The following is a 69959-nucleotide window of genomic DNA, read 5'->3' on the forward strand; positions in this document are numbered from 1 at the left end:
TTCTGGTGGTCCATGTACATGCCAGGTCATCAGTGTAAGTAAGCTCCCTACACCACAGCTGAATATTGGTGTCCTCTGGCTAGATCCCCACGTTTTCTGTCTAGTTCTGTTGACTTATCATTTCAAGTTGGTGGGTGTAGCTGTTTCCCAAAATATGTGAGGACTCTCCACTTCTCTGGCTATAGTAACTAAAAATCCTATGCCCAAAGTCGGTTTCCCTGCCTCAATCATCCTACTTCTCTTGATTTTGCCTTTTCTGAGTTGAATTGAAGATCCACTCTGAAGGCATGCTGGGGGCTGGCTTTCAAAAGCCCTGAAGTGGTACCCCATTTTCCAAGGAGGGCCAATACTGCTAAATTTGGAAAGACTGGAGAGTCATCTGTGGTTTGAGGCAAGAGAAGAATACTCCCTCATCCCCCACCCCCACAAGCTAGGTTCTATCTGGAAGGCTCTGCCTCTGTCTAGGTAGGGCCTTTACACCTCTCCTTCTTGCCCACATTTAGTGTTATATCCTATTTCTTGAAATGTACTTGGGATCCTCTATTCCAATAGGGAGTGACCTGGGTTTCTGCCTCTCCCATGTTTCTCAAAGTCTGCTTGTCACACCCTGGGATATTGGGCAGACTTATCACTCAAACCAGCCTTATCATTTAAATGTACTTTCAAGAGTCTTATCTATCACTACTTATATGCCTACCTTGGGTTCTGATGCCCAAAACTGTTTGATTAAGACCAAGTGTTATTTCAGTGGGTCTAATTGGTTAACTGTCTCCTACCCTCAAGATGTGGCTCCATGGATGGACTAAAATTCCATTTCCCAAAGACTGGACCCTATCCAGAGGAAGGTGCTAATCTTTGAGCATGTTGTTAGTGATAAAACAAGAATGCTTCTTGAGTTTGTGAAGCAGTGACTGAAGCTCAGAGAGCAGGAAGCAGCCAAAGAACAATGTTTAGAATCTGTAATAAAGAATGTGGTTTCCAGAGGGTCCCGCTTCTAGGTATTGGGTCTTAACAACAAAGCTCAGACTCTACATGAGACTTATTTTCTTCCTCACCCTTTCTTTTCTTCTCTTCCATGTGTCCTCTCCCAGAGGCAACTTGAAGTTCAACAGTCTACAAATTATCCTTTGATTCCTCCTCTCTATTCAGACATAACTAGCCAGAGTGTGTGGTCATTTAAGACTCTGGCTGGATATGTCTGTGAGAAGAACCAGCATCTGGCCTAATGTCCACCCCATGCATGTTCACTCTGACACCAACTTTTCTCTGGCTTATCCCCATATTATTTGGAGTTTCTGAGATTTAACTACGAAACTGATTTCTTGGAAAATGTGAGGAAATGAGATTTTCAGAGCTGTTACCCTTTTGTGTTTTGGGGAGGATGATCTATGAGGGCTTTCCTATAGCAATAGTGATCCAAGCCTACAGAGCTATAGACTTAATATTTGATCTCTACTTTGAGCCCTGGGAAGAGTTCTGAGTGATTTGAATCTCTCCCAAACACATTCTTCTTTATCCCTGAATGATGCTTCTAGGAAATCAGAGCCAGGATATGGAGTGGGAAGATCATGAGCTTTGGGTTCAGGCAGACCTGGATTCAAATCCTGACTTGACTTTATAAAATTATCTTATAGCAGGCCCCAAACCTCATCTCAGACACAGGGTTCTGTCCCTTTCAGTTATTCATGACTGTTTATGTTATCCAGCTTTCTATTTTTGTAATAAAATGCCTGAGATAATCAACTTATAAAGAGCACGTTTTATTTTTGGCTCATAGTTTTAAAGATTTTATGAATTTGTTGGCTTAGGATCTGATTTCCTGAACAAGACTCCTAAAGTACCAGAAGTAAAATCAAGAATTAATGAATGGGATGGATTCAAACCAAAAAACTTCTTCTCAGCAAAGGAATCAATCACTAATGTGAGGAGAGAGCCTGCAGAATGAGAAAAAGTCTTTACCACACACACTAGACAGAGCACTAATCTCCAGGATATAAAATGAACTAAAAAAACTTAACATACACACAAAAAAACACCAAATAACCCAATCAATAAATTGGCTAAGGAACTGAACAGACACTTCACAGAAGAAGAAATACAACCGATCAAAAAACATAAAGAAATGTTCATCATCTCTAGCAATTAGAGAAATGCAAATCAAAACTACTCTAAGATTTCATTTCACTGCAGTCAGAATGGCAATTATCCAGAATTAAGCAATAGTAAGTGTTGGCAAGGATGTGGGGGGAAAGGTACACTCATACTTTGCTGGTGGAACAGCAAATTGGTGCATCCACTATGGAAAGCAGTATGGAGATTCCTTAGAAAACTTGGTATGGAACCACCAGTTGACCCAGCTATCCCACCCCTTGGTTTATACCCAAAGGACTTAAAATCAGCATACTACAGTAATGCAGCCACATCGATATTTATAGCAGCTCAATTTACAGTAGCTAAACAATGGAACCAACCTAGATGCCCTTCAACAGATGAATGGATAAAGAAAATGTGTAACACATACACAATGGATGGAATATTACTCAGCCTTAAAGAAGAATTAAATTATGGCATTTGCAGGTAAATGGATGGAACTGGAGAATATTATGCTAATTGAAAGTCAATCCCCCAAAACCAAAAGCTGAATGTTTTCTCTGATAAGCAGATGCTGATGCATAGTTGGTTGGGGGATAGGAAAGAACGAAGGAACTTTGGTTTGTGTAGAGGGGAGTGAGGGGAGGGATGGGATTGTGGGGATGGGAAGGATAGTAGAATGAGACAGACATTATTACCCTGTAAACATGTAGGATTACACTATTAGAGTAACTCTGCAACATATACAGCCAGAGGAATGAGAAGTTGTGCTCCATTTGTATACAATATGTCAAAATGCATTCTACTGTAAAATAAATAAATTGATTAATTAAAAAAATTTTCATGAATTTTAGAGGTTTATGATTAAATGACTCCCTTGCTTTTGGCTTGTGGAAAGGCAGCACATCACGGTGAAGAGGTGTGGCATGGCAAAGCTCCTCAGTTCATGATGCCTGGGAAGTGAAAAGAGAGAAAAGCAGAGGCCAGTTATCCCAATGTCCCCTCAATGACATGCCTTTGAATGCCCTGAAGATCCAAGGGCCCAAAGTCCTCCTTCTAATCCCCATCACTTACAGTTTCCGTCTCCTCTCTCTTTCACCAAGTTGGGAACTTAGACTTCAACAACTGGGCCTTTTGGGGGGAATTCAAGACCAAACTATAGTTCTAACTATTTGCTGAGGGCTTTGTTTTCTTGTATTGTTTCTTCTTCTGGGTCTTGAAGCAACCTCAAGTCAACTTTTCTTTTGCTATGTGCCTAGTGCAGTGATAAACACCTGGTGAACATTGTTAGAATTTCCAAAATGGCAGTGTGAAGTTAATGTCACTATTCCTATCTTATAGCTCCAATTAAAAGTCACTGAGATAACTAATGCACTAATTCATACAACTTTTAAAAGGTAAGTAGGGACTGGAATCTAGGTCTTCCAGGATTGAAAGAAAGCAACACAATATAATGGAAAAAGTTTTTGGATTCAGATACCCAAGCTCAGTTCTTGGCTCTATTCTGGCTACAGGACCTCATATAACTCCCTTAAGCGTTTTCAGCTTCACTTTTTTCACCTCTCAAAAGAGCAGTAATGTTCTGGAGGTGTGTTCTAAGAGTGAAATGAATTAGTGTCTATAAAGTGCCTGTCACATAGTACCATAGCATTAGATTTCACCACCTCCCCCTCCATCACCTGGGTCAATCATCTCTCCACTACATTATCCTGTTCTCAGCCTAATAGGAGAAATCAGACAGAGACATGAATAACTACAATAGAAGAGGGAAAACAGCAAGTACTGTGAAAACATATATGCTTTTCTAGAGTGACTGGGCAGGAGTTCATGGGGACAGTGGTATGAAATCTAGACCTGATATACTTTATCAGGCTTCAAGAAATGGAAAATTAGATGGGGGAGAAGCCAAAGATTCCACATCTGGTGACTGAACATGGCATGGAGCCGGCTGATGGAGATGTTATTCACAGACCAAAGGGCTGACTTTGTCAGACTATGCCCGTGTGCTGGGTTCTCGGTCAGGCCTGAACCACATTCCACTTTAAACAGGCTGGACCCAGCCCTTCCCCACACAGCTCCCGCTGCCTCTGGTGGTCACCAAAAGTCCAAGTTAACAAAGTCCAGAGGAAGGGGCTAACGTCGGGGTAGCTGTCAATATCCCTTTATAAGGAAGAGTCAGGTATGCTGGGGAAACTAGAGGCAAGCCTATTGCTGCTGCAGAGAAAAGTTGGCATGAGAGACTACGGCTCAGTATCTCCCTTCAGCTCCTCAGACCAGCTGGGATTCTATTTTTAACCAGCACTGTCTTAGGTTGACAGCTTGCAACGCCTTCTCCCTCCTTTTTTTCCCTTCCTCCTGCCTCTTGCAGCCCAGAGCCCTGTGGAAGGATGGATGGGAGCAATCCCAGCCCTGGTAAACAGAAGACCCACTCTCCTTTTTCACTGTCCTCTCCATCCAGCTCCTCTCCAGAGTAGTTACTGGGTGGACTTCGGAGGTATATTGGCTACGAAGGTTTAGGTTTCAGGCTCCTCACTTAACACAGGCCCCTACTGAGGCCCTGGGCAGGGTCTTAGCAATTTGGTATCTGTTATTTTTCTTTTTCCTTTTTTTAGAAAAGGCACCGAAATTGTGTATACTTTACCTCCTACAAAGCATGGATGTGTCCCTCATGGGTGTGGCTCTTTCCCCATCTCCAGCTCAGTGTCACTATCGTCATTGCTATCTTGCTCTAATTTATTGTCTTGAGCTGCTTGCTTTCCTCTAGGTCTGTTTCCTCTGTTTTAGTCAGGTTTTTTTTTTTTTTAAATTTCTATGATTAAAAGATCTGACAAGAACAATGTAGTGGAAGAAAAGTTTATTTTCAGCTTGTTGTCTCAGTCCACAGACGGATGACTCAATAGCTCTGGGACTGAGATGAGGCAGAATATCATGGCAGAAGAGCGTGGTGGAGGAAAGCAGCTCAGCACATGTCAACAAGGAAGCAGTGAAAGTGATCTCAGCACACCAGGGACAAAATATAAGTCCCAAAGGCACACTCCCCGTGACCTACCTCTTCCAGTCAGATCCTACCTCCCTATAGTTACCACCCAGTTAATCCATCAGTGGATTAATTCACTGATTAGGTTGCAACTCTCATAATCCAATCATTCACCTCTGAAATGTTTTTGCATTGTCTCACACATGAGCTTTTAGGGGATACCACATACCCGAAACCACAACACCCTTTTACGACTGACATGTCAAGGAACTCCTCTCATAACACTATCCCTTGATTATCCAGGTATGTTCCTTGGTGAAGTCTTCTGTTCCTGTGTGTGTATAGAGGTGATGTCGCTGGTCTCTGCCTCTCTCTGGGGCTCGATCAGTTTTACAGTCAAATCAGAGTCTGGGTTCTCAGACTCCTATTCGGGTACAGTCCCCTCAGCCCCCAACCCAGCCAAGCCTCTGCCCTTAGGCCTCTTTGCTATAGCCAGTCAGGGTGCTTTCATTAGGTGGATTTTGGCCAGGCTCTGATGCTGGAGGATAGAAAATGTACCATAAAAAAAGGTCCTACTCTTAACTTCTATACACCTGTCATGGTCTGATCCCTGGTGTTTCAGACACTCCTTGAATATGCTGAGTCTTATTATGCAATGCTTCCTCTTTTATCTTTTCATCAGAATTTTAATAAGCATCCATGCTTATAGTACCTTAACAATGGAATCAGGACATGTCATGGATATCCTGCCTCCTACATCTACTCCCAGCTACTGTGACACTCAAAGAGAGTAAACCCTATCCCGTCTAGCCTCAAATCAAGGACTTTTGGGCACAGGGGGGTGCAAAGGATTGGGAAGCTATGGAAGGGATTTGACAGGGAGGACTTCACAAAATCCCACACCTCCTCACCTGCCTCTGAAAAAGTCCAGAAAGGAAGTCTAGGAGGAAACCAAGTTTATTATTATTTTTTAAAAAGAAGTCTAGTGAAGGAGGAGAAGGCAGGTCCACAGTCCTTAACTGGAAAGAGATGAAGTAGTTTTCAGTGCTAAACAGCCTATTGATCAGGGAGATGTGAGATTAGGCCTGTTGGTATTTTCAGTGCTAGTTGAGGAAAGGTTTGTGAGGTCAAACTTGGGACAGCCTAGAACATACAGAGTCACTCCTATGCCAGGCTCCATAGCCCCTAAAGAATCAGCGCTGTTAATGTATGTGTGTGCAAAGGGCAGGTCAGGTCTTGTCAAAGTTCCCACTGACTAGGGATATTTCCCTGCTAGGGATGCTGTCCATGGTCAGTGCCAGATCTCTGGGGATAGGCTCCATCTATAATAGAAGTATGCCTCATTTTCTGTATAAGCTTGTTTCCTGCTTCCTTTACCTTTTCCTGTATAGGGGCTAGTCCATGCTGTTGGGTGTCAGTTTTGGTTTGTATTTATTGTGCATGTGGATGGGATCTTGTGCTTAAGGGCTTGTTTGTTCTGCCTCAGCCCACACTACTGCCACCCCTCAGCCAGGCCCCAGGGTGCTGATGGTGGTGTAGCTCAGCCTGGACAGGGAAGCTATGGAAGGGGTAGGAGGGTCTTCGTCTGGAAGAGGCTTGGGGCGAGCTCGAGGAGGCCTCGGGCAACAGCGGGCACATGTGTCCAAGCAGGCCTGGCGAAAGCGACGGTGCATGAAGCAGTAGACTAGGGGGTTGACACAGGCCGAAGCATAGCTTAGTAAGTGGATGAAAGAGATGGGGGCCCCGGAGAGTGCCCGGTGTGCACCTGGGCCATCAAAGGCACGCCATGTGTTGGCGCTGTACACTGGCAACCAACACAGAAAAAAAAGCACAACGATCACCAGCAACATTCGCACCACGCGCTTCTTGGCCAGCAGCTTGGCCTGGGTGGGCCGGGGGCCAGGTCCTGACCCAGCAGTAGGCGCGGTCAGTGTGGTCAGCTCTAGTGCAGGACGGGAACGTGGAAGTTGCACGTAGCAGCCATCGCTGTCTTCACCAGTCAAGCCAGACTCATTTCGGCAACGCCCATTCTGGTGAACAGGACCTGGGCACAGAGGGTAAACTGTCAGAGTGTAATGCAGAGTCATACTAACCTCCAACCCAATCTCCACTTGCCCAGGCCCTCCATTTAACCTGGCACCTTATAGCCCCACCTACTATAGGCTCCACCCTTTCCAAAGTCCCACCTCTCTAGGATCTTGCTCACCAGGTCCAGCCCCACCGGGCAGCCCTCCTTGGCTTCGGACACGGTTTTGGCTCTCATTTTCACTGTCTCCATCAAAGCGAAGTCCTAAGTAAAGCTCGCGGGAGATAAGCCCATAGGCCACTGCCATAACCACACCTGGGACGAAGAACAAGAGCAGGAGCAGCAGCACCGACCTAGAAACAGAACACAGTCCAAATACATGGGTTTCTATCAGTTGTTATCACAGAAGAGCCAAGGTTGGTATCTCTAGGGCTGTGGCCAGGTAGCTGATGAAGGAGTAGGGTTTGGGGATGCTGCTGAGAAGGGCAAGATAACTGGGGAGGGGCCCAAAATTAGAATTCCAGGGTGGTAGGTGCAGAATGGGAATTGGCACGATTCTTGAAGCAACTGGAGGACTGTTATGGAGAATGGTCATAAGCATCTGATGAAGGTATTCTAAGAAAGCGTTTGGGCACCCTCACCAGGTCTGGCGCACCCGGGCACTGGGCCAGCGATGCACACACTGTAGCACTCGAGGTCCAACTGGCTGCACAGCAGTGTACACAGGGTAGGGTACCATGAGCAGGCCGGAAAGCAGCCACGTGGCTAAGATCACACGAACTGCATGGGAGCGTGTTTGCCACACACGTGCCTGGAGTGGTCGGCAGATGGCGCTGTACCGTTCCAGGGCGATGGCCACAAGGCTTAGCGTGGACACACTCACAGACACTCCTAGGCAAGGGAAAAAGAAGGAATGGCCTCGGAAATTTGCACCACACACTCACCAGTGTTATTTCCTCACCCTCTCCCCCAATTAGAGAAGACCCCTACCTTTGTCAAGGAGAGGATCAAGGGTTAGGGTAGTTGTCTCACTCACCCATGAGGTATGAAACCGCTTTGCAGATGACTGTGCCAAAAATGAATGTGCCCATAAGATTGGGCAGGAGTGTGAAGGGCATGCAAGCCACAGCTAGCAGGAGGTCACTGACTGCTAGTGAGAGCAAGAAGGCATTGGTGACAGTTCTCAGGCGGCGGCTCAATCCCAGGACCACAATGATGAGCACATTTCCTCCAACACTCATCAGAAAGATCACTGCATAAAGGGTGATTCTAATGGCCAGCTCCAGTTCTGGGCAGAAAAGGGAGAGATAGATAGCATCAGGGGTTCTGGCTCCACTCAGCTAGAGCCCCCAACCCAACTTATCCCCAACCTCACCACCCAGTCAGATCCCTACATCCCAAGAACATACTCTCCCCACCCCCTTAGTAAGAGGTGAACTTAAATCCTTTACCTTTCTAACCCCTTAAGGCTTAGTTAAGTTGGCATAACTCTACTCTTCCTTAAGAAAGTCTGTATCTTCTCAAGGGTTGTTTCCAAATGCTTCCCTTCTTTTGCAGGCAAACTGCTTGAAAGGATTTTATTGTGTCTTCCCAGCCACCCAATCCATTGCTATACAAGGCTCTGTCTCCCATCACTTCTTCTCAAGATCTCTAATATTTTAACTACCAAATCTAAAGGTTCCTTCTTAATCTATACTATTTGACCTATCTGTATTATTTGACATTGTTGACCACCCATTATCTTTTGAGCCAGATCAGATCAAGTCCTTATTCTCTAAAACAAACAGCCCTTCCAAAACAAAAGATCCTTCACTACTCTGTACTGTCTGCCACCCTTTAGCATGTCATCAGGATGCTCCAAACTGAACCTCCCACTTCCCACCTCCTCCTTGCACTGTACCCACTGAAGCTAAACTGGATGACTCAGTTTCTTGAATGCATCTTATGCACTCGTGACTCCTTCCCTGCTCAAGTTGGCTTCTCAGTCTTTCACCAACCCCCTACTGCTGCCCCTATCACAAACTTATTTTCTGTATCTGGTTAATGCCTACTCACCCCATGTCAAGTCTCAGATTGACTGCCACTTCCTCTATAAGGCCCTTCTGGACAGGTACTAATCTCCCCTTCTTCTGACCCAGGCATGCTCTTTATGCATCTAGTGGAGCCCTTTCTACTTTCTGCCTTATATTTAAGTCATCTCCATACATTCATTCTCACTCAATAAGCATTTGCAGAGGATTTCCTTTGTGCCAAGTACTGGGGACAAAGGGAAGAATATGGCAAACTCCCTGCCCTCTGAAATTTCATAGTGGAAACAGAAACTCAAATACTTAAACAGATAATTGCCATGTAGTATGATGAAGAGTGAGGCTGAAGGACGAACAAAGTGCTATGGGAGCTCACAGGAGAGATCCCTCACATTGCTGGATGACTCAGAGGAGACAGGAGAATGGCACTATGCATTTGTGTCATTGCCTTTTGGGAGGTGGATTCATCTTTGGATCTCCATATCACAGCCATGCAGACCTACACAAAACTGAATTTGAACTGAAGTAGATGGAATCACCTATCCCTATGGCCTCAGCATGAGAGACTGGAGCTTGAAGGGAGAGATGTCAGGGGACAGACCTTCCCAGGTACAGAGGGGGTAGCCGTCTCTTCTCCAGCCACATACATTGACTGTCTCTTTTCTGAGCTCCCAATGGAATCATTTTCTTATAAATATCATCAACCAATTCAGAAGTTGTTGTAGGCATCATGTAAGTGTTATTTTTAAGAAATCTCCAAACTGAACTCAGCAGTCACATTACTTGTTCAGGAACACATAGTTGTAAGGAGCTGAATCAGAATAGAGGCTACGTCTCTGGATCCCTAAAATGCTTGTCTTCCTCTGGCTCCTTCACTGCTTTGTCATTCATAATACTGCCTCCTTCTTCTCCCAAATATCAATTCCAATGCTTCTTTCTCCCTTTCTCTATATTCTATCATGACATTTCTTACTCTATTACTTCTCCCAAATATCAATTCCAATGCTTCTTTCTCCCTTTCTCTATATTCTATCATGACATTTACTATTACTATATTTACTTTTCTGTCTTCCTCACTTGACTATGGACTTCTTGAGGGCAGGGAAAATGTTCATCTCTTTTTCTAGGATATCACTTGTAGTCAGCAAAATGCTTGGCATGTAGAAGGTAGTCAATACATGCTTGTTAATGAACCTGTCTCTCAGGACAAAAAAGCACCTGTCTTCCTCCTCTTTATCCATCCTTCACTTCTGTTAGGTGCTCCAGTATGCCCTCCCTTCTCTACCTTTGTCATGAAGACACATGATGGAGGGTGTTTGGGGTCAATGACAGGCTGTGATTTTGGATGCATTACTTTTCCTCTAAGGAAGGATTATGGACAAATAGTGTGTGAGTGTGTGTGCGCATGCACGTGCATGCTTATATAGGAAGAAACAATGAACCATTGGAAAGGGGATTTTGTCAAAGAAGTTCTTGGAACCAGAAAACATAAAAGAGCTAGTGATCTCTCTTGTACTCTCTGTGTCTCTTCCAAGTCCACTGACTCTCCATCTCTACCCTGCCTACCTCCTTTATCTGTCTAGTTCCATCACCTCTTCACATCCTCCTCTAGAACTCTCTTCAACTAATTCTCGATGCAATTATTACATCTCAAGTTGGTAGAGCATTCTGAAATGTTAAAAGCATATTTCTCATTCTTTAATCCAGCTGATGTGCCCCATGTCTATGTCCTTGAGCTTGGCTAATTATAGTAGACCAGAAAGCTTCACCTTATGAACCTAATCTGTCTGAGGATTCCTGAAAGCTAAAAGCCAAAGTCCCAGTAAAAATGGCCAGAAATTGTACAACACATTGCTATTTTACTGAGCATTTCTAGCTGTTATCTTATTCCAAGCCATTGCTGTATTTCTAGATCTTTGCTGTTGAGCAAATAGTGGACATGAAAAATTCTAATTAAAAGTAATCTTAGAGACAGGGTTTGGAAAGTGAGGGATGACTAGGTGAAACACAAGAGATTTTGTAGGCAGAGAAAGTATTCTGTATGATATTATAACAGTAGATATGCATCATTATACATTTCTTAAAACACATAGAACTGTATAACACAAAAATGAAGTCTAATGTGAAATACAGTGCTTAGTTGTATGTGTCGGTATTGGCTGATCAGTTGTGATGAATGTGCCACTCTAACGTAAGATGTTAATAATATAAACTCGATGACTGTTGTATGTGGGAGTAGCAGGAAGAGTATATAGGAAGTTTCTATTTTCTGCTCAATTTTCTGTGAACTCAAAACTAAAAATAGTCTATTAATTTTAAGAGTCACACACAAAACTAAAAAATTAAGGGGTGTGTGTGTGTGTGTGTATGCGCACACGTCATAGTAGATGAGTGGCCACAGTGAACCCAGAGCTAACTCGGGGTGAAAGGAAGGGTGGTAGCAGCTTCTGGGGAACAGATATGAATGCCTTCATAGTTTATTCTTAGGCATAAACTTCTTGGTAATGAGAGGAAAGTAGAAACCAGACCAGTGCACTCAGAAGACTGGGGCAGTTCAGTTCTTCTGGGGTCTGGAAGATTTGCATTTGTTCTGTCCAGACGTTGGCAGAGAAGTCTGAGCACAAAATTCCAGATAATGTAACATAAAATAAAAACCAGGATTTTCTAAGAAAGTACTCCACAGAACACTAAAGCTACTGATGCCTCTGTCCTGGAAGGACTGGTCATCCATGCACATGGACATCAATGTAATATCAGTGTCTCTGTGGTAAGCATGAAAAGCATCTGAATGACGATGGATATTAGTTGGGTTAATGGGAGACATCTAAGTGTCAGTGAATATGAACCATGGAGCAGAATATACTTGCAAGGATATGTAGGTAACAGAGTAAGCACTGAGTAAGACTTTAGTCTTTGAGATAACATGTGGGAGGGTGAAAGTAAACCTTATTTCCCTGGGTGATATTTGAGGAAAGGTAACATTTGCATATCTGTAAGACAATATCATATTGAGCATGGGTTAATTTAAATTCAGGGAATAACTAATTAAGTGTTGTGATATTTGAACAAACAAGGGTAATAAACAAGTCTCTGTAAACAACATTGTATTTTGTAGATAACACCTTCAAGAAGCATAGGTTACATTCATAGATAAGTATGTTAATGGAGGAATAGCCAAGTGATGATGATGAGAGATTAAAAAGTAATATCCAAACATGTGGGAAATGTTAACACGTTAACATGAGAAATTAAACTCAATTAAGTATTTGTGTGTGTGTGTGTGTGTGTGTGTGTGTGTGTGTGAGAGAGAGAGAGAGAGAGAGAGAGAGAGAGAGAGAGAGAGAGAGAGAGAGACTGGGGATAGGTCCTAGATCTTGCATATGCTAGGCAAGCTCTACCCTGAGTTACATACCAAACCTCTTTTAAAAATTGTATTTTGAGACAGGGTCCCCTAAGTTGTCCAGGGGACCTCAAACTGAGGACTTAGTCTCCTGACTTGCTGGAATTACAGGCAAGTGACACCATGCCCAGCTATTAATCTTATTTGAGTGAAATTATTGAGCTCATGAGTAAATACAGGTAATATTTAGTTTATTTTTCTGATAATATCTGGGCATATAAGAGTAATAACTGTAACTTTATGGGTAATATCTGGAGAAGGGTTACTTAAACAAGCATGGGCAATATGTAATTGTGTGTGGATAACAATAAAATGAAAGTGAGTAGAGTTTGGTGGATGGGTAACGTCTAAGTGACTGTGGGAAACAGTGAATGTGGGTAACATCCTTCTGTGGGTAGCACCTGAGTGGACATAAGTGATACGCAAGTCTGCAAGTTTATATAAGAATAAAGTGGGTGCCAGGTATGGTGGTGTATCTCTATAATCCCAGTGGCTCAGGAGGCTGAAGCAGGAGGATCACAAGTTCAAATCCAACCTCAGCAACTCAGTTAGTGAGGCCATGGGCAACTTAGGGAGACCATGTCTCTAAATAAAACATGAAAAAGGGCCAGAGATGTTACTCAGTGGTCAAGCGCCCTGAGTTCAATCCCTGATACCAAAAAAAAAAAAGAGAGAAAAAAACAGAACAAAATTTGCAAATTTCTATTGGTAACATAGGAGTGAGCCTGGATAACATCTGAATCTGTGTGGGTAATATCTGAATGAGTCTATGTGTGTAATATCTAACTACCTGGGTAACATTTCAATGTGTGTGAGCAACAATATCTGTTTAAGTGAGGTCTATTATTGCCTCTGTGCTCTGAATCACTTTATATCTTGATTTTTCAGGGATCCTTGCTCTATAGACTATCTTCTTTCTTATCAGAACTTTCAATCTTCTTTCTTGGCCCTCTTCCATCAAAAAATCTTACATATCCTATAAGTGACATACACCTGTAGTCCTAGCAATGTGAGAGGCTAGTTAGGTGGGCAGATCATTTGAGACCAGCCTGGGCAACAGAGAAAAATCCTGCCTCAAATATAAATTATTTTAAATGCCCTTATTTCTACCACTACTAATACTACTACTATACATACACACAGGCATATACCAAAACAAACCAAACAACCAACAAATAATTCTTCCTTAACCCAGTCCTATTTCTGGTACTACCCTATTATTTCTCTTTCTCCCCCTCCCGTGAAGTTCTTGGAAGCTTTTGTTCATTTTTCCCAACCCCATTCCCACTGGCCCAATCTTAAACTTAACGTAGTCAGACCTTAATACCTACAAATCTTCCTAAGGATTTCTTGTTACTGAATCCAAAGGATGCTCTTCTGTTTTGTTCCCATATGACTAGTATTAGCTGCACTGGGCCTCACTTATCACACCCTGCTTAAAACTGTCTTTTTTTTTTTTTTGCTTCTAGAAGGACATAGCTCCTCTCTCTGACAGTTCTGTCTGAATCTCCTTCATGGACTTTCATTTTTCTGATATTTATTTATTTATTACTAAGGATTGAACCCAGGGGTGCCTGACTACTGAGCTACATCTCCAGCCCATTTTTACTTTGAGGTGGGGTTTTGCTAGTTGCTGGGGTTGGCTTCAAACACATCATCCTCCTGCTTCAGCCTCCTGAGTAGCTGGGATTATAGGATTATACTTGTGCAAGACCAGTCCAGCTGTCTGGCTTTAAAATATTGATCTTCTGCTGGTAAGTTCCAGAGCCCTGGATTCAACAGTTGATTTGGTAAGCCCACTTGGATGTACCACCAGCATTTCAATTTAGAGGGTTTCAAATTGAGTTTATAATTACCTATTCCAAACCTGCTCCTTTGATATATATCTTTCTCATTACATAGTACCAACATTGACTCAACAATCCAAGCCAGAAAACTGGATGTCATCCCTTGACTCCTTCTACCTTCTCCACTTCTACTCAGTTGATTCCATTCCAGAAGGAGGTCTCAAATCCATCTACTACTCTCTATGACCACCGTCAAGACCTCAGTCTAATCTAGCATCATCTTTCACACAGACATGTGTAATATAATATCTTTCGAGAGTATTCCTTTGCTTTTTACCTCATCCTCCAGTCCATTCTTTACACTACGCAACTAATCCTGGCACTGCTGATGAATCTTTAAGTAGCTCCCAATGTCCTCAGGATAAAAATCCACACTTTTTAGCCAGGCCCCTAAGGCTGTCTGTAATTTCTCTAGGCTGGTCCCCAGCCTGAGTGTTTATTATTTATCTTTAATGATACACGATCCAGCCACTCAGAAACTATATGACATTGAACAGAAGTGCCACGGTTTTAAACTTTGGGCTTTTTACACATCCTACCCCGCTACTTGAGATGCTTTTTGCATCTTCTGCCTCTTCTTAGCTGGCTTGCTCTCATCTTTTTCATTTTCATTTTTACATAGCACCTCCTCAGGAAGCCAACCTCAATCCCATGGTTAGGCTAGGCCAGAGTGGCTCCTCTTGTGTGTCCCCATTGTATTCCTTGTCTCTTCCACTTGAGGTTGCCATTCTCTATTTACTTATCTCTCTTCACCACAAAATTCTGAGCTCCATGAAGTAGGAATTATGCCAGTTTTGTTCAACTCATATCCCTGCTGCCTAGCACAATCTCTGGTTCAATAAATATTTGCTGAATGAAAGAATCTAAGTGACAGTGTGTAACCAGTGGGAAAAAAAGGCATGAATTATTTTGTGTGATAAATAATACTTGGGTTACAATTTATTTCCCTTCTTGATTTTAGAAAAACTTTATTCTGCTTTATCATTGCTCCCTTTTTTTTTTTTTTAAGAATTCCATTCATTTTCTTTTTCCTGAACTCTAATTTCAAGACGCCAGCTCCCAGGGATCATCCTCTGTGAAGTTCTCAAACCTATCTCCTTTGGGTCCCCCAGTCCAACCCTTTTGTTCCTTACTGACTGTGATTTTTCCATTGGTCTTTCTCTGCACTTGACTATGGACTGATGAATGTGTACACTGGGTCTAGTTCATCCCTGTGTCCACAGCACCTAACCTAGGGACTAGGATAGAAGGTGTTCAGAGAACAGTCAGGACAGGAAGGGTTCAGAAAGGGAAGGAAATGTATTTTAAGATGTTCATCAAGACAATGAGATGCTAGCTGACAGGAGGAGTAAAAGTCACTCTGAGGACTGGATGTTTGGAAGCAGTTTAAAGATGGGTGAATGGCAAGAGGTGATAGTAACACAAAGGGAGGGGGTGATGAAAGGGGCAGCCTGTCTAGCAGGGTGAGACTTAAAGAAGGACAGAGTGGAGAGAGGATTTGGAAGTGGCTGGGAGACATTATGAGAGGAGAGAGGAAGGGAGAGGGCAAGCAAGCACAGAGCTGGGAAGCACAAAGCCTTTGAGAACTCCAACTTGGGAGGCAGAGGGGTTTGAGGATGAGCAAAATAATGCAGTCAGGCAGCTCTAAGGCGCATCCCCCAGTGTCCAGTCTAATTCAGATTTGAAAATCTTATTTGGGAAGGCTGGTGTTGGGGTGGGATACACAGCAGATTACAACTAACTTCCCATTCAGACCTCCCACCGTGCTCCCTCCCTCAACCAGCTCCTTCTTTTTACCTTCCTTTCTTCCTTCCCTTTCCTATTGTGGTTCTGTGAGCTGGATGTAAAAGGGGGACAGAAAAAGATCTAGAAGGGCTGGCAAGGGGAGGTTCTTGTCTCTTAACTATGTGTGCTGTGTGGTGCTGTTGTTTGGGGGTTACCAAGAGCTCTGGTGTGACCAGGGGCGGGAATGTGAAGGGTTCTGACCAGGTGATGTGAAGCTGTGATGTGGTTTTAAGAGCTGTAGGGACCAAATGTGTGAGGGGGAGCTCTTTGGGGGCTGAGCTAGTTCTATGAGGGGGCCGCTGCGGGGGGTTGTCGCTGCAGTGTAGAAGTCGCGGGGGAGGCTCTATTAGTATTACGGGGTGCAGTGAAAAGGAGCATGTGGTGGGGGCTTAGGGAGGCACCCACCTCTTGTCCCGGCTCCGCGGATGCGAGGGGGCTCGCAGCTGAGGTTGCCCGAACTGCTGCTGTTGAGGAGGGGGCCACCTGGGCGGCACAGTGAAGCCCCCGGCCCGGGTCCGGGTCCCTGCACGCTCCGGTTTAGCTTAAGCAGCTCCATGGCCCCAGCTGAGCCCGCTACCTCACTCTGCTCCGCCAGGCGGGTTCCCGCCAAGGCTCCACCTGCTCATGCCGAGATTCTGGCCCAGACTCCCGCCTACCCCACCCCCTGCCCCGCCTGGTCTCCGCCCTCAGCCCTGGCCCCTGGCCCAGGAGTTCCTGGGCTCGCCCCGCCTAGGCTCTGGTGCCTCCCAGGCTCTGGTCTGCCTCTCCCACCAGGTGACTCTCCGCCTTCCTCCCTCGCTGGCTCGGGAGTTACGCGTCCTCCAGCGTGACTGTCCTCCAGGCTCGCCCCCTCCCTAGATCTCTGGTCTTCTCTTAGAGATGTCTTTCCTGCCCACCTCCCTTTACCAACGCCCCCATGAATTCTGGGGAATTCGTGTGTGATGCGTGTGTGTGTGTGTGTGTGTGTGTGTGTGTGTGTGTGTGTGTGTGTTGGCGCGCGCTAGTATTGGCGGGGCGGAGGGAGACTGCGGGAGAGGGAGGGCGAGAGGGGGCAGTGTGCAGTTTTTGCCGAGCTAGCATCTTTCTCTGGTGGGTCAGGGGACATGGAGGTGGAGATGGAAAGGTGGGTTTGCCTTCAGGGGTCACCCACTGCAGCGCAGGTGCCTTAGCTTGCTTGGCACGGCGGTTATGGTACTGTGCCGCAGTGGCTGCAGTGACCGTCACACTACACTACGGTAGTTTCTTAGTTCCTTGCAGCTCCCAACTGTGAGTTGGGGCTGGGGTAGCTTCTGCAAGTGCTTTATGGAACCACCCCATCTCTATCTGATATCAAACACCAGGCTTTTTTACTCAAGGGTTCCAAGGAACCCTCAGAAACTGGGAGGGATGGGGGAGGGCGTTGTTTCTCCACCGGGAAGTCCTGGCAGGGGAAAGGGCTGCCCAAAGAAAGAGTCTTACTAGGGTGTGGAGGTCGGCGGTAGATGGAGGTAAAAAAATGCCTAGGATATATAGGATTGGGTAGTGTTTTAACCACCCACCCTGGACCCAGGCAAAAGAGAGGAGGCCTGGCTGTCTCTTTGGTCTCCAGGCAGCGTCCACCCCCAACCGACACGCTGACGCTCCCTGTTTGCTCTCAGCGCAGGTGGAGCCGCCTGTGTAGAGTGTCAGGTTCCCACGAGCGGGGGGCCACTGGATGTAGAGCAGGAAGCTGAAGGGTGCCCCTGTAAGACTGAAGTGGGTTCAGCTTCATTGGGCACGATTTGCCTCCTCTACTGTGTGAGTCCCGTTCCCTATCCATTGTTTTTCATTTCATTCCAAAAAATTTCAGTATGACTGGAAATTCTATTTTCTGCCTCCTAGAATTGGTTGCAAAAGATGGGGGCTTCATTAGACGAGCAGGTTAGAGTGGGGATGGGGTCTGGGTTTATGGTAAATTTAGAGTATTTATCTAATTAATCTTTTGGAGAGGACTTGGTCCTGTCCTTGTTTATAGGGACTGAGGAATTGGAGGAGGGCTTAAAACTGGGGTGTGTGTGTGGGGGGGGGGTCATCACCTACCCCCACTTCCCTTTCTCCTGGCACTGCCTGCCTTGCTCTTCTGAGAGCTCTGGACCAGAAGAGCTTGATTTGCTATTTGTTCAACTCCAGCACAGGTGGAGCCACAGATAACCTGCTGAACTTTTCCCACATTGGATGAGGACAAAGGAAATGTAGGGAGAGAGGAATGGAAACAGAATTAGATTGCTTTCACTTATTCAACAAACCTTGTGCCAGATATAGGACCACTGTGCATTGTCTTGCATATATTCTGTCTCTGAGTAGCTCCCACTCTAATGGAGATTTTTCCAAGTAAACCAGTGATTGCAATACATGTCATAAATGCATCCATCAAGACACATAAATCAGAAATTTAGGAATTATTCTAAATGCCTTCTTCCTTTATGCTCCTTCACCCTTATAATGAAGGCTGTGTGCAAAACCTAGACTCCTTTCCAAAAATGATGGATTTATTCTCCAGCTGCTGAGAGTGCTTCTGGAAGATGGCCCTCAACTGTCAACCTCCTATCAGGAGTTGTCTGAACAGAAGAAAGCCAGCTCATCCAAGGTCATGTACCCTTTCTGAGGCTTCCTGTTTTCATTGACTGCTCAGTGCAGGGATAGAAGGGTTCAGTCCTCCTACTCCAATAAAGGACAACTCTGAAATGTGTTCACAGCCCCAGAGCTCCTCATGGGGTTGACTGAGGCCTTTATTGGGACTAAATTATTGCTCAGCTTCTCCCTTTGCCCAATCCTATTTTAATTCTCTCTCTTGCACTCCAAGAGCACTCCTTAGTAAACTTCCTTTACAGGAATCTCTGTTTTAGAGTTTGCTTCCTGGGGAACATAACTACATCACTCCTGTATTAAATCAATTGTGAAGTGCTGCTGATTTTAGCTACTGAGTGTTCTTTGATTCTGCCTGCTTATACATCCATAGACATTACCTTGCACCACTCTCCTAGTTTCCTAAGTGGGCCACTGCATTTTTCTGGTGCCTTCTTGCATCCACCTTCTACCTTATAGCTATAGTGCTGTGTTCAGAATGCCAATTAATTATGCCGCTCTCTGACCTTTCCTTTTGGGACAGATAAAACCCTTTAACAGGATCTGTGAAACCCTCATGGCCTGACTCCTGCTTACTTCTCTATCTTACTTCTTTCAAGGCACTGTATTTTTTTTTCTTTCCTCTGTAGACACACTGGTGTTCATTTAGACACACCCCCCCCCAACACACACACTTTTATTGTTATCCATCCCCCAGTTACATGCCTTTTGCAATGCTCTCTGGAAACTTCTTTCTTCCTTCTTTCCTCATCCATGGGATCTCAGTTTTCAAGCAGCAATTCCTCAGGAAAATGTTTTCCATGGCTTCCTCTCCTGGGACAAATAGAATCACGGGATGACCTGCAAAATGATTACCCTTGTAGAATCTTCTCTTGAACATGTGTGGACCTTTGAATATAATGAGGTACTACTTCCACGATTATGCTATGTGCCAAAGGGATTTTTCAGATGTAATTCATTTTACTAATCAGTTCACCTCAAGTTAGGAAAATTGTCCAACTAGTCCAAACCACATCACACTAAGTCCTCTTGAAGGACTTTCTCTCTGGCTGCTCACAGCAGCAAAAATCAGAGAGATTTGTAGAACAAGGATTCATCACACTATCAATGGCTTGAAGATAGAAGAGCTCACTTGGAGGAATGCAGGAGGAAGTTGCTAACTGGAGGATGGGAAGGATGTGGGGTAAGTGCCTGAGAGTGGCTTCTCATTGACAGTAGCCCCAAGCCGACAGCCAGCAAAGGAACAGACACTTCAGTCCTCCTCCAAATCTCTAGAAGAAAATTTAGTCTAGATAATACCTTGTGATATGCTGAACAGAGAACCCAGCTACACTGTAGACTTCTGGCCAACAAGTATGTGAACTAATGAGTAGGTATTGTTTAAACCATGAAATTCATGGTAACTTGCTACAGCAGCAATAGAAAAAGGATATACCTTCCATCTCAGGAAGCAGCAAGTGTAGACCCTTATAAACCAAGCAAGAAAGAAATGAAACATTGGGAATTTGTTGAGATTTAGAAAGAAAGATTTGGAAAGATTGCAGTGGCAGTTAGTGTGGAAGGCAACCTAAGGAGTGAGACTAATAGGATTCTATGATAGTAATTCTGGTGAGAAATGATGGTGGTTTGAACTAAAGTCATTGAGGCTATACAGAAATCTGAAGATGACTTTTTAAATTTATTTTTGGTACTGGGGATTACTGAATCCAGGGGCACTTTGCCACTTTACCCAGTCCATTTTGAGACAGGGTCTCAGTACATTGCTGAGGCTGGCCTCATACTTGTAATCCTCCTGCTTCAGTCTCCCAAGTAGCTGGGATAGCAGGCACGTGCTACTACATTCAGCCTTGAAGAAGACCATTTAACAAAGCTTGGATAAAGACCAGCCTGCTGGATAGGGAAAGACTATCCAGACCAGGCTGGGTAGAGAGCGACCATGACAGAGAAGGTAGGAAGAAAACAAAAGAACGAAGCATCATAAAGCTAAAGAAGAAGTGATCTAGGAAGAAAGTGCTGATCTTGTTCAAATACTTCTCTTGGATTAAAACAAACAAACAAGGATTGAGAAGTGTACTATGAATTTAGTGACTTGGAGATCCTTGGCAACCTTGAAAAGAGCCATTTTGGTGAGGTCACTGAGGCAGAAGATAGGAGGGTATACTAAAAACCTGAATGAAAGGAGGAGGTGGGATGAGTAACATTAGGCAAGTATGATTATTTTTTTTAATTTTTTTAACTTGTAGATGAACACACAGTATCTTTATTTATTTTTAGGTGATGCTGAGGATCAAACCCAGTGCCTCACACATGTGAGGCAAGTACTTTACCATTGAGCTACAGCTCCAGCCCCGCAAGTATGATTATTAAGAAATTGAAAGGGGGCAGAACTAGATATGGATATGAAAGGAAAGATTTTTAAGGTGAGAGAACTATAACTTGTTCTCAGATAGAATTACTCCAATATATACAAAAGTCTGAAGATTGATAGATACGTAGAGAATGGCAACACAGAGAATGGCTAATTTTTAAAAATATTTAATTGATTTTATTTTTAAATACATGACAGCAGAATGCATTACAATTCTTATTATACATACACAGCACATTTTTTCATATCTCTGATTGTATATAAAGTATGTTCACACCAAGTCAGGTCTTCATACATGTACTTTGGATAATGATGTCTATCACTTCCACCATCATTGCTAACCCCGCTCCCTCCCTTCCCCTCCCACCCCTCTTCCCTATCTAGAGTTTGTCTATTCTGCCCATACTCCCCCTCCTTACCCCAATATGGCTCAGTCACCTTATATCAGAGAAAATATTCGGCATTTGTTTTTTGGGGATTGGCTAACCCCACTTAGCATTATTTTCTCCAACACCATCCATTGACCTGCAAATGCCATGATTTTATTCTCCTTTATTGCTGAAATATTCCATTGTGTATATATGCCACATTTTTTAAATCCATTCATCTACTGAGGGTCATATAGGTTGGTTCCACAGTTTAGCTATTGTGAATTGTGCTGCTATAAACATTGATGTGGCTGTGTCCCTGTAGTATGCTGTTTTTAAGTCCTTTGGGTATAGACTGAGGAGAGGGATAGCTGGGTCAAATGGTGGTTCCATTCCCAGTTTTCCAAGGAATCTTCCAAAGAATGGCTAATTAATAATGCCAGGTTGCTGAGAGGGAAAGGATGTATAGAATCGAGAGTAGAAGTGGAGATGATGGGAGAATCAATCTCAATTGTAAGAGGAAATTAGTAGAAGAGGATAGTTATAGATGAAACTAAGTCACAGCCAACCACATAACTACTCTATTTCCGTTTTTGTTTTTGCAGCTTTATGACTAGGACAGTGGTTGTAGGTGGAAGTGAAAAGTGAAACATCCAGGTCAGGGTCTTAAAGGAGAGCCACAGACCCTCTTTTCCTTACTGCTCTTGATTGCAGGCTGATTGGGGATATGAAGGCAGGAAGGGTAACTCACTAGGGATGGCAGAATGACAGGAAGGAAGGACCCAGGGTCTTTTGTATTCTCAAATCATTTTATCATTCTTGGTTTTTATGCATGAAAAAGAAAAAAAGCCCTACAATCTTACGTCTCTGTAATTTTTTTCTCTATTGTCATAGCAACCTAACCAGCATTTTAACTAACACAGTAGATTTATAAATTTGGTAGGGAGCTGCTGTCTTATAGTTCTGTTATCTCTTTGAAGTTGAAGATTAGGCTATCCATGACTGATGTGTGTTTAAAATTTTAGGAGCCAAGAAAACAATATAATGGGAGAAGGAAAATGGAGACAAGAGGAAAGTAGTAAGACAATAGGAAAATATTGGGGCGCACTGGAGGGTTGATGACCATAAATTTCCAGTGTATCAATTTCTCTAGCAGAGATCAGCTAGTTGGATGCAAACATAAAGAATATTGATGGTTTGCTTTATTCAAAATTGGGATTTTTGAATATCTTTAAAATTTTTTTAGTTATATATGGACCCAATATCTTTATTTTATTTACTTATTTTTTATGTGGTGTTGAGGATTGAACCCAGTGCCTCATATGTGCGAGGCAAGTGCGCTGCCACTGAGCCACAACCCTAGCACTCACAATTAGAATTTTAACACAGTTGTATGATGTAAAAATAAAGGAACAAGAATGAAGTCATGGGCCATGAAATCTCTGCTGGACATGGAGAAGAGAGAGACTATGCAGGAGGTGACAAGGCTTAAAGTGAGAAATAGGTGAGTTCCAGAAGATTGGCAGTTGTCAGCAATGAGGAAGAAAAGTTACGAGTTTCAAGGTCTATTGAGAATGAGGAAGCAACACGGTGCATGTAGGACCCCAAATCTGATAGATAATGTTGAGAGATGAGAAGTCATCCCTTTCTGCAGGGGATGGTATATCCCCTAAGATATACCATTCTTAGGGGACTGTTCGTTTTAGTACAGGTGTAGGGAGTGCTCAAAGAAGTTGAGAATATAAGAGTTTTAGGCTTTTGGAAAAGAAGTTATAGGGAACAAAATTATCTGACAAGCTTTTCTTAGTCCCACAAGTCTGGATTAGGTGCCTTCTCTGTGTGTGTATGTAACACCCTGTATCTTTTAATATGGTAATTCCTACAATAACATGTCTTGTAATTGTTTTTTTGCTTATTATTTCAGGGCTCTGTTTCCTGCCTTTGTGACTGTATTTGGAGATAGAGCCTTGAATGAGGTAATCAAGATTAAATGAGGTCATAAGAGTGGGTTCCTAATCCAATAGAACTGGTGTCCTTATAAAAAGGAGACCAGAGATCAATCTCTCTCCCTCTTTGTCTCCCTCTCCACTATACACAGAGGAAAGATCACGTGAGGACACAGTGAGAAGGCAATTGTCTGCAAAACAGGAAGAAAGCTCTCATCAGAAACTGAATCTTCAAGTACCTAGGACTTCTAGCTCTTCTAGTGAGAAAATGTAATTCTGGTGTATAAGCTACCCAGTTTGTGGTATTTTGTTATGGCAGCCTGAGCAGACTAATACGTGCCCCTTTCTTTAATAGTTTATCAAAAGTCCTCCCCACACCTCTCATTACTTGTTTTCTGTCTTTTTATCTCACACTCAGATTCTAGCTCCAGCTGAATGTTCATGCTTGACTTCAGGAAACTTGAACTTCAGTTTTCTTGTTTGTTCAATATTATTCATCATCTTTGGACCTTGCTCATATTCTATAAATGCTAGTGGGTAATAGGATGTGAGAGTCAGGAGATGGTGAGTTAGATTGATTTCATGAAGATGATTTACAAGGATGGCGAAGAAGAAGAAGGAGGAGGAGGAGGAGGAAGAGGAGGAGGAGAAGGAGAAGGAGAAATAGCTATAGTGGATAAAGGGGAAATACCATGAGCAGAAGAGGGAAGAGAGGGGATAAAAATGTAGTGTTAAGAGGGTAGATACTCATATCTCAAAATCAGGAAATTTCATCTATGCCAAGAGTAATCCAGCATATGGAGAGAATGAGATTGCTCAGCTCCAGGAAACAGAGAGGGTTTAGATCTGAGCAAGGAGGGAAATGCAAAGTCAATATGGATAGTCACAGGAAACAACTGCAAGACGTTCTGAAGTAGGCTCAGGGTCAGTCCTGAGTGAAGCTGTCTTTAACTCAAGCCTTGACCTGCCTAGGTTATCTGCTATTTTTTGTTTTGTTTTGCTTTGCTCTTTGGAGGGGGATTTTGGACCACCTATCTTCAATTTTATATCTAGAACAATTTCTCTTTCCTTTGGGGAAATTTCAGCCATCTGTGCTCCAATATGGGCACATGATCTTTCTTCCAGTATTCTGTAGTACAACTAAGATAAGAGGGGAACACTTAATGCTTCAGTAAGTGTTCAGGAGAAACAGCCAAAGAAAGGAGAATATAGTTCCTAACACACAGAGAGATAACTTGCTTTATTAGGTACTGCTATTTCTAACTAACTTGTAGGTCCAGGAAACCCAGTGTTCATGACCCAGAGTCATGTAATGTGCTCTTCCTCCAGCACCCTGGTTCTAATACCCAGGACGCTTGGATCCAGTGCTAGGAGTCATAGTTCAGTCCTTGGGGTGCCTGCTTGCTCCTTCCCCCTTTGCTTAGCTCCTCTCTCTGTGTCTGATTAGGTGCCTCTTCCACACCTTTCAAGGCCTTCTCTTCACTGCATTTCTATGATGTGCAGACGTGCTTCTGTGCTGACTCTCTGCCTACGCAACCCCTGCCCACACAGGAGGCTCTTCTCTTGGAATAAACAAGACAGAGGGAGCAGGCTGAGAAAGCAGGTGGCTGGAACCAGAGCAGGAAGGGATGTTGGGTAAAAGAAAGAAACCAGGGGCAGGACTGGACTTCTACATTCCCAGGGCTTGTGCTGGGAGAGAGCAGAGGCACATCCCCAGAGGCTGACTCTAGCTAGATGGTTATACTTTGCTTTACACACAGGCCTTCATAGGTAGGCTAAGAGAGGTCTGGATCTGCCAAGTCAGGGCTTCACTTGAGGGATAGAAGAGCCAAAGGAAGGTCATTCAGAGAGGGTTTCCATAAATGCCCCCAAGTTATTAATCTCCAGGGCCCTATAGGACCTGTTGATGAAGGGAAAGACTGACGTCAGCAGGCTAAGGTACTGAAAATGGAAAAGCAATGACAGGAAAGGATCTGTGTAATTTAGGGGTGAAAAGTACAGGGAATTCTCATTCATTTCAGTCCTGAATGTTCCCAGCCATTAGTGGTACTACCTTCAACAGAGCTGCTTTAGACTCTGATTTGGGCACAATCTCCTCAGTAATGTCTCTTATCATCACCACTGATATGCTTTAGTCCTTGTGTAAAATGTAGGAAGAAGGGTTTTCACAGACCAATTGAGATCACAATTCCCTAACATCATTCCTTGTCCCAAAGATTTCATTTCTCCCTGGGTAATTCTCTCAGCTTTTCAAAAGCAATGCAATCCTGAGGCCTGGGAGGGAGTTGTAAGGAGGGATGGGAAGGAGTTCCTTGCTCCCTCTGCTGGCCAGACCTGGCATTGTCAGCACAGCCCAGACAACAGCTGGACAACCATGCCCCAGAACCCTCAAAGTAAAACCACTACCAGAGGGACACGAATAACATCATAGCTGCTATTCATCATTAAGAAATCACTATCTTCCAGAAACTGGCAGGCAGTTTACATTCATTATCTCATTTACATTTTAATTCTATAGCATTTCCTACTAATGATCCTGATAGGTTTTATAGAAGAGACTGAGAGAGAGTTCCTCAGATAGCGATGTTTCAGAACCAAAACCTAACTCTGATTGATCCAAATACATGCTCTTTCTTATATTTTGTACTTTAAGGCCAGCTTAACACTTGTCCTGTCTTGGGCCATGACTTTGTTCCCAGCTCTAATCCAACTTGAACATCCATCTCTGATTCTAGTCTCAAGCTAGAATCCACCCACCTTGCCTCCTGCTCCTGGCTCCTAGTGCTTGCTCTAGATCTTTCTCCAGTTGAATGGCCTCTGTCCCTCTGAATCTGATTTCCTCCCAAGGTTGATACTTTTATTTTCATCTGTCTTCTGGGGTTAGCAGCCAAACACTAAAAAAGAAAAAGGTGGGGTGGGTTGGGCTAAAGAAGCTTTTGTGGGGGAGAAGCTAACTGGGAACACTGAAGAGGGGTGTACCTCCAAAATCTTAGCCCTGCTGAGGTATCCCACAGTAATGACTTACAGAGAGAAGTGGGTGAGTCCTGAGGTCCTGTGGGAGGCAGAAGAACTAAATAAAACAAAACAAAACAAAACAAAAAAACAGTTTGTTCTCAGCAGGAGGACCCTTGAGCAGTCTTGACAGCCCTTTAGAAATTTAGCAGTGACTCCAAAACTCTGGTCTCTTCTCACAGCTGCATGTGTGCAGGCCTGGCTATTGGCATCCCTTCCCCACAGCAGCAGGTGGTCCCTTGTTTTTGGCTGCAGTCCTGATATCACACTTCAGCACATTGGGCAGACTTGCTAGGGATTCACAAGCTTTCCTTTTCACAACTGGATCCTTCTCCCCTGTTACCACAGTTACGTCCTGTAACCTTCATTCCCCAGGAAGCAAGGAGCTTGCCTAGTTCAGGAAGTCCCTTTCTTATCTCCCCATGAGAAAAAGTATGACAAACCTGGATTTCATTCCATGTGACTTAGGAGCCCTGTGAGAGTAGGAAAGCTAGTTCCAGAGCTTCAAAATGAGATGATAGTGGCCTCTTTCTCGTATCGTTTTAAGGATTAATTGAAACAATTAATTGGCCTAGGACCTAGCATAAGTAACTCCTCAACAAATCAAATCTAACATTTTTAGTTGCTTTGTGGGCTTCAGTTTCCTGATCAGGAAAAATGAACATAGTAATAACTTAAATTTCCTAATATTGTTATAATGACAAAATAAGATAATGTATGTACAGCACTTTAGAATGATTCAATGACAGTTATAAAAATATACATTTCCTTGATTCTCTAAATCAGGCAATTTGCATTTAAGCTTTTAACCACCTACCTTATGGGGGATTTGATCTCAGATGTGTTTTGTGGTATTCTTTCTGTTCTCTCTTTCCCTAGTTAGGGGCTTGTAAACATCTCTGGGTGTTTTATGTTACACAGGCCTGGAACAGGCCTTTGGTCTTCAGACCATGCTGATTATGCTGGTATGGGTCTTGCTCAAGCCTGCACACCCTTAGGGCACATGCTCTGAGATTCCAGTGTCTACTCCGCCATAATGACCATTCTCCAATTTCCAAAGTCTTAACTCTAAGTGTTCCCTATTCTGGTTCCTCTGTGGAAGTGGATTCCAGGCTGCTTTTCTCCCCAGAGACTCTGTGATACACAATTTTGGCTCTATTATCTTTGCCTTCTGGTGTTATTCTTGTGAATATGGCAAAAGGGAATTTGCAGATGTAATTGAGGATAATAATCAGCTGGCCTTAAAATGGGGAGATTATCTTGGCTTATTCAGATAGACCTAAACTAATCAGATGAACCCTAAAGATCTTTCTCTTGTACTAAAAGGAGAAGTGAAAAAAATGAGAAAGATTTAATATGCCTTTGTTGTCTTGAAGATGAAGGGGACTTGTATCAAGGACACAATCAAAAGGTTCTGAATTCTGCCAACAGTCTGAATGAGCTTAAAGCAGATTGTTCCACAGAGCCTCCAGTTAAGGGCTCAACTCAGCTGACACCTTGATTTCGGTCTTGGGAGACTCTTAGCAAAGCCTGATTTTCTGACTCAGAATAGCAAGATAATAAATGGGTGGTGTTAAATTTGTATAATATGTTACAACAGAAAAAAGCCTAATATTATCTTTAAGAATCCCATTTCTTTTCTCCTCTTCTCCATCTTTTCCTTCTTCTTCTTTTGAAGTATTGGAAAATGAATGCAGGAGTTCTCTACCATTGAGCTATATCACTAGTTGTTTAAATTTTTATTTTGAGACAGGGTCCCAAATTTACGGAGGCTGGACTCAAACTTGGATCTTTCTGCCTCAGTCTTCAGAATAGTGGGATTACAGGTATGTACCACCATGCCTGACCCCCATTTCTTTTCTTAGTCTTGGCAAATTTCCCTATTTAGGCCCAGAAGCTTCCATTTCTTCAACTCTAACCCCTTTCAGACTGTCAACAATTTACCTCTAAGTGAATTGTTTGTCAAAACCTAGGATCCCTAGTCATAAAACAGTCTAAGACAGAGTTTCTGACAATTTCTGTCTTGGACCTTCCCATACAAAAAAAAAAAAAAAAACCTTTTTAAGTTTAGAGATATAAAGATTTAGGTAATTTCTTTGATAGGTGGAGGTATAAAATATTCAAAGCCCAAAATGACTATTTCAATAAAAATTTCTTGCTACATATATAAGTACTTAGCCTAGTGCATGATACACATTAATATTCTTTAGACCAGAAAATATTTATTATTTTGTTATTTCAGGAACATAAGATTTTGTTCACTTCGGCCCACCCTGAGCTTACTTTATCCAGCTTGATTCCCAAAATATTGTCTTTAACAAGGTGATGGAAACTATTCCTTGACTGGATGACTCTAGTATGGAATTGCTGACATTTAAGATGTCTTAGGCATAGTGATTCCACTATGGAGAATCTGATCTTGACAGATGTGGTAGTGCATATCTGTAATCCCAGCAACTTGAGAGGCTGAGGGAGGAGGATCACTAGTTCAGTTTCAGCAACTTGGTGAGACTCTGTCTCAAAATAAAAAATCAAAAAGACTGGGGAAGTGGCTCAGTGGTTAAGCACCCTGGATTCAATCTTGGGTACCAAAAAAGAAAAAGAAAAAGAATAATAAAAAAAGAGGGCTGGGGTTGTGGCTCAGTGGCAGAGCACTTGCCTTGTACATGTGAGGCACTGGGTCTGATACTCAGCATCACATGAAAAATGAATAAATCAAATAAAGATATTGTGTCCATCTATAAAAAAATTCTTTTTTAAAATAATAATAATAATAAAAAAGAAACAAGAAACTGATCCCCTCATCTGGAATAGCAGAGGCAGAGCAAAATACATATCTGACTCTGGAAGAATTTTGCTTTTGCATCCAAATTATGCCAGGTAGTCAGTTATCACCCCTACTCTACTACAGACCAGGATTCTATAGGGTGGGAGTGATCACTTGTTCTAATAGACCCTGCACATTGTATTGTGTCGACAAAAAGCTTACTCTGAGTTCCCTAATCCATCTGGTACCACCAATATGGTCTTTACTATATACCCACCCATTCCACTTCTACATGATTTGAGGACAGAGATGGTAGAAAACCCTCTTGAAAGAAGGTCAGAGGTTATGTTTTCTCTTATATATGGAAACTAGAGAAGAAAAAAAGAAAAGATAGATGCGGGCCCGGTGAGGGTATGGTTTAGACAAAAGCTCACGTGTGAAATGATACAAGAAAGTTTAGAGGAAAAATGATTTGGGTTACAAGAATCTTAATGTAATCAGTGCATTCATCCCCCGATAGGGAATAACTAGGTAGAAACAATAGGTAGGTAGGGTGTGACTGGAGGAGATGTTGCTGGGGGTGTGCCTTTGGGATATATATTTTGTCCTTGTTGAGTAGAGCTCTCTCTCTGCTTCTTGGTGGTCATGTCCTAACCTGATTTCCTCCACCACACTCTTCTGCCATGATGTTCTGCTTCATCTCAGGCCTACAGCAATGGAGCCAGCCATCTACGGACTGAGACCTCGGAAACCTTGAGCCCCCACATAAACTTTTCCTCCTTAAAATTGTTCTTGTAAGGTTTTCTGGTCACAGCAGTGAAAAAGCTGACGAAAACAGGGTCAAGGATCTCAAGAAAATCAAAAGGAGATCAGTAGAGGAAAGGGACCGGGGGTAGAAGTAAGGGGAGGAGGGGGAAGTGCTGGAGAGTGATATTGGCCAAATTATATTATTATATTTTGTGCATGTAAAAATATGTAACAAAATTCCATCAATACATTCAACTATAATGCACCAATAAAAAATATGGAAAAATATTAAAACCTCCTAAGAAACTGACACACACCTTCTTCTAATTTTGGACTCTATGTGCTTCAATTCTCTTCACTTTGACTAGCAAATATTTGTGTACTTATATGCCAGGCATGGTTTGGGCCTTGGGAATACAGAGATAAACAAGACAGACCTAGGGCCAGACTTATGAATTTTAGTATTTTGTGAAGAAAATCACAAAATACCTGCATATTTTTAAATGATTTGAAGTACAATGACCCTAATAATCTCTCATGATAGTAGAAATTTACTGCTCAGTTATACCTATAAGTCAAGCCCCAGATTCATTTTAATATATCTTCTGGCATAGCTCAGATCTGAAGACTGGCCTATCCTGGAGGAGCTGAAGTGGTGAGCCAGGGTGAATGTGATTCAGAGCTGATATCAGACTTCTCTGTAGACTCAATGCCTTTCCAGCCCCAAACCAGCAGCCCTTCTTCCAAGCACACCAAGTTACTCCAAAACTCCCAACACACTCATGTCTAATTTTCCCAATGATGTTCCACTCCACCTAGTCTCTACTCTCTATCCTATATTTGTGAATACCATGCAATGTAGGAGGGTTGGATTTCTGCCGGCACCAAGGCCAGCTCCAACAACTAGTTGGATAGGGAACAGCCAGGGACAGGTACTGGGAACTATTTCTCCCTTGGAAACAGTCCTGAACACAGGGAAGACATGGCTCCAGATTCAAGGATTGGTCCAGAAGAAGGAAAAAACAGAGTTATACGGTCTGGTTCACTAAACTAGATCAAACCCCTTAGAGCTCAGAGTTGAGGACATACACTATGGTGTGGAATGCAACACCAGCATATGATATGAATATATCTATGAAAGCATGTGCACACTTGTTAGTGATGTCATGTATAAGATGACTTTTCTTTACCTCAGTACTCTCTATTCTTTTAGTACGCCAACTTTTTTGAACACACCTGTGCTCCTCACCCCTGTGACTCAGAATTCAGACAGAATTCATCCTGGCCCACCACTGGCTTTGCCTTTTACTTTTAGTCCCATAAATGCTTATGAGGAGGCAAATACTTTATTGAAGTGCAATTTGCAGGGTACATTTGCTAACCACCCATATGGGGAGCATTCAAAGGACATCTTGGAACACCAAGGCTCTGAGTGCACTTTTATGTTTTCACAAGCAATGTACACATCTGTATGCGGTATCTCTGTATCTGTTGGTGTATGACTGTCAGCATATGTTCAGGGGCTACACCTGAATGTGCTTATGTGATGTGATATAACTTATATTTATGCTTATGAAAAAGCATTGTGTGCTCTGAGAATGGGAACTCTAGAGCATATTCTATGGAATATATAATATTGGGCCAGCGTGCGCACGCATATGCTGCTGAGTTGGGGGATGAATGTGTGTTATACCCTACATCTCTAGCTGGGCATCTACAAATTAATTCACTCCTGTCTCTGTGAACTAGCAAATAAGATGGCTGTTTTTGCAGGCAGGCTTTCCTACAATTCTGAATTCATTTGGAAGGTGGGTATCCAGGGGACAGAGATGGAATCATTCTGGTCCTGAGGGTCTCTCCTGGCTGGCCCTTCCCCCTCTGTCCTTGGAAGTTCCTTCCCCAGGCTCGCCTTCATCATCAGCCTCAGTCAAGTCCTCAGGCATTGGCCACTCTCTGGTCTGCCACTCCAGCCGTTCAATACGGTAAGCAATCTTGAGTGCACTGGATTCCAGCTCAGCCAGTAGGCGAGCAAACTTGGTCTGTAGATCATCAAGCTGTTGATCAAGGTTTCTCAGCCGGGACTCTGTGGCTTCCTGTAGGGCAATCTCAGCTGCCTCAGCATTTACATCCAACTTATTCAGTTTCAGCAGGATCTCACGGCCCTTCTCCTCCATGACAGCCTGGGCTTGTGGATACTCACTCAACACCTCTCGGAGGTCCTCCTTGCTGAGACAGAATAGGTCTGAATAACCGAGGCTCTTAATGTTGGCTGTGCGACGGTTTCCAGACATGTTCCCTGTGGCCCGTGGGTGGACAGAAGGGAGGATAGTTAGCAGGGATGTGGGAAGGTACCATTTCACTCCTGAACTAGGATTCCCCCCTCCAATTCTGCCTAATTCTTTCTTTCAATAACGTACTGGGGACCAAACTCTGTGCTGGTTGGGTATCAGTGACATGCCTCAAAAATTCATGATCTAGAGGAGAAAGACATTTAATGGGATAGTTATATAACAGTATGGTTGGTGCAGTGTAGACATATGCACTAGGTACTATGGGAAGACAGGCAAAGAGCCCTTGTCAAGCTGTAAGGCAGATAATTTAAGGAAGCCTGGAGGAAGAAATGCCTGAACTGGGTAGGAGGTAATTAGGGGAAATAGGAAATTGAGTGGGAGGAGAGCAATCTAACCAGAAGGAGGAGCAAGAATAGAGAGATGGGCAAATTACCAAACTTCTCTAAGCTTCAATTTCCTTTTCTTCAAAATGAGAGAAGATCAGTTCCTACCTTATACAGCTGTGTGAGAATTTGAATTGATGCATGATAAACACTTAGAGCAGGGGATGTAGTAAGTATGAGATAAACATCATTATTACTATTACCTCCATCATTTTCCAATGGTCTGTTGGTGCCTCAGTCAGTACCCATAAAGTATGCTTACTCTCCCTTCTAAGGACCCACCCTGCCAATTGACCTAGGCTCAGTTTCTTCTCAGTGTCCAGCTTCTCTTCTGAGCCCTGTAGTGACTCAGGAAGGGGTGAAGTTTCCTTCATCTAAATGTGCCCTGAAGTACCATCTTGCTCCAGCACAGAGTTCTGCTATCCCATTCTTTTCCCAACTCTGTTCCTGGAAAAAATGCTGGGGTACCCACCTTTGATGTTGATGATACTGATCTCCCCAAAGTAAAGCCCTGCACCAAGCACAGCATACTGTGTGACACCATCATCTGCCACGACAGCCAGTTGACCCTCTCGAATGATGTACATCTCTCTGCCAATGTCCCCCTTGCGGCATACATATTCGCCTGGTGAGTAGGTCTGCGGTTGCAGCTTTAGCACAAGTTCCTCCAGCAAGCTGGCCTCACAGTTCTGGAAGATCTGTACCCGGCTCAGAGTAGACAGGTGTACGGACACAGCCACTTCTGCTCGCAGCCGCTCAGGCAAATGCTGTAAGATGGCTACCTCATTGGTCATCTTCTTGTTGATCTGCAGGTGCTGGTACCTGGGAGAAAGGGTAGTGCCATTTCCTCACCAGCCTGTCTGTTCCCCTTCCATTAGGGCTTAGATCAGCCAAGATCTCAACCACACTTAGGTCTTGCAAAGGTCATGGAAGAACCTGATAGTTGGCTAATATCCTTTCTTGGTTATAGATGTGTTTTGGTCTCTTTGACCTCACCCAAGGTACAGATGCCTCCACCACTTGACAATGAGTACCATACTGTTCACTTTCTGTCAGACTCCATCCCACCCATGATCAATGTTTAGTATCTCCTCCACTGATAGCTACTTCAGTCACCAAGCTCCCATCTTCTCCTAGAGCCTTCTCTCTGACTCACCAATTTTGTGGCACTTATATTTGTTTAGAACACAGTATGACATACCATGATATAGTTAATCATCTTGTTGGTTTTCTGCTGGTGAGGGTGGCGTTGCCTTTCTCCACTCACTCTTTCTAGAGCCTTCTGAGCCCTACCAGACAGTGGGAAGCTCCCATTCCCTGGTTACCATGTTGTCCTTCTTTTTGCATGAGTTCCTCTTCCTATCAGTCTCTTACCCACCCTCTCCCCAGGTTAGATTCCCTCTGTGGAGAACGCTCCTTTCCAAGCCCTCCAGCAGACTTACTAATGAATGACGAATTTAGACCCTCTCAGACCAGTCAGTGAGTGGCCCCCACCCCCAACCCTGTTCTGCTAGCACACTCCTCCCTCTACTGGTGTGGAACCTAGGTATTCTCACCAATCTATAACTCGCCGCTCCAGCCGCCGGTTGACATGGTGCAGCTTCATGTACTTCTTCACCAGGGCGTGATCTGGGTAGAAGGCTGCATCTGCGGTGTTCATGTTGTAGATTACAGAGCTCATGCTACCCATGATGGTGGCGAAACCCATGACGGCCAGCAGGAAATCGCCCACCATGAAGAGGTACTCCTCTTCCCGGGCTGGCAGTGGTGTATCGCCCACGGTTGTCAGGATCAGTGTGGAGAAGTAAAAGCTGTAAAGATACTGGCGCCGCAGACGTTCAAAACCAGGCCGCGCTGGGTCTGGGTACACCCATGCGTCACGCCCAAAGCCCAGGTACCGGGATAGTGCAAAGTATAAACAGCTGTTCCAGTGGATGACGACAAAAATGTAAAGCATCAACTTGGCGATGCGAAAGGCGTTTGGGTAAGCTGTGCGGGTCTCTGTGCGGTCGAAGGCCTCGAAAAGGCGAGGCACACGAAGAAAGCGGTTGAGCCTCAGCGTAGGTATGTGTGGGCCCAGCTGCACGTAGACAGCATCAGTGGGGATGAGTGAAGCCAGGTCCAACAGGAAGCTCCAGGTGCGGACATAGCGACTCGCGATTCTACCCTTGTCAACCACCAGGATACCCTGTTCTAAGAATCCTAGGGGTGGGAAGAAAGGGATGCACTGAGATCAACCACAGGTGAGGGTGGGCAGGCCAGGGACACAAACACAGGGACAGGGTGGAGGTGAGCATCACCCTCTTCAGGTTTTCTGGAGTGAGCAAGGAGATATTGTCAAGCACAGAGAGACACATGTGAAAGTGCTACCACTGAGGGGACCTTGTTCTTTCTGCTATGAGGGGCTTTCTTTGGGAAGGGACCATGAAACCAAGGGTCAGTTCTAGGGGCTCACTGACCCGTGTGGAAGCGCACTATGATGTCTAGAAGGTAGAGCAGGTCACTCGTGTAGTCCAGCACGAACCAGGCCAATAGATAACCATGTTGCAAGTCAGGAAAGCAGGCTCTGAGAGGTGGTGCAAAGGGAGGACAGAGGATTGGCTTAAAGGCCAAGCTGAATAAGGCGGTTCAAGCTGGGCCCCTAAATACTATTCTGCCTTGGGCCCTACAATGGGTGCTGCCCCTTCCTTAGGCCCTGCCCAAATGCCCACCGCTCTTCTTCATCCCTACTTAAGGCCTCTGTTTTAGCGCCCCTGCCAAACCTGCACACGATGATGATGAGGTTATACATTACTGGGAAGACCATTATGTTCAACCACCAGTAGTAGTAATCCCCAGATGGATCCAAGACAGGCAGCTTCTTCCTGTGGGCAAAAAGAGAGATCCTGCCTCAAGTGTTCAGCAGACATTTGATAGGTGCTACGAAGAGGAATGAGATTCCTTTGGAGTGAGATGGATAGATCTGACACAAAGGACCAGAACTCCTTACCTGGTTTTGGATGGGGCAGGTGGGCTGGATTCTGTAGTCTTCACTTTGCTGTCTTGGCTCATGATTCTGTAGCCAGGTGCTGGCTTGTGCAATATCCAGGGCCTCTCTGCCTGTAGGTGGCTTGTGGAGGAGGGGGCTATTGCCTGACTGTGTGGAAGAGGCTGTCCTTGAGCTCTAGCTGTGACTTCTGCTCTTAGCAACACAATCAGGGCTAACAGTTACTGAAGGGTGGAGGCAGTGTAGCTCCAGCGACCCGCCCTGTCTCCCAGGGCTTAGGCTTACACCTTCCCAGCTAAACACCTTTAATGAGGTCCCTGGAGAAAATGGGTGTGTGTGCCTCAGAAAGAATCCTACACCTTATTTCTTTCTCCTTTGTCTTAACCCCAGGTTGAGCTACATAGGGACTCTCTAGATCAGGAGACCTGGGTTTTTTATTGTAGGTTCATACACTATTTTACCTTGTTAAAATTCTCTGCTTGGGTCTCATTATTTACTTATTTAACAACTATTTGCTGAGTGACTCCTCTGTGTCAGGTGCTATACTAATCTCTGGAGACAAAGAGATGCCTCTCACATCAGTCCTGAGCTCTGCTTTTCTTATCTGTACCCTTATCTACTGCCACATCTACTTAAGCTCCTTCCTGCTGGATGATGTGATGGGGGGGGGGCATCTTATGGGACTCTTTCCCCTGTTCCTTTCCTATTATCTCCAGTGCCTAATGCCACTAGCTTCCAACATTTCTCTTTCTGTGAACATGCTTAAATTTCTCCCATACCAAAATTACAACCCTATTAATTCTCCCTGAACCCGATGTCCCTTTCAGTACTATCATCTTTCTCAGTCAACAAGTCATGATCAGAACTCCTGCTATGTGTCAGGCCAATATTGTGTTAAGTATTGGGGATAAAAAAATGAATGGGACATACTCTCTGTCCTCTAAAAAGTTAAGTGGCTACACAGAAAGCTGTTATTGTACATAAGAAAGTTCCTAATTGAGTTGGGTTCTGTAGGATGAATAGGAGTTAGATATAGAGCTGGGAGGGTGAAGAGCACCAAAGCAGAGTACATAAAGTATGCAAAGACATAGAAACATCAAAATCATTGTGACTAGGAGAATACCAATCTAGTGTTTTTATTTTTTATTTTTTAAAGAGGACCTGTGGGGATAATGGTGAGAGAAGAGACCCAAGTGAAGAGGCAGCTCAGGGAGTTTTATCAGACATGTTACAAAGCTTGAATTTTACCCAAAGGCAATGGGTGACCAGGGTCAGATTTGTGTTTTTTTCCTTCATTTATATTTTGAAATCCCTTCCCCCCATAGCTTCTGTGATAGAATAATTTTGTGGTTTTCTGTTTACTTCTCCTTAATTTGTTTCACAAGCTTCTCTGCCCATTTCTTCTAAATTGGTGTTTTTTTAGGACACTGTTCTAGGCCTTCTTCTCTTTCTACTTGCTTTACCATTTCAGGTGGATCTTAGAATTTCCCACAGAATTTCCTTTGACATCTAATGACTCTCAAGAATTTTCCCTGTGCCAGGCATGGTGGCCCATGCGTATAATCCAGCAACTTGGGAGGCTGAAGCAGGAGGGTTGCAAGTTTGAAGCCATCCTTAGCAACTTGGCAAGACCCAATCTTATCTTAAATAATACTAATATTATTATTATTATTATTATTATTATTATTATTTTGTACCAGGGATTAAAAATTGAGCCACATCTGTAGTCCTTTTTTTTTTTTTGTATTTTATTTAGAGACAGGGTCTCACTGAATTGCTTAGAGCCTTGCTAAGTTGTTGAGGCTGGCTTTGAACTTGAGATCCTCCTGCCTCAGCCTCCCAAACTGCTGGGATTACTGGTGTGCGCCACCATACCTGATGGCAAGACCCTATCTTAAAAAAAAGAAAAATAAAAGATGTAACTCAATGATAAAGCACTCTTGGGTTAAAGCATCCCAGTGCAACAAAACAAAACAAAACAAAACAAAAAATAAACAAAAATTCTTCCTAAGCTTCAGTTATTTATATAATTAACTACTTACTGAATGTCTTCACTTGGATATATCACAGTCACTTTCAAACTAATGGATCTATAACTGTGTTCAATATCTTTGCCCATTTACTCTTTCCCCTATAATCCCTATCTCTTTGTCCTTTAAGCCAAAGACCTAGAACAATTATTTATTATTATTATTGTAATACATTGTACAAGGGCAGTTGAAAAATGGCCACAAATTCTTTCACAATGCTCTCTGGAGATTATTTCAACTGAGGGAGTATAGCAAGAGTATGGGGTGTGACTTCTGAGGTTAGATAATAAAAAGTCATGTGACTGCTTTCTGGATCTTTTGAAATACTTGTTGTTTGGTAGCTTCCTCTCAGAAATCTCTCTCTTGGAACCCAATTATCACATTGTAAGAAGCTGTGCTTGATAGTGCCAGTTGAGTCCAGCCTTTAAATTGTCCCAGCCCAGGCATTACACATGTGACTGATAAAAACTCTAGATAATTCCAGCCACCAGCCTCAAGTCAGCTTCAGGCATTTGGACTTCTAGATGAGGCTACAGACAGCATGGAGCAGATACAAGCCATTCCTGCCACGTTTTATTAGAATTCTCAGTTTCTGTAAGCATAATAAAATGGCTACTGTTTTATGACACTAAGCTTTGGGTGGTTCATTGCCCAGCATAGTAGCTACAACAAATAAACATATAGAAAAGTGCACATTTCCTAAGGATATAGCTTGATAAGTTTTCACAATGTGAACACAACCAAGTAACTAGCACTTAGATCAAGAACATCACTAATCTCAGGAGTCATAGTTTGTCCACTTCTAATCAATACTTTTCCAAGGCTATTTATTACCCTGACTTTTTATACCTTAGCTAAGTTTTACCTAGTTTTGAATTTATATAATCTATCAGTATTTAATCCTTCTTCCTTCCTTTCAGATGAACCTAATCATCAACTTGTCTTTTTAAAAAATCTTTTTAGTTGTAGATGGAACACAATACTTTCATTTTATTTGTTTTTTTATGTGGCGCTGAGGACCAGAACCAATGCCTCACATGTGGGAGCAAGTACTCTACCACTGATCCACAACCCCAGCTCTCTCATCAAGCTTTTCTAATGTCCACATGTCCACTACTCTGGATTCTTATCACACTACTTTGGGCCTTATTAGCTCTTGACTGACCTTTTACAAAGATTCCCTTACTATCAATCTGACCATATATCTATATGTTTTATATATATATATATATATATATATATATATATATATATATATATATAATCTGTGTTTAACTCTCTATTGTCCCAAGGATAAAAATCAAAATTTCCACAGGGCCTGTAAAACTCTCCTGTACCTCACATTTATTCCTGTCTTTAACCTCATTTAACCTTTCCTCTGCATGTTGCCTAGGCTCTGGACACACTGTACTGATTGTTTAGAACACCTTCCACTTCTCTATTCTGCCTTGCCTGGGTATATGCTGTTCCTTTTGGTTGAAAGACCAAACTTCCATTTCTTCTTCTTCTTTTTTTTTTTTCCTTTGAAAGACCTTTAATTTTGAACTAATGTCAGAGTATTAGAAAAGATGCAAAAATAATACAGAACGTTGTAACTCCTTATCCACATTCCCCTAATGTCATCATCTTACAGAAATCTAGAAAAATGATCAAAACCAGATAATTAACATTGGCACAATGTTTTAAACTACAGACTTGATTTGAAACTTCAGCTTCTCTTAAGTTTTTCTTGTTTCGCAAGACTCAGCTCAATATCTCCTACTGGAAGTCTTCCCTAAGCCCTTTCACCCTTCCTTCCGCCCATCCTCTGCATACCCAAATCATCATGATAAGTGCTGCCCCAGATGTTTCTTTGAATATAGCACTTTTCGCACTACTTTGCGATAGTTTGTGTCTAGTTAAGGGTCTGAGGTCCTGGAGGGCAGAGATCTGTTCTAATGGATCTGGAATCCAGCTTGACATGTAGGCACTTATTTCAGGTTCCTTGGCTGACTGAAACAGCACCCAAAGGGTCACCGAGCAACACAATGCATAGGTGTTGTGGGTGACTGGCAGAGGTGGTAAAATGATCTAGTTCCTTTGCAGTCAGCATTCTCCAGGGGTTCGCTTTTCACAGGTCCCGCCCACCTACTGACTCCTCCCCCAGGCCTAACCTTTAGGACTAGTCACGCCCTTCCACGCCCACTTGTTCACTCTAAGCACCGGTATCCGTGGCTATGCTTCTTGGCCCTAGTCTTTTCCAGCCCATCCCACTCCTAAATCCCGCCTTGCTGGTCTTTTCCCTGCCTCTAAAAGTCCTGTCACTCCTTGGGTCCTGCCTTCTGCCCTCTGGTTCGACCTTTCCTTCCCAGGCTCCGCCCCTGTCCTGCACCTCTCCGGAGGTCTGCCCCTATGATATGCTGGAGTCCTTCTGAGGGGCGGGGTTTACAGTGCGAAGGGGCGGGACCTGGAAGACAAGCGGCACTCCTTCCTCGGAACGTCGTCTGCCTCCCCGCCCCTGCGTTCGACCGTTGCCAGGAAACAAGAGTCAACGCTCTGTTTTTGGCCGAGCCCAGCCAATGAGCTGGCACGCCATTGCCCAGTTGTGCGTCGCTGGGCGGTTACGTGTGGTGCGCGGGGGCGCGGGATGCGTGTGGCGCGGGGCGGGGCGCGGCTAGTGCGCCTGAGGAACGATGGCGGCGGTCTGAACTCACCTAGTACCGCCGCGCCGACAGGGCCTGGCCGGAGTCGGCGTTGTGTGAGTGAAGAGTATACGCAGACCGGAGGGCCCAAAGAGTCGCATGAGGGAATGAGGGACTGGGGAATGATGGCACCGAATTTGGTGACTATTGGTTGTGAGGGGACAGGGCGAGGGGTTGGCAGGTGGTGAGGGGCTAATGAGTGGGAAGGCAGGGTAGCAGGGTGAAGAAACTAGGGATCAATGGACGAGTAAGAGGCTGGTTATGTGAGAGGAGGGGAAGTTTTATGAAGGGACAAGTTGAAGGAACTCATGAAAACGATTTACTAAGAGGCTGGGTCTCCTGAGGGCAAGGGGGAGGGACAGTCCTGGGACCAGAGTGAGTGGCTAAGGCCTGTGCAAGGAGTGGGAGAGTAAAGGGCGAAGGTGGGACCCTTGGGGATGGCGGTGAATGACGAGGGAGCTGAAGGCAGGGCAAGGGAGGAGGGAATGAAGGTGATGAGACGTATATATGGGTGTGAGGTGGTTGGTTCTGTGGCCTCCTTGGGTGGACCGTCCTGTCCAGTGAAAACAGTAGTTTGGGATTGAGTAGAACAGCTTGGGTGGAAGTGTTGTGCACTTGTGTCCCATGCTCCCATGGGTTTGGAGGGGGAAAAAAGGCGTCATGGGCAATAGTAACTATGATAATGAAAGTGATTTTTGAAGTTCTGTCACCAACAGCGTAATCATTGGAGCCCCATTTCCCTCAAGTTCTTCATTTGGACTGCAAACAAGGTGGACCCTTATGAAGTTTTTTTCCTCCCTCTCTGCCTGCTTCTGAGCAACCTTACTCCACTGTTACACTTTACATATGGTTGTCATCTATATTGGAATGACCACCTTCAGTTGCCAATTCTACTTTCATGGAAGTCACATATCACATATGACTATATTTAGACTCCCAAATAGGATGGTCTTTCTCTCCTTTTCTTGGAATTAAATTAAAAATTACTTCATTGAGGTAAATTTATGTACAACAACTCATATTTAAAAGGTACATGTGATTAGTTTTGACAAACATACATTTTTACAAAACCATTTTGAAGATACTAAATATTTTTACCATCCCCAGAAGCTTTCTTATTCCTTTGCAATTAATTCCTCCTGCCACATTCTTTAATTGACATCACTTTAGTAGTATTTTGCAAGTTCCCTTCTTTTCACCAACACAGACACATGAAAATTTTAGAAAGTTTGTTTGTCATTCAGTGATAATCGACACTTTCAGAATACTGAAATTTCCTCTCTGCTAATGATCTGCCATGAGCTGAAGATGCCTTGATGTCTCTCTAGTCTAAAACAAAATTGTCCTATCTAGATCATTCCCTGAGAATTAGGAGCAGCATCAGTCCCCATTCTGTTCCAGAGTCTTGGCTTTAGAACCAGCTCTTCTAACTATAGTATATTTTCATTGCTTTTCTCTGGAGGCCAAATAGGACTTCATACTGGTGGAACCCTTGGCAGCCTGCCCAGACAGCCAGAACCCTATAGGATCTGCATGGGTAATACAGGGTTTAGAGTAGTGTTCCTAAATCCTGGGCCAAGGGCTCAGTCCATGATAGTTTTCAGCTGTATGAGATGAAAGGCGAGAAAGAGAGCATAGTGAGTTTTTCATTAAGATAAATTTATTCTGACATTATAATTTTTCTTCCTTTGGTGTTAAAGTGCTTTTTCACCCATGAAATAATGGTGACAGTAGATGGTGAGTTTTTTTAAAAAAGATCCTATTTTCCAAAATAAAAAGTAACAACTGTATTTTTAAAAAATTCGTTTCTACTGGTTAACAAAATTCTGAAATTTACAGTGTGATGGTGACTATTGTTAACGTTGAGGAAGCATATAACATATTAAACAGTGATTCTGTTTAACTTCTGACATCTGAAGAGCATTCATACTTTCATAGTAATCATTTGCTATGAAGTAAAAATGTCATGCTTTACATAGAAATTTCAAATTTTACTAGATTTACATTGATACCTTGTGTTGTAGGCAAAGGAAATAATTCTTATAAATGAAGAATCACATTCAGAAGCTAGAAGTCACATATGGATAAAGTGGCAAAACTGGACTCAGAACTTGGTTTCAGAGTGAGTGTGACTTGGGGAAAGATTTGTAAATAGAATAAAAGTGATTTGGGACAGAGAATCTAAGACTGACAAAGTTTTTTTTTTTTTTTTTTTTTTTTTAAAGATTCGTAATTGTTCTGTTTCCAAAAGAGAGATTAAAGGGGCTTTGAGGGCACAGAGTTGAGGGTTTTGTTTAATACTTTGTCAATGACATGGTAACAGGTATGCATAGCACTTGGATAACATCAAGATAATGATAGGATAAGCAAAGTCGCATATTAGAGGATTCTTAGGAACTGTCCAGATTCTTAGTTGCACTTGATGGTAAGCTTATTGTATGCTATACTGAACTCTTCATTGAAATAGTAGTTTGTTAAATACAAAAGATTTATGTTCTAGAAGATGAAACAGATGAGGATGATGATATAGACATAGGAACATGTTTGGGGGTGTTGTATGTAGCTGTTTATTTCATATCTGCTATGTGCCAGGCACTCTGCTAAGTGCTGGAACAAAAAACTCATTCCTTTACATATTCATTCATTTATGCACTCAGTAAATACTTCTTGAGCATATTGACTGTTCTCCTGTTGCTTCCATTTTATGGGATAACAAAATAAGTAATGGTCCTATGAAATCTCATGGAGTTTGCAGGCACATGAAAAAATAGTTTCAGTTTAGAGACTGTGAAATATAAAAATATATCATAATGAGGTGATTACTTCTCTGTCTAGTCTGTCTCTCACTGTGTTCCAAACATACATATCCAGTGATCTATTTATCTCTACAGGTATCTCAGAATTAACATGTCTAAAACAGAACTTATATTTATATCCTGAAAATGTGTTTTTGTAACCTATTTCACTTTAGACAAGGACTTCATCATTATCCTTCATTCTTTCTGCTCCTTTATCCCCTGAATTCAGTCACTAAAATCTTAATACGTTTTCTTCTCTGTTATCTTTTTTCTATTTATTTCCATTACCATGGCTTCATTATTAAAGCCTTGGTTTAGGTCCTGTTCATCTCTCTTATGATTTTTTTTTGGGGGGTGTATTGCCTTAAAACTTGCTCTTTTCTAATTCATCCCTAGAATGGTCTTTCTAAAAATGTAAATCTGATCACAGAACTCATTGGCTGTGTCCTTTAGGACAACATCCAAATTTTTTAACATGGCCTCATTTGGCCTTATTTTCCTCTTCAGCCTCATCTTCTGCCATTCCCTACTTTGTATTCTAGCTTGAATAGAATTGTTCATAGTTCTCTAATGAACACATTACTGTTTTGAGCCTTGAAATCTTTGCAGTAGCTGCTGCTTCTACTTGGAATGCCTTTTCTTTTCTATCCAGTGAACTTTTCTTATTCTTTTAGGATTGGTTTTGTCAATGTCAGTTAACGGAAGTAGAGATAACCATGTGTGAGGTGAGGATTTGGTGTTGTAATGGGAATCACTATGTGATAGAGGTTCGCTTCCTGATTATAAGGCTCTGCTCTAGTCCTATGAAAAGATCCTTGTAAGAAGTAGAGATGGTATTGGGGAGAGGGGAGGTGTGAGTTTGGACCATATCCTGACACTCTGTCTGAGGGATGGAAAAGCTGGGAGGCATGTATGAGCTGAGCTCTAGAGGTAGGCTCCTACTGGGTGGTTCCCCCCACCCCTTGTCCTTTTTATTCTTTTGAGGTTTAATCTGGTCTTTCTACTTTCAGTATTTAGGATAAAAGCCCATTCATGCTTCTTATATTGGTAATCAGTCTTCTTGCCTGTGAAGAACCATTGTAGGGAGGGGTAAACCTTAGTACTTTACTGATATGTTCTTGGAAGGTCTTTTTGGTTTCTTCCTGCCTGATGTAGATACTGCACGTGTATCCCTGCCCCCAGCTCTCTCCTGTTTGCCTCTCCCAGGGCAAAGGTTCTTAGGTAAAGCTGAGCCACTTCCTCCCCTGGGTCTGCTGTTCTGAGACTGATTGACACTCTTGCTGTATGTACCTGTAAAGTTGTATTTTGGACCCAAGGTGAGGGCCTCACCATGGCCATTTGGAAGTCTTGAGAGATCAGCATCTTCTTCCCCTTTTTACTGTGTGAGTGAGCCTGAAGGTAAATCTGGAAAGAGGGGAGTCTACCCTTGTTTTGGACTTTGCTACGGGAGGAAAAGAGTGATAAGAGGGTGGTAATTCTGCCACTTTGTCTTGTTCTGAACTGTGCTGAGAATATCAACCTATGTATGGCCTTTTACATTTTTTTCAACATATGAACAGGACCTAGATTAAATATTGGATTTTGGATTCTGAGTTGCTGATTCCAGTGTGGTTCTTCTCTTTGCAGTCTCTAGACAGGGGTGGGGGAGGCTGTAAAGAAAGGTCCTGGAGACCAATCTTCCTTGGGTTTGTGAGCAGTATTCTTTTATGGCTAAGAAATGGAGCAGTAATGGACATCCCAAGTATGTATGTTAAAGTTAGGAGCATTTTGTTAATCTTTGGAATTGAGTTCCAGAACTGCCGAAGGCAGTTTTTTAGATTTGGACACATTAAAATCTTATTTTGCTGAGATTGGATAGTTGGCTCTTCTTCAGCTTACTGGAGTATGAGTGGGAGGCGGTGAGTATGGACACATCAGAGCAGATTAGATCTCTCCTCTCAGAGTTGTGGGCTCCTTGGTTAAACAAGATCAGAAGAGGAGGAGGAAATAAACATGTAATTTACAGAGTACTTGCATTATGTCTGAAGTGCTACATAAGTTATTTAATTCTTAAAGCTAGTAATACTTATTTCACCAGGAATTTATTGATGAGGAAACTGAGTCTCAGATGTGGGAAATGATTTATTTAAGGAAACTGGAAAATGATTGACTGAGGTTCATAACTTTGAGGGATTACAGAGCTCAAGCTTTACCTATTACTTTGTGTTATATTTTTCCCATATTTTTATTTGTGAATTATAATTATACATGATGGTGGGATTTGTTGTTACATATCTGTAGATATACATGAAATAACAATATAATATGGCCAATATCATTCCCCAATATTTCCTCTCTTCCGCCCCCCTGGTCCTTTACTATACTGATTTCTCTTCAGTTTTCATGCACCACCATTCTTTTCTTTTTTTCTTCTCTAAAGCTTCCACATGTGAAAGAGATCATATAACCCTTGACTTTCTGAGTTTACTTTTTGTTATTCTTGTGTGATGATAGGGTTTCTATTTGTTTTCAGTCTCAAATGAAATGTAATGAAGAAAGCATTCTGTAAACAGTGATATTCTTACATCAGTCAGGCTCCTCTTGTAGGTGACAGATGGTCCAAGCTAGTTTTGAGAAGAGTTTAATAAAGGGTCTATATTTACAAAGGTATGGGCAAGGTTTAAAGAGACCAACAAGGGATGATACAGTGTCCTGGGGCTGAAAACAATCAAAAGGGCTGGTAATAGGGGGCAAGTTCTTACCATTCATTTAACTGTTGAAATTCTCTTCCTTAGTCCATGCCTCCTTGGAAAGTAGGTACTTTGGAAAATATGTAAGTACTGTTTTCAATGAATCCTTGCTACTCTTAGCTACTAGTATGTGTGATGACTATGTTCTATGGATTATAGGAAACCATATATGAAAGACTGAGCCTTCATTCTTTGGCTCTTCCATCTCCTCACTCCTCTTTTACTCTCACTTTCCTGGACAAAAAAGAAAAGGAGGGTAGGTTGGAGAAATGGAGGTGGTAAATGTAAACTTCCATCTTTGTTTTCATATTTACTTGAAGGCACCCATCTTTTATTACTATTTTCTTTCTCAGAGTATTATACCTCTTTCTCATGCTAATCCTATGCTTTATTTTTTTGTCCATTATCTGTATCTTATTTATCTGTAACCTCCCACTTTTTTCAGACTTCTCTTTTATGTTTTTGTAGTACTGGGAATCAAACCCAGTATGCATGCTAGGCAATTTCTATACCACAGAGCTACATTCCTAGCCCCAGGCTTCTTTTGTCTTTTACAAACACCTTGGAAGCTCCCTATCCAAAATTAAAACATGAAAACTCTCTTGACTTCCTTCTCCACCCCAGTTTCTTTAAGCTTTGCCCTGTTTTCCGTCTTCCCCATATCACTGAATTTCCTGAAAGTGCACCTTAATACTTTTTTGACTCCTATTCATCCTTTAAGCACTTACTTTCCTAAGTTTATAAAAAAAACTTGACTAATAAAACTATTGACCCATTTTCAAATTTCATTCTACTTATTTTTTTCTATGAAATTATACAGTATGGACAATTTCCAGTTCTTGAAATATCATTTCCTTGATTTCTAGATAATTATTTCTTGAGTTTCTCCATTTCTGATAGCCTCCACAGTGTTTTTCTTCAAAGGCTCCTCTTAACTTTCCTATATTCTAGTTTTCCTGATTTCACCCTTAGCTCCTGATGATCTCCTTGGATAACTCAATCTGCTTTCATAGCTTCATCTATTACCTATATGCTGGTAACTCTTGAATTGTATTTCTAGTTTTAATTTCACTCTTGAGCTCAAGTATGATTTTTCTACTTGCTTCTGGTTATCATTAACATTCTGGCAAGTGTCTTAAAACTTACCATGTTCAAAAACTATACTCATCCTCTTTTCTAAAACACAAATCCCCTTGATATATTTCTTAGTCTATTAATGACATCATCATCTTTATTATTATTATTTTTACTGATAATCCCTTATTCTCCATTCATTTGTCAGGTTTTGTTGCTTTTACTTTGTGATTAATTTTAATCAAGAGGGAAATTACCTGAATTTTCATCCAAATCCTGCCACTTACTAACTGGCTAACTTTGGGCAATTTGTTTAACCTTTCTGGGCTTTAATTCCTTACATACAACATGGGTATAGTAGTACATAGAGAGTTTTTATTAGGTTTAAATGAGCTACTTCATGTAGTACTTAGAGTGGAATCTGGCATGTAGTAAGTGTTCAATATTTTTAGCTATTATAATTATCATGAAGTTACCTTCAGTTCCACAAGCATTTTCTAATGCCAGGCACTATTTGGCAGGGATTATAGAGGAGGTTTAATGATATGACTCCTTATTAGAAGAATAGATACATTATAGTATAAATAACTCATTTGTAGACACATTATAGGTTTGAATAATTTCAGTATTTCATAGGAACATGATAAGATAGAGGTGACCTCAGATTTAGCTTTTTTTTTTATTACTTTTACCACCTTAGTTCTTGACTTTTGTTTTTTTTCCTGTACTGGGGATTGAATTTAGGGCAGGGCCCTGAGTGTGCTAGGCAAGTACTTTGCCACTGAGTTACACCTCCAGCCCTTTTTATTTTTTATTTATTTTTTTTAATATTTATTTTTTAGTATTTGGCGGACACAACATCTTTTTGTATGTGGTGCTGAGGATCGAACCCGGGCCGCACGCATGCCAGGCGAGCGTGCTACCGCTTGAGCCACATCCCCAGCCCCCCTTTTTATTTTTAATTTTTTTAATTTTTTATTTATTTATTTTTTTCTCCAGCCCTTTTTAAAAAAAGAAATTATTACAGCTTCTAATAAATTGCCTTTTGCCATCTGTCTTTTTATCTTATACTGCTATCTCATTATTTTTTTATTATTTTATTTCATATTTTTTAGTATTGAGGATTGAACCAGGGCCATTCCACCACTGAGCTACATATACCTTTTTATTTTGAGACAGGGTCTTGCTGAGTTGCTGAGACTGGCCTCAAACTTGGAATCTTTCTGGCTCAGCTTCCCATATGTTAGGATGATAGGCGTGTGCCAGGCTATCTCACATATTTTTAAAAAGGCCAATCTGATCTTGTCATTTTTCTTGTTTAAAAATCTCCTTTGTTTCCAGGGTGTCAATAGATAAAGCCCAAATTCCTTAGAATGATGTTCAGTGATGTTTATACCTTTACCCATATGTACCCTTCAGCTCAATATTGTGCCTCTCTGCTCTGAATAGTTTGTGATTAAGACACAGTGAACTTGCAGCTGTTCTTCAAATCTGTCACGCTCTTTCACAGTGCTGTATTTTTGTTTATACTATTTTGAATATGAAGAAAACTTTTCCCTTTGTTCTCTATGTAACCAGTATTCATTATTAAGGACTGCTTTGCCTCTTACAGCACTCAAGGTAGAATTAGTTGCTTTCCTTCATGCTCCTGACACTTAGAAGTATTTCTATTTATAATTTTGTTGCAGTTTATGTTTATGCCCCACAGCTGTTCTTATCCATATGTATTTCCAGTGCTTACTTAGCACAGTGCCTAGTAATATATCAGTGTGGATGTATATTGAATTAATTAATGAGTAATTCCTGTCTGCTGGCCCTTGCCTTTATGATACTGTCACCTGTCTTACAGAAAGTTTCGTTTAGTATAGTTGCTGCTTTCCTTAGTTGAGATCTGGTAATTGTGAGAGAGTATCTGTATGAAAGAGGTGTTGGTTAATATAACTGTAGAGAAAAATGGGGAGCTAGTTTCTATTTTTCTAGATTCTTTCAGAGCCCCCCCCCTTTTTTTTAGAGAGAGAGTGAGAGAGGAGAGAGAGAGAGAGAGAATTTTTAATATTTATTTTTTAGTTCTTGGCGGACATAGCATCTTTGTTGGGATGTGGTGCTGAGGATCGAACCCAGGCCGCACGCATGCCAGGCGAGCGCGCTACCGCTTGAGCCACATCCCCAGCCCTCAGAGCCCTTTTTGAGTATAAAGAGGGAAATAACTGAACCACACTTTCTACAAAGTTTTTATGCTTACCAACTGACAAGAGAATGGTGGAAGTGATCACTGGATTATGACTCGGGCCATTAGGCAGTTTGGTATTTCTTATTCATTCATTCATTCATTCACTTAAGCATTCATACATTGAACAAAAATACTTGATACTGTGCTAGGCACTGGGGAAAAGACAGTAATCATAAAAAAAAAGGCAGATAAGCCCTACCTTCAAAGAGTTTTTTTGTTTTTAAGTGGGGAAGATAGACAATCAAATAAATAATTTTAGATATGGAAACTGAGAAGAGGGAATAGGATTAGGAAGCTATAAAGTGAAGGTGGGAAGATGAGCCATGTGGATAGAATTGTTAAGCAAGGCCTCTGAGATGATGTTTGAAAAAGAATTGAGTAATAAAAGTAATATGAAGAGCAGGAGAACATTCTAGGCAGGGAACAGAAAGTACTCAAGAAGGCCTGTGTAACTAAAGTATGAGAGAGGAAGAGAATGATAGGAGGTTGTGCAGATTAGATTATACAGGCTCCTATAGACCAAGGTGTAAGGAATTTGCATTTTTACCAGTGTGATAGAAAATCATTGAAGGGTATTCATCAGAGGAGAGATGTATGTAATTTAGGTTTTAAAAATATTACTCTGGTTGCTATGTGGAGAATGAATTTAGGATGGCAAGAATGAAGCATAGAGACCAGATTGGAAGCTGTGAGTCCTTTTACTAATGAATTGGTCTTGGAAGGAAGAGAAACTAGGATGTGGCCAGGCTTTTGGCCAAATCATATGAGTGAATGTTGGTATCATATATAGAGATGAAAAAGTCTTGGGAAATAACAAATTTGATAGTAAAAATCACAAGTTCTGATTAAGTTTTAGGTGCTGGCTGTGTGTATGCATTTGTGTATATATATGTATGTATGTGGAGTTTTCAGTGAAGTGGTGATTCTGAGTGCTTCTGCCTGGGGAGTAGAGAGAGATAAGCTTCTGTTTATACTTTTCATTCTCTCTCTTTGAATTAGATTTGTTACTCTGGACTGGGCAGTGACCTCTGAGCTTACTACTTCAATCTGGTGTAATCTCTGGCTCCATGGCCAGCTACTGGCTCATACAGACCGGATGAAGCACACTGGAGACAGAAGTGGAGAAAGCCTCCAGCTGGCAAATCCTTGGAGTGTAGTCCTCTGGCTGCTGGCCCTGTCCAGCCTTCCTCATGGAGAGGATGAACTGGCTGAGCAGACTGGCCTCCAGGGGTCCTGGGAACCGAGTACCTCAAGGGGCCAGTCTGCAGACTCCAGTCATGGCTGACCCTGAGACTTGCCTCATGGTCTTCAAGAATCACTGGTCCCAGGTAAGAAACTATATGCCAGAGTATCTAGTGGCCTCCTGAGTTGTCCTAATTTTGTGTTCACTGTTTTCAACCATTCTATTTAGTTACTTTATCATCATCGATGCCTTCTGTCTTCTTTTTCCCCAGGTGGTGCGAATCCTGGAGCGGCAAGGCCCTCGGGCAGCTGCTGGAGGTGCAGATGATCTCAGTGCTGTGCGCAACCATACTTACCAAATGTTAACACTTTTGGCCGAGGATCGTGCAGTCCCTTCGGCCCCCACCTGCCCTGGGCCCCTTCTTGAGTTTGCTCTACATGAGGATCTGCTGACCCGTGTGTTGACATGGCAGCTACAGTGGGATGAGCTTGGGGATGGGGTCGAGGAACGGCGGGTTGAGCAATTGAAACTATTTGAGATGTTGGTGAGCGAAGCTCGTCAGCCCCTGTTGCGGCATGGTCCAGTTCGTGAGGCTCTGCTCACCCTACTGGATGCCTGTGGCCGCCCTGTGCCTAGTAGCCCAGCACTGGATGAAGGCTTGGTGCTACTTCTCAGCCAGCTATGTGTGTGTGTGGCCCGGGAGCCTACATTGCTTGAATTCTTCCTGCAGCCACCTCCTGAGCCAGGAGCTGCCCCACGTCTTCTACTCTTTTCTCGCCTTGTCCCTTTTGTCCATCGAGAGGGCACTCTGGGGCAGCAGGCCCGTGATGCCCTACTTCTGCTCATGGCTTTGTCAGCTGGGAGCCCTACTGTGGGACGCTACATCGCTGATCACTCTTACTTCTGCCCGGTTAGCACCCCCTAGGATGGGGTGGGGTGGGGTACGGCATATGGTCATTGTATAGACTGCCTAGGATAGGGGATTTGGTATGACGTGATCATTGGACAGAACCTTCCTACCAGGAAGTGTGGAAAGGCCTTTTCCTCCAGGAAGGTCCTCAGATTTGAAAGCACATCTGCCCCCCCCCCCCCCCATCTACCAGAGTTGGAATGGTGATGAAGCATGGACCTAGGTGGTTAGGGCAAATACTAAGGTTCCTTATGAACCAGTGTTCCAGGTGAGGTCCTGGCACATTGGGTGGCTAAATAATGTGCTTTGGTAATAGTTCTTACCTCTATTCCTAGGAAAATTTTGGACTAAATCCTAATCTTTATATTGCCTGAGCCCTTGGTAACCTCCCCTAGGTGCTGGCCACAGGGCTAAGTGCCCTGTACTCCTCACTGCCCCGAAAGATTGAGGTTCCAGGGGATGATTGGCACTGCTTGCGACGGGAAGACTGGTTAGGAGTGCCAGCCCTTGCACTGTTCATGAGTTCCCTAGAGTTCTGCAATGCAGTCATTCAGGTAGGACTGGGGTTTCCTAGGAGGTGTGGCCCATGGTCATCCTGGGAAGATAGGGTGGGAAGGGTACATTCCCTGGAGTTCTGCTATTCTGTACTATACTATCCTACTCCCTTCCAGTGATGTCATAATACCCTTTCTTTTCTCTTACAACACTATAGGTGGCTCACCCTCTGGTGCAGAAGCAGCTGGTTGATTATATCCATAATGGGTTCCTGGTGCCTGTCATGGGCCCTGCCCTGCACAAGGTGAGAGTCATTGGTGGCAAGAAATATTAGGGTCTAAACTACAGGGTGGTAACCTCAATGTGGGAGGTTTTTTTTTCCCCTCTCTGCTTCTGGTTCTTTTTTAGAACCAGAAGTAACTGAGTTCTAAATATATCAATGAGTTAGTATATGTGCAAGGAAGCCCTGAGTTTCCAAATTTTCCATTCCCTTTGTCCAGACCTCTGTGGAGGAGATGATCGCCAGTACCGCCTATCTGGAACTTTTCCTCCGGAGTATCTCAGAACCTGCCTTGCTCCGTACCTTCCTGCGATTCCTGTTGTTACACCGGCATGACACCCACACCATCCTTGACACCCTCGTTGCCCGTATTGGCAGCAACTCCCGGGTATGGCCTTTACCACTGTTCTTGGCTTAACCTGGGTGAGCCATCTCTCTCTGACCTTTGTTCTCAGAGGGTGTTCTTACTTTTCTTTGGATTTTGTGTCGAGCAGTCATTTCAAAATTAGGGATTAAACTTTTAATCATTTCGGGTACAGAATTTAATCTTATTTCCTTGTTTTTATTATTCATGAATCTAGAACAGTTACCTTTTCTGGATGACTTTGGCTGCTCATCATGGCTATAGGTTTTGCCATTCTTCAGTGTTTATAACATTGCTCTAAGGTTCTGTTAAGGTATTTATAGCTTTGTAGTCTGTTGTGGGTAACTTGAGATCACTTTGGGTTTGTGTCTACATTGATAGATAATCCAGCTGTTACAGTAAGCTTACCTTCTCTCCCCTTTAGATTTACTTCATTGGAATGTTACTTGGGACATGCATTTGTTCATATACCTGCATTCTTTCCATCTACATTTTTTTTTGTGGGAAGTGGTACCAGGGATTAAACTCAGGGGCACTCTGTCACTGAGCCACATCCCCAGCCCTGTTTTGTATTTGATTTAGAGACAGGGTCTCACTGGGTTGCTTAGCACCTTGCTTTTGCTGAGTCTGGTTTTGAACTCTCAGTCCTCCTGCTTTAGCCTCCCAAGCTGCTGGAATTACAGGCATGCACCACCACACCCGGCCCTCCTACATATTTTTATTGAATGTTCATTGTGTGCCATACCATTTGCTATGCTATAATAATAGACATTGATGACTTCCTGTAGATTATTTTATGGGAAATATAGAGAAGAAAACATAATAATAAAATAATTCAAAAGTGTGGTAAATGTTATGAAAAAAAAAAAAAAACCAAACAGGTTACTTAGAAAATAATAGGGTGGTCAAGAAGACTGCTCTGAGGAGGTGACATTGAACTGAGGCATAAAGTTGTGAGGAGTTAGCCTGTTAAATATCAATGAAGGAATAGTCTAGGCAAGGGATCAGCATACAAAGGATATCAGATAGGGTAAGAGCTTATCATACTTTAGGAAATGAAAGACCAACGTGACTGGAGGCGTATGAGATGGAAATGAGATGAAAGTTTAGAGTTAGGTAAAATTCAGATCATGCAAGGCCTTGTAGATCCAGGTAAGAAGGATTTTAATTAGTAGAAATGTACATGAAATGGGAGTAAATAGTTTCCAAGTAATAATGACTTAATGTCTTTCTAGGGGAATAAAGTATTAGCTTAGCTATAATTAGTCCATATTAAAGGACTTTGTGACCTCCATTTTGGTTCTGGGACCATCTTTGCTTCCTTTTTTCATTAAAAATAGTTAAAGTTTCCTGAATGCTTGTGCTTAAAATAGAATTTTTTTTCAAGCATTAAGACTTCTAGAAAACTGTTCTTAAATTAAGGTACGTGGTAGTATGGTTTCAGATCACTGAGATTTCTGGATAGCTATGTTTTATACAGGTGTAGTTTTTAAACAGGTAAGTTAGTGTATGTAAGAAATATTACATACTGGCTCTGATTAGAACAGTTTTTATCAACCAGATATACAATTCAGGATCATCTGGGGAGCTTTGAGGATGACAACAGTAATCACAGATTCTAAACTCTATCTCAGAACTCTTGCATTGTATAGTCTTATAGTGTGTATGTTTGTATGTATATGTATGTGTATTTTTTCCTCCAAATATTTTTTATTGTTGTGTTATAGTTGTACAGAATGGTAGAATTTGTTGTTACATATTTGTACATGCACAGAATATAATAATATAACTTGGCCAGTATCATTCTCCATCCCCTTTTTGTCCCCTCCTCCTTCCTCCAGTCCTTTACCTTTCTCTACTCTTTTGGTTTCCCTTTGATTTTTATGAGATCCCTCTCCTTTCTTTTCCTTTTCCTCTCTAGCTTCCACAAATGATAGAAAATATATGACCCTTGCCTTTCTCAGTTTGGCTTATTTTGCTTAACATAATGTTCTCAAGTTCCTTCTATTTTCCTTCAAATGACATAATTTCATGGTTTAAAGATAAGTAATACTCCATTCTTTATCCATTAGTGGTCATCTAGGCTTTTTTCATAATTTGACTTTTTGTGTGAATTGTGCTGTTATAAATATGGGTATGCATGTGTCACTATTGTATGTTGACTTTAATTCTTCAGGATAAATACTGAGGAGTGGTATAACTGTATAATATGTGGTTTCCTTCCTTGTCTATTGAGGAACCTTTATATTGATTTTCGTAGTGGTTGTACTAATTTATAATCCCACCAGCAGTTTGACTGTTCCTTTTTCTCCACATTTTCTCCAGCATTTTTTAGAAGACTCAAAAAACTCCACAGAAGACCTCTATAACTCATAAATGAATTCAGCAAAGTAGTAGAATATTATTGTTTGTAATCTCTTTTTTTGTTGTTGTTGTTTTTTGTTACTGGGGATTGAACCTAGGGGTGCTCAACTACTGAGCCACATCCCCAGCCCTTTTTATATTTTATTTAGAGACAGGCTCTCACTGAGTTGCTTAGGGCCTTGCTATATTTCTGAGGCTGGCTTTGAACTTTAGATCTTCCTGCCTCAGCCTCTGAAGCTGCTATGATTATAGGTGTGCGCCACCATGCATATCTTTATTGTTTATATTCTTGATGACTGCCATTCTGCCTGGAATGAAATGAAATCTCAGTTTAGTTTTGATTTTCATTTCTCTAACAGTGTTAAACATTTTTTCATATACCTGTTGGATGTTTGTATTTCTTCTTTTGAGAAGTTTGGTTTATTTGCCCATTTATTATTTGTCCAATTTATTAATTGGGTTATTTAGGCTTGTTTTGGTGTTAAGTTTTTTTAGTTCTTTATATATTCTAAATTTTAATTTTCTGTTGGAAGAGCAGCTAGCAAAAATTTTCTCTCTTCATATTTGTAATTGTTTTATTTGCTATGCAGAAACTTTTTTTTCTGGTTTTTTTTTTTTTTTTTTGAACCAGGGATTGAACTAAGAGGCACCCAACCACTGAACCTCAGCCCTATTTTGTATTTTATTTAGAGACAGGGTCTCACTGAGTTGCTTAGTGCCTTACTGTTGTTGAGGCTAGCTGATCTTCCCGTCTCAGCCTCCTGAGCTACTGGGATTATAGGCTTGATGCAGAAGCTTTTTAATTTGATGCCATCTCATTTATTAACTCTTGACATTAACTTCCTGAGCTTTTGGGGTCCTAGTGAGAAAATTATTGCTTTGCTTGTATGTTAGAGAGTTGATCCTATGTTTTCTTCTAGGTTTTGCCTAGTTTCTGGTCTAATTCTTAAGTCTTTGATACATTTTGTGTTGACTTTTATGCAGGGCAAGAGATAAGAATCTAGTCTCCTTCATCTACATATAGATGACCAGTTTCCCCAGTATCATTGTATATAAAGGCTAACTTTTCTTCAGTTTACGTTTTCCGCACCTTTGTCAATGGTCAGATAACAATATCTGTATGGATTTATATCTCTTTTTTTCAATTCTGTACCATTGGTCTATGTGTCTTTTTCTATGCCAGTACCATGCAGTTTTTGTTACTGAGGCTCTCTAGTGTAATTTGAAGTCAGGTATTATGATGCCGCTAACATTGCGTTTTTGGCTTAGAATTGCTTTGAGAATTGATTTTTGGACTGTTTTTTCTAGTTCTGCTAAGAATGTCATTGATAGTTTGATGAGGGTTGCATAGAATCTGTATATTGCTTTTGATAATGCGGCCGTTTTAACAATATTAATTCTGTAGGGCATGTACATTTTTAAAAATGCTCCAAAAAGTAATTATAATATGTGCTTTGGTTTAACATTTATTGATGGAAACCAATAGGGAATAGATGTCAAAAGTTCACTTTTACAAAGATAACAAAGAGGTTTATTTCTCATTATGCCATAGTTAAGCCATGGTCATATTCTATTTGGCCTCATGTAATGCCCTGTTTATGTTTAGAGACAATTGATTTTCTTCTTCAGGTTCTTTTTCTCTCCCTGTGTTGGGATCTGTCCATTTTCTTTTTGTGATATCTTATCCTAACTTCTTCAATCATTTGTTATTATCTTTAGTCCATGGTAGTTATTTCTGTTAGTCTCCCATTTGATCTTTGATCTTCAGCCTTTTGTGTTCTTAGGGTATTTCTTCTTTGTGTTTCTTGTTCTTGAGATCAAAACTCTTGTGTGATTACAAGGTGCTCATGTTAAAAATATAGGTGCTCTCCTTTTCACTGTCTTGTTCTTTCAAGCTTGATGTTGTTGAACTGACTTTGTAACTTATATAGCCTGTCTTTTGTGCCTTAAAGTCAGTCAATGTGCCTAATTATCTGAGTTAGTTTCCTATTGCTGTTGTAAAAAATTACCACAAACTCAGTGGCTTAAAATAAATAAAAATTATTTTATAGTTCTGGAGGACATGTTTGGATTGTTGGCAGAATTAATTACCTTGTTTTGAGACAGATCTATGTTTTCCTGCCGACTATCCACTGAAGACCATTCCCAGCTTGCAAAGCCTACCAGTGTTTCAGCTCTAGATCTCCTTCTTCCATCTTCAGACTAAGCAGTGCTGTTTCACTTTTCTTTTTGACCCAGCTGGAAGATTCCCTGCTTTTTTTCTCCCTTGTGGTTTGATCCGACACACCTACATTATGTGGGTAATCTCCCCATCTCAAATTTCATAATTTTAATCACATCTACAAATTTCCTTCTGCTGTGTAAGCTAAAAATATTTATAGGTTCAGAATATTTACAGGTTCAGATGTGGACATTTTTGAGGAACTGCTTTCCAGTGAGTCTTAATTTTTTATTGCTTGTCAAATTAGTCATTTAGGATAAGCCTCCTGATTATCCACGCTATCCAAAATGTAAACTGCTATCTCATCTTTTTCCTATTATGTGGTTGGCTTATTTATTTATTTATTTTTTGGTACCTGGGATTGAACTCAGGGACACTGACCACTGTGCCACATCCCCAGCCTTATTTTATACTTTTTTATTTAGAGACAGAGTCTCACTGTGTTGCTTAGGGTGCCTCACCATTGCTGAAGCTGGCTTTGAACTTGGAATCCTCCTGTCTCAGCATCCCAAGCCTCTGAGATTATAGGCATGCGCCACTTTACCGGCTTGTGGCTTTTGGTTGGCTTTTAATTCCCCTAGTCACTTAACAATTAGCACCTAATCTATACAGATAGTGCTCTAGACAAAGAAGGTTCATTTAGTTGTCTTGAGAGAGTTCAAAGTATCTGACATACTTGCCTTGGGAAGTATAGAGTACTATGGGGATTCAGAGAAGTGAGGGAGAGCTTACATAGATTTGTTCTTTTTGCCTAGCCAGAGATGAACAATCCTTCCTTTTCTAAAACAAAAAGTTTCCCTGCTCTGGACCCACCAACTTTTCCTTTTCCTGTCAGCTGTCTTTGAGCTTTTCTTTATTCTGTCTCTGAGAGGCACTGAAGTTGGAGAGTGACTCAAGACTCCTTGTTCACAGCTCCACCCACTTCCCAGTTGGGATTTTTCCAGGTTCCCTCTGGTTTCTTATGGGAAGGCTTTTTGCTGTAGTCTCAGCTGACAGTCATTCACTTGGTTATTGTATTGCTTTCTTTCCTTTTAGTCATTCATTCTGTCACAGTATTTCTTAGTGTTTCTTTTTTGGGGCTTTCATTCAAATATTGCTGGAGTTTCAGCTGACATGTATACCTAGCCAGAGAATCTGCTGATATTTGTATGGCCTATAGAAATTCATTGTGTCTGACACATGATTCATTTTTATATGTGAACACTGAAGTCTTGCCAGAGATCTTGTGAACATCTAGTTAATACTTGAATAACTATTATGTGCCAGGCCTTGTGCACATTTGTTGCTCTAGAAGTGGTTGGTTGGGCCTGGGGCTGGGGGAAGGCTGTTCTCATTTAGTGAATAATTTGGAGAGTAGAGAGCTCTTATGTTGAGTCCCTCTTTTCTTCCTCCCAGCTCTGCATGGTCTCTCTGAGTCTCTTCAGGACCCTTTTGAACCTCAGCTGTGAGGATGTCCTGTTACAGTTGGTTCTCAGGTACCTCTGGGGGCAGCGTGGAGGGATGGTTGACCCTTAGGGCCTTGAACATTGCTTGGGTGATGGGCTGTATTGGGGTAGCTCATGAGTATCCTCTTGGAGCCTTGCTTAGCCATTTAGTTCCATTGTCCTATTTTTCCAGGCATGCTCTTTCCTTTCTTATCTACCATGTTCCCTTTCTGCTTTCTTTTCCAGGTATCTTGTCCCGTGTAACCATGTGATGCTGAGCCAGAAGCCAGCTGTGCGTGATGTGGATCTTTATGGACGAGCAGCTGACAAGTTTCTCTCTCTAATCCCACGCTGCTGTCGGCACCATGCCTCCAGCCCACCTCGTCCAGAGCATGCCTCGTGGGCACGAGGTGGGCCTACCAGAGAGGCAGGGAGAAGGGAGGACATCACGGGTATGGCCTGGATTCTGGGGGAGCCTAGCAAGAATGTGGGGCTAGGGTGAGGGGAGGGAGGTGAACATGAGTGGCATTCCTTTTTGGGGGAGGTTCTGGGATTTGTTATTAGTATATTTGAGTTGTCTTGCAGGGAGAGGATTCGTGAACTCACCAAAGAAATTTAGAGTGGATTCTTAGGCTAAGCTATTTCTTTCCTTCACTTCAGTCCTTTATTTTTCCTGTTTTCATTCTTTGGTGGTGGTGGTGGTGGTGAAAAGGGGTGGCAGATAAGGGAAAAGTTTGTCTAGAGGTTGGAGAGTCAGCTATGTAAATGAGTTCCATGCTTCTGCCTCTTCATTGCTTTCTTTATTAGTCTCCCTTGGTATCTTATATCTTGTATGTCTGTCTCCTTGATTACTCTTATGTTTTCTTTTTCCCCTCTGAAGGCCCTGGAAGCCCAAGTGTTGATTCCTCTTCTGTGGTGACAGTGCCTCGGCCCTCTACACCATCTCGTCTGGCTCTCTTCCTTCGGCAGCAGAGTCTGGGTGGCTCTGAGTCGCCAGGCCCAGCACCTCACTCACCAGGTCTTGCTAAATCCCCAGCCTCCAGCCCTGGCCGACGTCCCAGCCCTGCAGAGGAGCCTGGTGAGCTGGAAGACAATTACCTGGAGTATCTGCGTGAGGCGCGCCGTGGTGTGGACCACTGTGTCCGAGCCTGCCGTACCTGGTCTGCCCCTTATGATGGCGAGCGGCCCCCTCCTGAGTCCAATCCTCTTGGCTCCCGGACTAAGAAACGCAGCCTACTACCTGAGGAGGACAGGGACAATGGGGGGGAAGGGGAGGAGGAGGAACTAGGGAGTAGGGGGCTGCCTGGGGGCATAGGGGAGGGCCCTGGTCACCTGCCCCCTCCCCAACTCAATGGGGTGCCAGGACCATGGCCTGAGGGGGCCAAGAAGGTTCGTCTGGTGCCGCGTCTGGTGCCACAGGAGGGAGCTGGGGAACTGCTAGAGGGCACCTCTGAGGGCATAGCAGGACTAGAGAGTTTTGGGCAAGAGCTCCGGGAGCTGGAGGTGGCATTGAGCAATGGTGGAGCTGGCTCAGAATCCCCCTTAGAGCCTCCACTACCTCTTGAGGAGGAGGAGGCCTACGAGAGCTTCACCAGTCCCCCTGAACCCCCTGGCCCCTTCCTCAGCAGCCCTTTGCGGACTCTCAACCAGCTGCCGAGCCAGCCCTTCACTGGTAAGCTACTTAGCTTAGGCCTTCCCTTTTGTGTACTTTTTGCATGTTCTTAACATGTTTGTGCTGATTTCTGAGACTTCTTGGCTATGTCATTTCTGTATACTTGCCTACCCCTCATCCATTTTGCTTGGGTCCCTTCCAGATACATATCATGTCATAATTGTGTTTTTGTATATGTCTGTGTCTTCCATGCTTGTGCACTGGTTTGAGTATTGACTTATGTTTGAGCCTTGTATGTCTGTCCTTTGTGCATGTTCCTTCTTTTCCCCTAGTCTGGCTGTTTCCTGGGATTTGTTATTAGTATATTTTATGTTTGGTGTGTTCTGGTGAATCATAACAATATTTGAACATATGTGCTGTCCTTTTTGAGAGGCACCTATAAACCTCTGTTCTGTGTCATTCCCACCTGTAATCTGTCTGGGTGTTGAGTCTTCTGTCAGTTCTACTGTGGCCCAAGGTTAGTTCTTCTGTTTTTTCCTACCCTATTCAGCTCCTTCCTTCCTGTCTCTTCAAATAAGGGATCAAGTTCTTCTGTCCACTGCCCTTGGACCTTCTTGGTTGCCTTGACTCTCCAATAAGACTGTTTTAGGGATTTATGATTAGTAGTAAGGACAGAATCAGAAATGGTAAAATACCTCATTGAGGGCAAATGACAAAGCATGGCCCTGAACTCCCAAATGAACCCTTCTGGGTTTTCTGGAATGTTCCTGGAGCTAGTCTTGACCTGAGTGGTTGGGCTGACTCCCCTTTGTTTCTGTTAAAGCATGTGTAGCCCTCATCTGTCTCTAATCCTTACTCCATACCCGGCTCCAAGAAAAACAAACAAAATCTCTGAAGCTTTGTGATTGTTAAAATTTAGACCATAGACTTTGGTGAGGCATACATTAACATCTCATATTTGCCATTGGTGTGTGTAAATCACTTATTGTAATAAACTCAACAAGTGGTAGCTACTCACTAGAATTATCAACTCTGGGTGCATAACTGATGTACATTGGGCAGCCACTCATCTTATGGTTGTTTGTAGTCAAGTTGTTATGCCTTGATTAATTATTGTCATACTGGGCCTGAAATATGCTTCTGTTCTGCCCATGGGACTTCTGCTCTCCAGTCAACTTCCTTGTTTTAGAGACTATAGAAAATATAGTTTTCCATTTATTTAAGCTATGCTTTGCTTCTTGGCTCATTACCAATAGGAGGTAGTGTGCAGATTTTACCATAGTCTTGAAATATTAATTGAAGCTTTTTTCTTTTTTGTAAACTCATCTGAGCTTTTTGGATCATCTCTTATAAGAAATTCCCAGGAAATGAGAAGAACAGAAAAACGAAGTGTTGAGTTACCTTAGGACCCTGTTAAGCTAGTTAGTTGTCTTTGAGCCAAGGCTAGTTGTGGGAACCTAGATCTTTTTTAGTATTCACCATCTCTTGCCCTTAATTGTAATTTTGGTTCAATTCACAGTACAGTTCTTAGATATACTCTCTTTTCTCCAAAACCCCTGATCAGAAAGACTAATGGATCTAGATCTAGTGCTAGTGATGTGTTTTAGTTGAGACTGTCTCTCTCACAAATAAAACTGATCCCCTTTTGTTATTTCCTTTTCCTTCAAAGAGTCTGTTTACTATATTCTCGAACTAAACTCTCCTTTTACTGCAGATTTCTATTCTACCTCCTTGGTTCCTGGCTCCTGAAAGACAGAGCTCCCATGTTTTTTCTGGTCCCCCAAAGATTTCTCCTCTAAATATAATCTGTTTGTCTTGGCTATACATTTTTCTTGCTTCCTTTCTTACCAGGTTTAATGTTCTTCTGTCTTGTGTGGGACCTGATTCTGAATTTTGGTCCTAATTACTGTCTTTACCCAGTCATTCTTCATCCTCTTGGGTGAAGCTTTTCAAAAACTAAGATTGTTTTGTAGCTTATGGTTATAATCAAACACATAAAATTTGTCAGATCTTAGACTTAATACTTTACATTGATATCTCTTTGATCCTCTTAATCACCTTATGAGGTAGGTATATTTTCTTATTTTACCAAGTAGGAAACTGAAGTTTGGAGAGTTCTTACTTATTCAGTAATATATAACTAGTAAAGGGTAAAACTAAAATCTGAAATGATATTTCTGTGACTCCAGAGCCTAAGATCTGACTCTTGAGAGCTCAGATGTATATAAAGCTGGCATCTGGACTCTTGCAGTCCATGTTGTGTCTGCCACCTTATTTCCTCCAGAATAGGTGGTCATAGGATATCAAACATACCCAGAAACTGACATACAAATAATTTTCATCCTGTGGGGATCTCTTGTTTTTGGGAGGAATGCGTGCATTATGCATTGTGTTCAGGCCTTGTGTCCTTGTGCCCACCCCTCCCCCAGGCCCCTTCATGGCTGTGCTCTTTGCCAAACTCGAGAACATGCTGCAGAACTCCGTCTATGTCAACTTCCTGCTGACGGGGCTGGTGGCCCAGCTGGCCTGTCACCCCCAGCCCCTGCTCCGCTCTTTCCTGCTCAACACCAACATGGTCTTCCAGCCCAGTGTCAAGTCCCTGCTGCAGGTGTGCGATGCATGCATGCATGGGTGCGTCCAGGCTCCATGGTGGGCCAGGCCCGCAGCTGGAGTGACCCTGGGTGGGCTGGGAATAGGCTCAGTGGGACTAGAAAGGACTGTCAGTCTAGAGCCACCAGAAGTGTCATAAAGTTGTGCTTTATAGGTGCTGGGCTCTGTGAAGAATAAGATTGAGAGCTTTGCGGCCTCCCAGGAGGACTTCCCAGCACTACTGTCCAAAGCCAAGAAGTACCTCATTGCCCGTGGCAAGTTGGACTGGGCTGAGGGTCCCACAGCAGGACCTGCCCCCCGCCGCTCCGATCCCCTAGGTGAGGCCTGTCCCACCACCCCTCTCCCTACCCTTCCTAGATAACCCCTTAGCCCAGGTTAGCTGAGCTCTTATTCAAGGTGAAACCTTGTGCCAGGAACTAGAGAACTGTAGAAAATAGAGCCTTGATTTGTCTTCAGGCATTGATTCCGAGGCTACAACATTGGTCTATCAATTAAGAGCCCAATCAGCAGTATTAGCAAAACCAGCTTTTAAATGGACAGGAAATTTTAAATGGTCAGGAAAGCGGACATAGTAGTCCATAGTTTGAGATATTTTGAGACCTTACAAAGGATGTGACATTTAACATAGTCCTTAAGAGACAGTAGGATTTAGGTAGGCAAAGGGGGAGAATGTCTTTATTGTTTTGTTCAGGAGATATCCTGGACTGTGTATGTGTAGCTGGAGCAGGGGATTTAGAAGGTGATGGAACAGTTGGTGGTAAGGCAGGAAATATTTGGCCAGAGCAGAAAGTTCTCCAAGCCAAAGTTGGGCTGGTTAGAAGTTGAGAAATGTATTTAAGAAACTGGAGGTTCTTAAATCGGAAGTGGAGAAATGGGTAAGTTAGCAGAGGTGAATTGGAACTAGGAGAAGGAAGTTAGCAAGAAGAGTCAGGAGGCTCTGTCATAATGCAAAAGTGGTCAGCAAGGCTTGAATTAGAATAGTGGAAAAGAAAAGAAACATTTGATAAGGTAGATATGGAATAGATATATTGGCAGAATTTGATGAGTGGTTGTGGGGATAAGAAAGGAAGAATTAAATGAGAAAATGGAATTTTAAATAGAGATATTTAACAAGTATCTGAACACTTGACATATTGCTGAATTCCCTGTTCCAAAAACAAAGGTTTTTGGAACAGGGAATTCAGGGCAGTATAAGATATGATCTCTGCCTTCAGAGAGCATACAATATAGACAGTGACTAGAGGAATATAGTAATGGAGCAAGGTTCCAAAGGTGGTAGAAATAATGAAATTGAGCACTCGGAAAAAAAATTAACTTTGGACTTGAAAAGGTTGGTCCCTCACCTTTTTGGGCAAACATGAAGAGAAAAATGTGGAAATGACATGTACCAATGGAGTTGTGAAAGTGTGGAGGAAGATGTTAGGGATTTCATGTCATTCTTTTCTAGTGAAATTGGAGGCAAAAATGATATGCTGAGAGCAGAGATGAAATGCAGGTTTAAGGAGAAGCATGTATGAGTTGGGAAGAGACTCTCACAAGGGTTATTGTTCAGCTGTGAAGGCCCTGCTGAAATTACTTAGCATGATTTCCTAATGGTCTATTATACTGTGACTATTTCTTACTTTTACAGTTTTAGTACTGGGGTTCCTGGAAGAACCAGGGATATAAAGGTAGATAAGACAGTCTAAGTTCATAAGCTCAGATTTGTGCATGAGGTAGAAGACATCGAAATAAATTATTAAAGTATGTTCAGATAAGGGCAGTAAAATGGGAAGACAGTGGAGAGCAAGTCAGAGGAGGTTTCCCAAAGAAGTGGAGAGAGTAAAAGTCAGAAAGGATGAAAACAAAATGAAACATAAGAGAGAATAAAATGTAAGGAGACAGAGCTATAAATGCATGTAATGTATCTGTTGGGTTCCAAGTAGGTAGGTGCAGATGCAAAGGTAAGGTTGGGGTATGGAGAGTTTTGAGAATAAACTACAGGAGGTGAGCTTAGTTGTGAGTGCTTCTGAATGCCAAATGTAATAATGTCTCTATAGATGATATTAGAGATTGGAAATGGAAACTGCTATCATAATCTAGAGGCTAGAGTCCAAGCTAGAATAATGATCATGGGTCCAGACCTAGGAATCCTTTAGAAAATTAGAGAGAAGACAGTGTTTTGAAGGTTTGTTTGAGTCTAAACCAACATAAAGTTGTCTGACCACAACCAGTGGGAGGAAGGTTTTTGTGGGTATAGGACAGGGACTGGTGAATGTTGAAATGGTCATACCAGAAAATAGATCTTAGAGGGAGAGTGGTGTATGACAGAAATGAAATAGTCCCTGAACTATGATGGCACATATAAGCCCTGTGAGTATTGATGGAGCAGAGGATGTGTGTCAGGTGTTATAGCTCTGCATAGGAAGGGGAAGTAGTTGACTCTAGTTTTGGAGGGTGATAGAAAGCATAAAGTAAGGGCATGTTATAGACTGAAAATAAATAGTGATTAGAAAGAAGGGGAATCCTTCCTAGTGAAGTGGCATGGGGAAGGAGGAAATCACAGCTGGATATGAAGTAGCTCAGGTGTTGACTAGTTAAGTCTGAGAATGATGGTTGACTGGATGGGGAAGCTTATGTAGAGAATTAAAGGCTTGACAGGTAGCCTTTTGGTGCTAGAATGAGAAAGAATACCTTCCCTCTCAAGTCCTGGGTCATCTTCAAGGATGGAACAGGAAATGGAATTTGAGGTTCACTTCTGCTCCATCTTGTCCTTCCATTTTCTTAGAACCCTAGTGGAGAAGTCCAGGAACCTGGGGGTTGGGGGCGGGGGAATCTACTCTTTCAGACTAAGATAGGTTCCCTGATACTAGCACCTTCTTGATAACCCTGTTTATTCTCAGTGAAGAGCCGGAGGCCATCCTTGGGGGAGTTACTCCTGCGGCACGCACACAGTCCAACCAGGGCCCGGCAGGCGGCACAGGTCCTTCAGCCTGGGAGAGACGGAGCAGGACTTGGCCTAGGTGGGGGCTCCCCTGGGGCTTCAACTCCAATTCTACTCCCCCGGGGCGGGGCCCCTGAGCGCCAAGGTGAGGCTCTTCGTGTCAAGAATGCTGTCTACTGTGCAGTCATTTTCCCTGAGTTTCTCAAGGAGTTGGCTGCCATCTCCCAGGCCCATGCTGTAACTTCGCCTTTCTTGTTGGATACTTCAGAGGAGGGATCTGGCCCTCCCATCTCAGGCTTTGGACCCCTCAATCCTTAATTTTCTTCCATGGACAATCAGGGCCATAGGTGGCCTAGGCTGAGGCCAAGGCCCAGGCTCCTTTTTATGTTTGGAGGCAGTGGCAAAAGAACTTTTTAATTTATTTCAGATAAATGTTTTATGGAGAACTTGTTGCAATATGTATAAAAGGGAAATCTCTATTCTGTGCTCATTCTTCTTTCCCACCCTTTATCCACGGGGCTAGGACCCCAAAAAGGTTGTACATAGATGGGGAGGTGATCAGGGGTATTTTTCTCTGGTGATGACATCGATGCCAGGGTTTCAAGGTATCTCTTATGCCCTTAGCTGGTGAAAGGACTTGAAGCCTAGGGAAAAAGTGGGAAAACTCTCTGTTCTTTGGACCCCGGAATGAAGAAGCAGCATAAGTCCAGGTTCTGGGGAGCAGCAGCTGATGTTTATTGGGAACCAGTATCCCTATGCCAGATCTTGGGGGCCTTGCCCCCTGCATCTCTCGCCTCAGCTTCAGTCGTCGCTGTCGAACTCCGAGGACAGACCCTGCAGCAGGGGCAGGGACATGGAGTGCCGATCGGGATCCCCGGGGCCCCCACCCTGGGCTCCTGGTGGGGGGCTGCGGGGGCTGAAGAGCCAGTTCTCTGCCAGGGTTGGGGATAGTAACAGCTTGACTCATGCCCTGGTCTTTTTGCCTCCCTAGTCCCACCCTCTGGTTCCCCATGCTATCACCACCCCCTCATCAGGGCCATGCTTCCATCTCACCCACCCCTGGTTCCTTCACTCCATTCCCCACACCAGGGACCTGTGCATAGTCTTGGGTTACCCACATATTCCTGGGCTATACTCCTCAGGTCCCATCCTTCTCCCATCTTGTCCCTCCCACCCATTTCATCTTCACTTCCTTTAGCAATACCTGACAGCATCTGGGGCCCTCTCCGGAAGGGGTTTCGGCCCTTGTAGGAGAATCTGGTGGGTCTGCCCTCTGGCCCTTCCTGGGGTGGAGGTGTAGCTGGGGCTGGGACAGGTGGGGGCACATCAGCAGCTTCTAGGGGATCAGCAGGTGCTGATGTGGGGGCCAGAGTTGGCATGAGACTGAGGTTGGGTCTGACCCAGTTGGCCCCATGGGGCAGTGGGTCTTTGATTAGAGGCTTCTGTGGTCCCAGTACACCCTTGGGCTGCAATGAAAACTTGAGGCAGGAGAAGGCAACAGGCAATGACCGCTGTAACCGGAGCAGCTGGGGCTCACGGGCTGTAGGTAACAGCCCTAGCTGCAGCCAGGAGCAGGAGAAGACCTGGTAGATGACATAGATGCTGTGGGTGCTTCGGAGCCAGGGAAGAGTCTGCTGTAGGCTCACCTGTCCTGGTGGCAGCAACAGGAAGGCAACCTTCTTACGCAGGCCACCCATATGTAGGCGGATTCGGCAGGGCTGCCCATCCAACAGTCGCATCTCTTCATAGGCTATCTCTGCTCGTCCATTTGGTGAGTATTCCCGAGTGCAGTGGGAAAAGACACCCTCAGTCCCTGCCTGTTCTAGGAGGTTTGGTAGTGGCCCCACTGGCTTTAGTGCCCTCCGGCCCTGCCGACCTGGCAAAGCCAGGCGGGAGTGGGCTGAGCGGGACTGTTTCACTAGCACACCCAGTAGGTCATAGCAGGCTGCATCCGACAGGAAAGGTACTGCCACTACATTGGACCCAAAGCGCTCCTCGATGACCTGTAGGTGGCCAGTTTATAAGTGAGTTACTGAGTTAGGGTCAGGAGTTAACTGATAGCCTACTCCAGATTGACCTTCCCACTGTTTCCTGTTCAGTTACATCTCTACATGCCCAGACTTATACCTACTGCTTATCCACCAGTTCTCTCTTGCAGCATGTCTACTATGTGTTAGGTACTAGGATACAGTTAAGAGTGAGACACTGTTCTTGTCCAGTATAGCTCAGTCTAATGAAAGAGACAAGTGTAAGTAGTCAGCTAAGTGAAGTAATAACAAGATGTGAAGAAGAGAAGATGCAACCTAACAACCTTTGTCTTTGCTAGAAAGAGGATCAAAGAAGGTTTCTAGGTGATAATACTTGAATTTTGAAAGAATTAACCAGATAGGAAAATAGTTATTCCAGTAAGAAGGGACAGCCAATGAGAAAAACTCTGAACTTTTAAACCACGAGGGACATGTTTAGGAACACATAATTTCATGATACTTACATGTAAAGTATGAGGAGGGATGGGCATACAGAAACTAGATTATGAAAGGCCTTGTGTGCATGCATTTCATAAGTGATTGGAATTTTATACTGAGGGTAATGGGGAGCCACTTGAAGGACTCTGGGTAAGAGGGATAGGGCCAGATAGGTGTTTTAGAAAGCTGATTGTTATAGGAAGGCATAAAATAAGAGATGTCATATAAGAGTATTGAAATACTCTAGGCAAAACATGATGAATCCCTGAACTAAATAATGTGGAGAAAATATTACTATATTTAGGTCATAGGACTAGTAGAATTTGGTCTCAAGTGGTGTGGGAAAAGAAATTTCAAGGATCATTCCTAGGTGATTGGTTACATTAGCCAAGAATACATGTGCAGAAATAGATTCATAATGTCCATTTTCTGTCTATAAAGTATGTCAAGTACCTCTTAGTAATATACTTTTCACCCTAGTTGTAGAGGATAGTTGTTTTAGGAAGTTTAATCCTCATCTTTATAATTTTAGTTCCAGCATGCACTTAAATTTTCTGTTTATTTCCTTTTTGTCTGGGTTTTCTTTTGGGCTTGGTAACCCAGCTATTAGAAAGTATGGCATACTTCATGACCTATAGGATCCTCTTTAGTAATTGTACTTAGTTGTTATCTTAATCCATTCCAAGTTTTCACTGGCTAAGACTTCTGGTTCTCTATTCAGCTAGAGAGCAAGGGTAGATAAAAGTTCCTCTTTTGAGTCTCCTTCATATTTGAGCCCAATGCTTAAAGTGCTATACTTTATTCCCTATTCCCAGCCCCCAAATCTATCATATCTGTAGAGTCACCATTTGAGACTTTTTTTCTGCTACTACTGAACTAAGGTAAAGTACAGACCTTAAAGGGTATAAATTTAGGTTTCCTAGGGCCATCCCAGGAAAGTGATGATAGAAAATTATCTTTTTAGATATATTTTGTTTGGAATGCTGAATGGGGAGGAGTTCTTGAGGCACATTCTGTTTAGCCACATATTTTACAAGGTACCCAGTAAATTGTCATCATTTCTGCAGACAAGAAACAAGGTCACTCAAAGGTATCCTACCCTGTTCCTTAAATTTGCCACGTATCGCTGGTGACTTAACCTGCACATCTCTACTCTGATCTTCCATTTAAATAGTATAGTGAGGTTTTATTTTATTTTTTTCTTTTCCTACTCAGAGATGGTATAGCATTCTAATAGTGGAATTACCCCCTTTACTTTTACTCTAATTCTGATTAGACTAGTCCAGATTCAGCCTTCTGCCTTGCTGAAATCAGTTACTTTCAAAACTTGGGAAGACCTTGGGCACTTTCATTTCCACTTCCCTGATCTCTGTGGTGAGCAGCTTCCCAGGAAATGGTAGCTCCCTGCCATAAAGGCTGTTTTGAGTCTGGTAGACATTGCTTTAAGATGGTTTAAGCTTTGCAGACTAGCTTCTATTGAATGCTGTAAATACATTTCCCATCAAATCACATAGCCATAACCTGATTCTCCAAGCTGAGAAAATTGCAGCTATCTATCCTTTAGCTGACAAGTAATCTGGTGGGACTTATTGGACACCTGCATCCCAGACACAGTTATGATCTCTTTTGCTCCTTAAAATACACATTTGGCTCAAACCCAAATTTCTCACTTTGTTGGAATTAAGGTGGAGAGAATATTTGTTATGGGGTTTAAGATAAAGTTCTAGATTACATAGGAAGTTTAAAGGACTTTTCATGATCAGCCCCTATACCTCTTTGCCTTCCTTTTCATGACTACTACTTTGCTGTAGAAGACTGCAGATTGCAAATGAGCATTTGACTTCTTTGTGAGGCTGAATAGGGGATCCATATACTTTACCTTTAATTAGTATACTATTCACTCCCCATCCACCTGCACATTAACTCACTCATAATATGTAC

At 42.7% G+C, this 69959-nt stretch overlaps 4 protein-coding genes across 9 annotated transcripts in view; 1 reads left to right on the forward strand and 3 right to left on the reverse strand.

Annotated features, from left to right (window-relative positions):
- Positions 1-6573: 6573 nt before the first annotated feature.
- Positions 6574-16709, reverse strand: Cckbr (cholecystokinin B receptor). 3 transcript variants are annotated; one of them, XM_026414379.2, is made up of 5 exons: positions 16559-16709; positions 8131-8382; positions 7736-7985; positions 7290-7447; positions 6574-7112 (listed from the first exon to the last, which is right to left on the reverse strand). In XM_026414379.2, the coding sequence occupies exons 1-5, from the start codon at positions 16707-16709 to the stop codon at positions 6574-6576; spliced, it is 1350 nt and encodes a 449-aa protein (XP_026270164.1). The 3 variants fall into 3 exon arrangements, with proteins under 3 accessions (XP_026270164.1, XP_026270163.1, XP_026270165.1); XM_026414378.2 differs by having other exon boundaries at positions 7275-7447; XM_026414380.2 differs by lacking the exon at positions 8131-8382.
- A 15091-nt stretch (positions 16710-31800) lies between these two features.
- Cnga4 (cyclic nucleotide gated channel subunit alpha 4) lies at positions 31801-35690 on the reverse strand. The gene is made up of 6 exons (XM_026414391.2): positions 35629-35690; positions 35402-35503; positions 35099-35205; positions 34196-34841; positions 33112-33461; positions 31801-32261 (listed from the first exon to the last, which is right to left on the reverse strand). The coding sequence occupies exons 1-6, from the start codon at positions 35688-35690 to the stop codon at positions 31801-31803; spliced, it is 1728 nt and encodes a 575-aa protein (XP_026270176.2).
- A 4614-nt stretch (positions 35691-40304) lies between these two features.
- Fhip1b (FHF complex subunit HOOK interacting protein 1B) lies at positions 40305-66019 on the forward strand. 4 transcript variants are annotated; one of them, XM_026414367.2, is made up of 13 exons: positions 40309-40392; positions 42361-42458; positions 50167-50495; positions 50622-51260; positions 51656-51814; positions 51973-52059; positions 52256-52423; positions 58380-58459; positions 58655-58860; positions 59289-60080; positions 62450-62628; positions 62785-62947; positions 65513-66019. In XM_026414367.2, exons 3-13 carry the CDS (start codon positions 50358-50360, stop codon positions 65869-65871), a joined length of 2970 nt encoding a protein of 989 aa, XP_026270152.2. In that variant the 5' UTR covers positions 40309-40392; positions 42361-42458; positions 50167-50357; the 3' UTR covers positions 65872-66019. The 4 variants fall into 4 exon arrangements, with proteins under 4 accessions (XP_026270153.2, XP_026270152.2, XP_026270155.2 ...); XM_026414370.2 differs by having other exon boundaries at positions 58655-58818; XM_026414368.2 differs by lacking the exon at positions 42361-42458 and having other exon boundaries at positions 40305-40392.
- Positions 66020-66354: 335 nt separating this feature from the next.
- The window catches only part of C4H11orf42 (chromosome 4 C11orf42 homolog), a 4044-nt gene continuing 439 nt past the window's right edge, over positions 66355-69959 (reverse strand). Inside the window, exons 2-3 of the mRNA XM_026414392.2 lie at positions 66758-67556; positions 66355-66485 (exon numbers count right to left, since the gene is read on the reverse strand). Coding sequence (XP_026270177.1) covers positions 66355-66485; positions 66758-67556 — 930 coding nt within the window. The remainder of the gene's footprint in view (positions 66486-66757; positions 67557-69959) is intronic.

This window comes from Urocitellus parryii, chromosome 4 (assembly GCF_045843805.1).
Source record: "Urocitellus parryii isolate mUroPar1 chromosome 4, mUroPar1.hap1, whole genome shotgun sequence".
Lineage (NCBI taxonomy): Eukaryota > Metazoa > Chordata > Mammalia > Rodentia > Sciuridae > Urocitellus > Urocitellus parryii.

Excerpts from the sequence above, each read along its gene's own strand:
- Cckbr (XM_026414378.2), bottom strand. The coding sequence starts at position 16,709 with ATGGAGCTGCTTAAGCTAAACCGGAGCGTGCAGGGACCCGGACCCGGG. Across the intron at positions 7,986-8,130 it reads AGCGGTTTCATACCTCATGG|GAGTGTCTGTGAGTGTGTCC; the intron begins GTGAGTGAGACA and ends TCCCTTGCCTAG. Across the intron at positions 7,448-7,735 it reads GCCCGGGTGCGCCAGACCTG|GTCGGTGCTGCTGCTCCTGC; the intron begins GTGAGGGTGCCC and ends TTCTGTTTCTAG.
- Cnga4 (XM_026414391.2), bottom strand. The coding sequence starts at position 35,690 with ATGAGCCAAGACAGCAAAGTGAAGACTACAGAATCCAGCCCACCTGCC. Across the intron at positions 34,842-35,098 it reads CATAGTGCGCTTCCACACGG|GATTCTTAGAACAGGGTATC; the intron begins GTCAGTGAGCCC and ends TCCCACCCCTAG. Across the intron at positions 33,462-34,195 it reads GAGCGGCGAGTTATAGATTG|GTACCAGCACCTGCAGATCA; the intron begins GTGAGAATACCT and ends CCTTTCTCCCAG.
- Fhip1b (XM_026414368.2), top strand. The coding sequence starts at position 50,358 with ATGGAGAGGATGAACTGGCTGAGCAGACTGGCCTCCAGGGGTCCTGGG. Across the intron at positions 52,424-58,379 it reads GTATTGGCAGCAACTCCCGG|CTCTGCATGGTCTCTCTGAG; the intron begins GTATGGCCTTTA and ends TCTTCCTCCCAG. Across the intron at positions 58,460-58,654 it reads CTGTTACAGTTGGTTCTCAG|GTATCTTGTCCCGTGTAACC; the intron begins GTACCTCTGGGG and ends TTTCTTTTCCAG.